This window comes from Aethalodelphis obliquidens, unplaced genomic scaffold (assembly GCF_003676395.1).
Source record: "Aethalodelphis obliquidens isolate GAN/ISIS:26980383/991018 unplaced genomic scaffold, ASM367639v1 scaffold77, whole genome shotgun sequence".
Classification (NCBI taxonomy): Eukaryota; Metazoa; Chordata; class Mammalia; order Artiodactyla; family Delphinidae; genus Aethalodelphis; species Aethalodelphis obliquidens.
Genome location: NW_020838021.1, coordinates 1621483 through 1693571, shown reverse-complemented (window position 1 = coordinate 1693571; position 72089 = coordinate 1621483). Strand labels below are relative to the sequence as shown.

At 38.6% G+C, this 72089-nt stretch overlaps 2 long non-coding RNA genes across 2 annotated transcripts in view; both read right to left on the bottom strand.

Annotated features, from left to right (window-relative positions):
- LOC113612455 (uncharacterized) overlaps positions 1 to 295 on the bottom strand; it is a 23545-nt gene extending 23250 nt beyond the window's left edge. The window contains exon 1 of the long non-coding RNA XR_003429856.1: positions 1 to 295. This exon is cut by the window's left edge and continues 17 nt beyond it. This is a non-coding gene — a long non-coding RNA (uncharacterized LOC113612455).
- A 17335-nt stretch (positions 296 to 17630) lies between these two features.
- On the bottom strand, positions 17631 to 37449 carry LOC113612415 (uncharacterized). The gene is made up of 3 exons (XR_003429850.1): positions 37348 to 37449; positions 37131 to 37134; positions 17631 to 17657 (listed from the first exon to the last, which is right to left on the bottom strand). It is a non-coding gene; the product is annotated as an uncharacterized LOC113612415 (long non-coding RNA).
- Between the last annotated feature and the right edge of the window lie 34640 nt (positions 37450 to 72089).

Here is a 72089-nt window from a genome sequence, read left to right as displayed (position 1 = left end):
CCCAAATCTATGGGATTCAACAAAGCTGGTACTAAAAAGGAAGTTTATAGCAATACAGGCCTATCTCAAGAAGCAAGAAAAGTCTCAAATAACAATGTAATCTTACACCTGAAGGGATAAGAAGAACAAACAAATCCCAATATCAGTAGAAGAAAAAGAATAATAAAAATCTGAGAGAAATAAGTAAAACAGACACCTAAAAGGCAATAGAATAGATCAATGAAACTGAAAGCTCATTCTTTCAAAAGATAAACAAAAATGCCAAATCATTAGCTAGACTCACTAAGAAAAAAAAAAGAGAGAAAGCTCAAATAAAATCAGAAACAAAATACAATAAGTTACAGCAAATACCACAGAAATATAAACGATTATGACACTACTATGAACAGCTATATTCAAACAAATTGGACAACCTAGAAAAAATAAATTCTTAGAATCATACAAACTTTCAAGATTGAATCATGAAGAAATAAAAAATTGGAATAGAATGATCACTAATAAGGAGACTGAAATAGTAATCAAAAACCTCCCAAAAAATAAAAGTCTGGAACCATATGGCATAACTGGTGAATGCTATCAAACATTCAAAGACTATTTAATGCATACTCTTTTCAAAAAAAAGTCAAGAAAAAGGAATGCCTCCAAGTTAATTTACAAGGCTAATATTACTGTGATAGCAAAAAAGGACAGAATCAAGACAAAAAAGAAAATTATAGGCCAATATCTATGGTGAATATAGATGGAAACATCCTCAAAAAGGTATTAGCAAAAAAAATACAACAATACATTAAAATGGCCATACACCATAACCAAAAGGGATTTACTCTAGGGATGGCAAGGATGGTTCAACATCTGCACATCAATCAACATAACACACCACATTAGGAAAACAAAGGATAAAAATCATATGATCACCTCAACAGATGTGGAAAAAGCATTTGACAAGATTCAAAACCCATTATGATAAAAAACTCTACATAAAATGAGCACAGGGCTTCCCTGGTGGTGCAGTGGTTGAGAGTCCGCCTGCCGATGCAGGGGACGTGGGTTCGTGCACCGGTCCGGGAAGATCCCGCATGCCGCGGAGCAGCTGGGCACGTGAGCCATGGCCGCTGAGCCTGCACGTCTGGGGTTGGTGCTCCACAACGGGAGAGGCTACAACAGCGAGAGGCCTGCGTGCCACAAAAAAAAAAAGAAAAAAGAAAAAAGAGCATAGAAGGAACGTACCTCAACTTAATAAAGGCCATAAATGACAAAACCACATCAAAAATCACAGTGAACAGTGAACAACTGAAAGCTATCCTTCTAAGATAAGAAACAAAACAAGGATGCACATTCTCGCCACTCTTATTCAACACAGTATTGGAAGTCCTACCAAGGAAAAGAAATAAAAGGTATCCAAACTGGAAACGAAAAAGTAAAACTATCACTATTTGAAGATGATATGATTTTATATGTAGAACACCCTAAAGACTCCACCAAAAAACTACTGGAAATAAAAAATGAATAGAGTAAAGTTTCAAGGTACAAAATCAATATACAAAATCTGTTGTATTTCATACATTAAAAACAAACTAGCAAGAGGGCAGACAGCAGAAGCAAGAAGAACTACAATCTTGCAGCCTGTAAAACAAAAACCATATTCAAAGAAAGATAGACAAGATGAAAAGGCAGAGGGCTATGCACCAGATGAAGAAACAAGATAAAAACCCAAAAAAGCAACTAAATGAAGTGAAGATAGGCAACCTTCCAGAAAAAGAATTCAGAATAATGATAGTGAAGATGATCCAGGCCCTCGGAAAAAGAATAGAGGCAAAGATCGAGAAGATGCAAGAAATGTTTAACAAACACCTAGAAGAATTAAAGAACAAACAAACAGAGATGAACAATACAATAATTGAAATGAAAACTACACTAGAAGGAATCAATAGCAGAATAACTGAGGCAGAAGAACGGATAAGTGACCGGGAAGACAGAATGGTGGAATTCACTGCTGTGGAACAGAATAAAGAAAAATGAATGAAAAGAAATGAAGACAGCCTAAGAGACCTCTGGGACAACATTAAAATCAACAACATTCGCATTATACGGGTACCAGAAGGAGAAGAGAGAGAAAAAGGACCAGAGAAAATATTTGAAGAGATTATAGTCGAAAATTTCCCTAACATGGGAAAGGAAATACCCACCCAAGTCCAGGAAGCACAGCGAGTCCCATACAGGATAAACCCAAGGAGAAACACGCTGAGACACATAGTAATCAAATTGGCAAAACGTAAAGACAAAGAAAAATTATTGAAAGCAGCAAGGGAAAAACGACAAATAACATACAACGGAACTCCCATGAGGTTAACAGCTGATTTCTCAGCAGAAACTCTACAAGCCAGAAGGGAGTGGCATGATATATGTAAGTGACGAAAGGGAAGAACTTACAAACAAGATTACTCTACCTGGCAAGCATCTCATTCATACTCAATGGAGAAATCAAAAGCTTTACAGACAAGCAAAAGCTAAGAGAATACAGCACCACCAAACCAGCTCTACAAGAAATGCTAAAGGAACTTCTGTAAGTGGAAAACACAAGAGAAGAAAAGGATCTACAAAAACAAACCCAAAACAATTAAGAAAATGGTCAGAGGAACATACATATCGTTAATTACCTTAAACGTGAATGGATTAAATGCTCCAACCAAAAGACACAGGCTTGCTGAAGGGATACAAAAACAAGACCCCTATATATGCTGTCTACAAGAGACCCACTTCAGACCTAGGGACACATACAGACTGAAAGTGAGGGGATGGAAAAAGATATTCCATGCAAATGGATATCAGAAACCTGGAGTATCTATACACATTATCAGATAAAACACTTTAAAATAAAGAATGTTACAAGAGACAAGGAAGGACACTACATAATGATCAAGGAATCAATCCAAGAAGAAGATATAACAATTATAAATATATATGCACCCAACACAGGAGCACCTCAATATATAAGGCAACTGCTAAGAGCTATAAAAGAGGAAATCGACAGTAACATAATAATAATGGGGGACTTGAACACCTCACGTACACCAATGGACAGACCATCCAAAATGAAAATAAATAAGGAAACAGAAGCTTTAAATGACACAAAAGACCAGACAGATTTAATTGATATTTATAGGATATTCCATCCAAAAACAGCAGATTACACTTTCTTCTCAAGTGCATATGGAACATTCTAGAGGATAGATCACATCTTGGGTAACAAATCATGCCTCAGTAAATTTAAGAAAACTGAAATCATATCAAGCATCTTTTCTGACCACAAAGCTATGTGATTAGAAATGAATTACAGGGAAAAAAACGTAAAAAACACAAACACATGGAGGCTAAACAATGCGTTACTAAACAACCAAGAGATCATTGAAGAAATCAAAGAGGAAACCAAAAAATATCTAGAGACAAATGACAATGAAAACACGACGATCCAAAACCTATCTGATGCAGCAAAAGCAGTTCTAAGACGGAAGTTTATAGTTATAGAAGCCTACCTCAAGAAATAAGAAAAATCTCAAGTAAACAAGCTAACCTTACACTTAAAGGAACTAGAGAAAGAAAAACAAACAAAACCCAAAGTTAGCAGAAGGAAAGAAATCATAAAGATCAGAGCAAAAATAAATGAAATAGAAACAAAGAAAACAATAGCAAAGATCAATAAAACTAAAAGCTGGTTCTTTGAGAAGATAAACAAAATTGACAAACCATTAGCCAGACTCATCAAGAAAAAGTGGGAGAGGACTCAAATCAATAAAATTAGAAATGAAAAAGGAGAAGTTACAACAGACACCGCAGAAATACAAAGCATCCTAAGAGACTACTACAAGCAACTCTATACCAATAAAATGGACACCTGGAAGAAATGGACAAATTCTTAGAAAGGTATAACCTTCCAAGACTGAACCAGGAAGAAACAGAAAATATGAACAGACCAATCACAAGTAATGAAATTGAAACTGTGATTAAAAATCTTCCAACAGGGCTTCGTGGTGGCTCAGTGGTTGAGAGTCCGCCTGATGATGCAGGGGACATGGGTTCGTGCCCCGATCCAGGAAGATGCCACATGCCGTGGAGCGGCTAGGCCTGTGAGCCATGGCTGCTGAGCCTGCGCGTCCAGAGCCTGTGCTCCGCAACGGAAGAAGCCACAACAGTTAGAGGCCCACGTAACGCAGAAAAAGAAAAATCTTCCAACAAACAAAAGTCCAGGACCATATGGCTTCACAGGTGAATTCTATCAAACATTTAGAGAAGAGCTAACACCCACCCTTCTCAAACTCTTCCAAAAAACTGCAGAGGAAGGAACACTCCCAAATTCATTCTATGAGGCCACCATCACCCTGATACCAAAACGAGACAAAGATACTACAATAAAAGAAAATTACAGACCAACATCACTGATGAATACAGATGCAAAAATTCTCAACAAAACACTAGCAAACAGAATCCAACAACACATTAAAAGGATCATACACCATGATCAAGTGGGATTTCTCCCAGGGATCCAAGTTTCCTTCAGTACACGCAAATCAAACAATGTGATACACCATATTAACAAATTGAAGAAGAAAAACCATATGATCATCTCAATAGATGCAGAAAAAGCTTTTGACAAAATTCAACACCAATTTATGATAAAAACTCTCCAGAAAGTGGGCATAGAGGGCACTACCTCAACATAATAAAGGCCACATACGACAAACCCACAGCAAACATCATTCTCAATGGTGAAAAACTGAAAGCATTTCCTCTAAGATCAGGAACGAGACAAGGATGTCCACTCTCATCACTATTATTCCACATAGTTTTGGAAGTCCTAGCCACGGCAATCAGAGAAGAAAAAAAAATAAAAGGAATACAAGTTGGAAAAGAAGAAGTAAAACTGTCACTGCTTGCAGATGACATGATGCTATACATAGAGAATCCTAAAAATGCCACCAGAAAACGACTGGAGCTAATCAATGAATTTGGTAAAGTTGCAGGATACAAAATTAATGCACAGAAATCTCTTGCATTCCTATACACTAATGATGAAAAATCTGAAAGAGAAATTATGGAAACACTCTCATTTGCCATTGCAACAAAAAGAATAAAATACCTAGGAATAAACCTACCTAGGAAGACAAAAGACCTGTATGCAGAAAACTGTACGACACTGAGGAAAGAAATTAAAGATGATACCAACAGATGGAGAGATATACCATGTTCTTGGATTAGAAGAATCAATATTGTGAAAATGACTCTACTACCCAAAACAATCTACAGATTTAATGCAATCCCTACCAAATTACCAATGGCATTTTTTACAGAACTAGAACAAATCATCTTAGAATTTGTATGGAGATGCAAAAGACCCCGAATACCCAAAGCAGTATTGAGGGAAAAAAACGGAGCTGGAGGAATCAGACTCCCTGACTTCAGGCTATACTACAAAGCTACAGTAATCAAGACAATATGTTACTGGCACAAAACCAGAAACATAGATCAATGGCACAAGACAGAAAGCTCAGAGATAAACCCATGCACCTATGGTCAACTAATCTATGACAAAGGAGGCAGAGATATACAATACAGAAAAGACAGTCTCTTCAATAAGTGATGCTAGGAAAACTGGACAGCTACATGTAAAAGAAAGAAGTTAGAACACTTCCTAACACCATACACAAAAATAAACTCAAAATGGATTTGAGACCTACATGTAAGCCCAGACACTATAAAACTCTTAAAGGAAAACATAGGAAGAACACTCTTTGACAAAAATCACAGCAAGATCTTTTTTGATCCACCTCCTAGAGTAATGGAAATAAAAACAAAAATAAACAAATGGGACCTAACGAAACTTCAAAGCTTTTGCACAGCAAAGGAAACCATAAACAAGACGAAAAGACAACCCTCAGAATGGGAGAAAATATTTGCGGACGAACCAACGGACAAAGGATTAATCTCCAAAGTATATAAACAGCTCATGCAATTCAATATTAAAGAAACAAACAACCCAATCCAAAAATGGGCAGAAGACCTAAATAGACACATCTCCAAAGAGGACATACAGATGGCCAAGAAGCACATGAAAAGCTGCTCAACATCACTAATTATTAGAGAAATGCAAATCAAAACTACAATGAGGTATCACCTCACACCAGTTAGAATGGGCATCATCAGAAAATCTACAAACAACAAATGCTGGAGAGGGTGTGGAGAAAAGGGAACCCTCTTGCACTCTCGGTGGGAATGTAAATTGATACCACCACTATGGAGAACAGTAAGGAGGTTCCTTAAAAAGCTAAAAATAGAATTACCATATGATCCAGCAATCCCACTACTGGGCATATACCCAGAGAAAACCATAATTCAAAAAGACACATGCACCCCAGTGTTCATTGCAGCACTATTTACAATAGCCAGGTCTTGGAAGCAACCTAAATGACCATCGACAGACAAATGGATAAAGAAGAGGTGGTACATATATACAATGGAATATTACTCAGCCATAAAAAGGAAAGAAATCGAGTCATTTGTTGAGACGCGGATGGACCTAGAGACTGTCATACAGAGTGACGTAAGTGAGAAAGAGAAAAACAAATATCGTATATTAACACATGTATGTGGAACCTAGAAAAATGATACAGATGAACCGGTTTGCAGGGCAGAAGTTGAGACACAGATGTAGAGAACAAACGTATGGACACCAAGGGGGGAAAACCGTGGTGGGGTGGGGATGGTGGTGTGCTGAATTGGGTAAATCGGATTGACATGTATACACTGATGAGTATAAAATTGATGACTAATAAGAATCTGCAGTAGAAAAAAACAAACAAAAACAACTAATACTAAACTTTCTTTGGGCTATTTGTATGGAAATATGTTTATAAATGTTTCAGACATTACATGAAATTTCTAAAAATCTTATATGTTCTGGTATAATGTTATAAGTCATAATTCTAGTTATTAGTTTAAAATGTATTATCTCAGAAGTAACTAAATTTCCTTGTCAATTGCATTATTATGAACTTTCATCAAATCTTTAACCATGGTCATTTTTAAATGTTTTTTTCATTTAGAGACAGTTCTGGGTGTACTCTGATGCTTTTGCAAAAATGTTCCTATAAAAGGGTTTCATCTTCAAGGAATTCATGGAAAAGACTCTGACAAGTACAGGTTTCTGGTAACTGACTATACTGCCGAACTGAATGAATAAGCATTTTCAGAACTCTAATGGACAACTGATGAATTCATAAAAGTGCTACCAAAGATCAAGATGAAAACAAAATTAATTACATGGGACTGAGTGAAGTGATGAGGATGATTATAATCTTTGTGACTTTGTGTGAATAAAAAAAAAATCCCACAAGGAGTCAGAGGCAAAAAATATAGAAATCAATTTTCACTGCAAAGTAAAGGAGCTGTTACAGTGGAGGATTACTGGACTGAATGTCAATATTATGACATAGTATGAGTGTGTTTCCTGTTTGGTAACTGCAATCATTGTTGCTTTTGTTGTGGTCATCCACTTACAGTGCTTGGTGTCAGTTTATCTTTTGTAAAAATAAAATACAGTGTGTGTGTTTTGTGAAAAAAAAAGTCAGGGGCAGGGAGAAAAACAAACAAACAAAAAAACAAACTAGAAGAAAGAGAAATTAAGAAAACAATCCCATCTACAGTTGCAATGCGAAGAATAAAATGCCTCAGAATAAGGAGTTAAAAGACCTGTACACTAGATGAACCAGTTTGCAGGGCAGAAATTGAGACACGGATGTAGAGAGCAAACCTATGGACACCAAGCGGGGAAAGCCACGGGGGTGTGGGGGTGGTGGTGTGATGAATTGGGCGATTGGGATTGACATGTATACACTGATGTGTATAAAATTGATGACTAATAAGAACCTGCTGTATAAAACAATAAATAAAATAAAATTCAAAAATTAAAGAAAAAAGACCTGTACACTGAAAACTATGACATTGATGAAAGAATTGAAGAAGACACAGGAAATGGAAAGAAATTCCACGCTCATGGACTAGAAGAATTAACATTGTTTAAATGTCTATATTTCCTAAAGCAATCTACAGATTCAATAAAATCTCTATCCAAAATCCCAAAAATATTTTCCACAAAAATAGGACAAAAAATCCTAAAATTTGTATGGAACCACAAAAGACCAGGAACATACAAAGCAATCCTGAGAAAAGGAACAAAGCTGTAGGTATCACATGCCCTGATTTCAAATTATGCTACAAAACTACAGTATTCAAAACAGCGTATTATTTGTAGAAAAACAGAAACACAGATCAACAGAATAGAATTGAGGGTCCAGGCATAAACACATATACATATATATGCATATCTATGTGTGTGTGTGTGTGTGTGTGTGTATAATTTACAACAAAGAGGCCAAGAACATACATTAATAAATGGTGCTGGGAAAACACAACAGCCACATGCAAAATAATGAAACAGGACTACTTTCTTATATCATATATAAAGCGAAATCAAAATTGAATAAAGACTTAAATGTGAGACCTGATACTATAGAAATCCTAGAAGAAAACAGAGACATACACACTTTGATACTGGGCTTAGCAACATCTTTTTGGATATGTCTCCTCAGGCAAAGGAAACAAAAGCAAAAATAAACAAATACGAAGCTATCACAATAGAAAGCTTTTGCACAGCAATGGAAACTACCAACAAAGTGCAAAGACAATGTACTGACAGGGAGGACCTTCAAAATGGGGAAGGAGTAAGATGTGGAGATCAGCTTCCTCCCCACAAATACATCAAAAATACAACTACATATGGAACTCCTACAGAACAGCTACTGAATGCTGGCAGAAGAACTGAGACTTCCCAAAAGGCAAGAAGCAGCCCACATACCTGGGTAGGGCAAAAGAAAAAAAGAAAAGACAGAGATAAACGAATAGGGACGGGACCTGCACCTCTGGGAGGGAGCTGTGAAGGAGAAAAAGTTTCCACACACTAGGAAGCCCCTTCGCAGGCGGAGACTATGGGTGGCAGAGGGGGGAAGCTTCGGAGCCATGGAGGAGAACGCAGCAACAGGGGTGCAGAGGGCAAAGTGGAGAGGTTCCCGCACAGAGGATTGGTGCCGACCAGCACTCACCAGCCCCAGAGGCTTGTCTGCTCACACGCCGGGGCGGGCAGGGCTGGGAGCTGAGGCTCGGGCTTCGGAGGTAGGATCCCAGGGAGAGGACTGGGGTTGGCTGTGTGAAGACAGCCTGAAGGGGGCTAGTGCACCACAGCTACCAGGAGGGAGTCCAGGAAAAAGTCTGGACCTGCCTAAGAGGCAAGACACCATTGTTCCAGGGTGCGCAAGGAGAGGAGATTCAGGGCACCGCCTAAACGAGCTTCAGAGATGGGCACGAGCCGTGGCTATCAGCACAGACACCAGAGACAGGAATGAAACACTAAGGCTGCTGCTGCCGCCACCAAGAAGCCTGTGTGCAAGCTCAGGTCACTATCCACACCTACCCTCCTGGAAGCCTGTGCAGCCCACCACTGCCAGGGTCCCGTGATTCAGGGACAACTTCCCCGGGAGAACACATGGCATGCCTCAGGCTGGTGCAACATCACGCCGGCCTCTGCCGCCACAGGCTCGCCCCAAATTCCATACCCTTCCCTCTCCACAGTCCGAGTGAGCCAGAGCCCCCTAATCAGCTGCTCCTTTAACGCCCTCCTGTCTGGGTGAAGAACAGACGCCACAGGGCAACCTAAATGCAGAGGTGGGGCCAAGACCAAAGCTGAACCCCAGGAGCTGTGTGAACAAATAAGAGAAGGGGAAATCTCTCCCAGCAGCCTCATGAGCAGCAGATTAAATCTCCACATTCAACTTGATGTTCCCTGCACCTGTGGAATACCTGAATAGAAAACGAATCATCCCAAAGTTGAGGCTGTGGACGCTGGGAGCAAATGTAGACCTTGGGTTTGCTGTCTGTGACAGACTAGTTTCTGATTTTTATGTTTACCTTAGTATAGTCTTTAGCACTAGTTATCACTGGTGGGTCTGTTTATTGATTTGGATGCTCTCTCTCTTTTTTTAATACTTTTTTTGTATTTTATTTTAATATTTTTTTTCATTTTAATAACATTTATTTATTTATTTGTTTCCTTTTTTTTCTCCCTTTTCTTCTGAGCCATGTGGCTCACAGGGTCTTGGTGCTCTGGCCAGGTGTCAGGCCTGAGCCTCTGAGATGGCAGAGCCAAACTGAGGACACTGGACCACCAGAGACCTCCTGGCCCCATGTAACATCAATCAGTGAGAGCTGTCCCAGAGATCTCCGCCTCAGTGCCGAGACCCAGCTCCACCCAATGGCCAGCAAGCTCAAGTGTTGGATGTCCCACACCAAACAACTAGGAAGACAGGAACACAACCCACCCATTAGCAGTGAGGCTGCCTAGAATCATACTAAGATCACAGACACCACAAAACACACCACCAGATGCGGCCCTGCCCACCGGAAAGACAAGATCCAGCCTCACCCACTAGAACACAGGCACCAGTCCCCTCCACCAGGAAGCCTACACAACCCACTGAACCAACCTAACCCACTGGGGGCAGACACCACAAACAATGCGAACTATGAACGTCTAGCCTGCAAAAAGGTGAACCCAAACACAGAAAGTTAAGCAAAATGAGAAGACACAGAAACATGCAGCAGATGAAAGAGCAAGGTAAAAACCCACCAGACCAAACAAATGAAGAGGAAATAGGCAGTCTACCAGAAAAAGAAAGAATTCAGAGTAATGACAGTAAAGACAATCCAAAATCTTGGAAACAGAACGGAGAAGGTACAAGAAGCATTTAACAAGGACCTAGAAGAACTAAAGAGAAAACAAACAGTGATGAACGAAACAACAAATGAAATTAAAACTTTTCTAGAAGGAATCAATAGCAGAATAACTGAGGCAGAAGAACGGATAAGTGACCTGGAAGATAAAATAGTGCAAATAACTACTGCAGAGCAAAATAAAGAAAAAACAATGAAAAGAATTCAGGACAATCTCAGAGACCTCTAGGACAATATTAAATGCACCAACATTCGAATTATAGGGATCCCAGAAGAAGAAGAGAAAAAGAAAGGGACTGAGAAAGAATTTGAAGAGATTATAGTCGAAAAGTTCCCTAATATAGGAAAGGAAATAGTTAATCAAGACAAGGAAGCACAGAGAGTCCCATACAGGATAAATCCAAGGAGAAACACCCCAAGACACATACTAATCAAACTATCAAAAATTAAATGCAAACAAAAGATAGTAAAAGCAGCAAGGGAAAAGAAACAAATAACATATAAGGGAATCCCCATAAGGTCAACGGCTGATCTTTCTGGCTGATCTCTGCAAGCCAGAAGGGAGGGGCAGGACATATTTAAAGTGATGAAAGGGAAAAACCCACAATCAAGATTACTCTATGAAGCAATGATCTCATTTAGATTTGACGGAGAAATTAAAACGTTTACAGACAAGCAAAAGCAAGAGAATTCAGCAACACCAAATCAGCTTTACAACAAATGCTAAAGGAACTTCTCTGGGCAGGAAACACAAGAGAAGGAAAAGACCTACAATAACAAGCCCAAAACAATTAAGAAAATGGGAATAGGAACAGACATATCGATAATTACCTTAAATGTATTAAATGCTCCAACCGGAAGGCATAGACTGGTTGAATGGACACAAAAACAGGACCATATATATGCTGTCTACAAGAGACGCACTTCAGACCTAGGGACACATACAGACTGAAAGTGAGGGGATGGAAAAAGATATTCCAGGCAAATGAAAATCAAAAGAAAGCTGGAGTAGCAATTCTCATGTCAGACAAAATGGACTTTAAAGACTAACACAAGAGACAAAAAAAGACACTACATAATGATCAAGGGATCAATCCAAGAAGAAGATACAACAATTGTAAATATTTATGCACCCAACATAGGAGCACCTCAATACATTAAGGCAAACGCTAACAGCAATAAAAGGGGAAATTGACAGTAACAATCATCGTAGGGGACTTTAACCCTAATTTCACCAATGGACAGATCATCCAAATTGAAAATAAATAAGGAAACAGAAGATTTAAATGACACCTTAGGCAAGTTGGACTTAACTGATATAGGACATTCCATCAAAAAAAAAAAAGGATACACTTTCTTCTCAAGTGCTCATGGAACATTCTCCAGAATAGATCATATCTTGGGTCACGAATCATGCCTTGGTTAATTTAAGAAATTGAAATCATATCAAGTATCTTTTCCAACCACAATGCTATGAAACTAGATATCAATTACAGGAAAAAAAACTGTAAAAACTACAAACACACAGAGGCTAAACAATACACTACTAAATAATCAAGAGATCCCTGAAGAGATCAAAGAGGAAATCAAAAAATACCTAGAAACAAATGACAAGGAAAACACAACGACCAAAAACCTATGGGATGCAGAAAAGCAGTTCTAAGAGGGAAGTTTATAGCAATACAATCCTACCTTAAGAAACAGAAACACCTCAAATAAACAACCTAACTTTACACCTAAAGCAATTAGAGAAAGAAGAAAAAAAACCCAAAGTTAGCACACGGAAAAGAAAATCATAAAAATCAGATCAGAAATAAATGAAAAAGAAATGAAGGGCACAATAACAAAGATCAATAAAACTAAAAGCTGGTTCTTTGAGAAGATAAACAAAATTGAAAAACCATTAGTCAGACTCATCAAGAAAATAAGTGGAAAGACTCAAATTAACAGAAGTAGAAATGAAAAAGGAGAAGTAACAACTGACACTGCAGAAATACAAAGGATCATGAGAGATTACTACAAGCAACTATATGCCAATACAGTGGACAACCTGGAAGAAATGGACAAATTCTTAGAAAAGCACAACCTTCCAAGACTGAACCCGGAAGAAATAGAAAATATAAACAGACCAATCACAAGCACTGAAATTGAGACTCTGATTAAAAATCTTCCAACAAACAAAAGCCCAGGACCACATGGCTTCACAGGCAAAATCTATCAAACATTTAGAGAAGAGCGAACATCCTTCGCAAACTCTTCCAAAATACAGCAGAGGGAGGAACACTCCCAAACTCATTCTGCGAGGCCACCATCACCCTGATACCAAAACCAGACAAAGATGTCATAAAAAAAGAAAACGGCAGGCCAATATCACTTATGAACGTAGATGCAAAAATCCTCAACAAAATCCTAGCAAACAGAATCCAGAAGCACGTTAAAAGGATCATACACCATGATCAAGTGGGGTTTACCCCAGGAATGCAAAGATTCTTCAATATATGCAAATCAATCAATGTGATAAACCATATTAACAAACTGAAGAATAAAAACCATATGATCATCTCAATAGATGCAGAAAAAGTTTTTGACAAAATTCAACAGCCATTTATGATAAAAACTCTCTAGAAAGTAGGCATAGCGGGAACTTATCTCAACATAATAAAGGCCATATATGACAAGCCAACATCGTTGTCAATGGTGAAACACTGAAACCATTTCCACTAAGATCAGGAACAAGACAAGGTTGCCCACTCTCACTATTATTATTCAACACAGTTTTCAACACAGAGAAGAAAAAGAAGTAAAAGGAATCCAAATTGGAAAAGAAGAGGTTAAACTGTCACTGTTTGCAGATCACATGATACTATACATAGAGAATCCTAAAAATGCCACCAGAAAACTACTAGAGCTAATCAATGAATTTGGTAAAGTAGCAGAATACGAAATTAAAGCACAGAAATCTCTTGCATTCCTATACACTTATGACGAAAAATCTGAAAGTGAAATCAAGGAAACACTCCCATTTACCACTGCAACAAAAAGAATAAAATACCTAGGAATAAGCCTACCTAAGGAGACAAAAGACATGTATGCAGAAAATGATAAGACACTGATGAAAGAAATTAAAGATGGTACAAACAGATGGAGAAATATACCATGTTTCTGGATTGGAAAAATCAACATTGTGAAAATGACTATACTACCCAGAGCAATCTTCAGATTCAATGCCATCCCTATCAAACTGCCAATGGCATTTTCCACAAAACTAAATTTCACAATTTGTGTGGAAACACAAAAGTCCCCGAATAGCCAAAGCAATCTTGAGAAGGAAAAATGGAGCTGGAGGCAACAGGCTCCCAGATGTCAGACTATACTAGCAAGCTACAGTAATCAAGACAGTATGGTACTGGCACAAAAACGGAAATATCGATCAATGGAACAGGATAGAAAGCCCAGAGATAAACCCACGGACATATGGTCACCTTATCTTTGATAAAGGAGGCAAGAATATACAACGGAGAATAGACAGCCTTTTCAGTAAATGGTGCTGGGAAAACTGGACAGCTACATGTAAAAGAATGAAATTAGAACACTCCCTAACACCATACACAAAAATAAAATCAAAATGGATTAAAGACCTAAATGTAAGGCCGGACACTATAAAACTCTCAGAGGAAAACATAGGCAGAACAGTCTATGACATAAATCACAGCAAGATCCTTTTTGACCCACCTCCTAGAGAAAGGGCAATATAAAGAAGAATAAACAAATGGGACCAAATGAAATTTCAAAGTTTTTGTACATCAAAGGAAACCATAAACAAGATGAAAAGACAAGACTCAGAATGGGAGAAAATATTTGCAAACGAGTCAACGGACAAAGGAGTAATCTCCAAAATACAGAAGCAGCTCATGCAGCTCAATATCAAAAAAACAAACAACCTAATCCAAAAATGGGCAGGAGACCTAAACAGACATTTCTCCAAAGAAGATACACAGATGGCCAAGAGGCACATGAAAAGCTGCTCAACATCACTAATCATTAGAGAAATGCAAATCAAACCTTCAGTGAGGTATCACGTCACACCAGTCAGAATGGCCATCATCAAAAAATCTACAAACAATAAATGCTGGAGAGGGTGTGGAGAAAAGGGAACCCTCTTGCACTGTTGGTGGGAATGTAAATTGATACAGCCACTATGGAGAACGGTATGGAGGTTCCTTAAAAAATGAAAACTAGAACTAACATACGCCCAGAAATCCCACTACTGGGCCTATACCCTGAGAAAACCATAATTCAAAAAGAGTCATGTACCAAAATGTTCATTGCAGCTCTATTTACAATAGCCAGGATATGGAAGCAACCTAAGTGTCCATCGACAGATGAATGGATAAAGAAGATGTGGAATGCTACTCAGCCATAAAAAGAAACAAAATTGGGTTATTTGTGGTGAGGTGGGTGGACCTAGAGTCTGTCATACGGAGTGAGGCTAAGTCAGGAAGAGAAGAACAAATACCGTATGCTAACACACATATATAGAATCTAAAAAAAAAAAAAAAGGTTCTGAGGAACCTAGGGGCAGGACAAGGAAAAAGACACAGACCTACTAGATAATGGACTTGAGGATATGGGGAGGGGGAAGGGTAAGCTGGGACGAAGTGAGAGAGTGGCATGGACATATATACACTACTAAATGTAAAATAGATAGCTAGCGGGAAGCAGCTGCATAGCACAGGGAGATCAGCTCGGTGGTTTGTGACCACCTAGAGGTATGGGATAGGGAGGGTGGGTGGGAGATGCAAGAGGGAGGGCATATGGGGCTATATGTATACATATAGCTGGTTCACTTTGTTATACAGCAGAAACTAACACAACATTGTAAAGCAATTATATTCCAATAAAGATGATAAAAATATATATATATAAAATTAAAATATATTAAAAAAGAAACACCAGTACAATCACTGAGTTCTGAGTAGAACAGGAAGTGAAATTCCTGTGGGTGTGAGGGCCCAGGAATCAGACTTGCCTGGGTGTAAATCTTGTTCACTCTCTCATTCACTCTGTGATCCTGAGGCAGGAGATAGATGGACCTGAAACTGAGCAGCTGGAGCTTGTCCCCTCTGGACAGATACTCCAAGATGAAGACAATAGCTGGAGGGAGGAGAAGCTGAGCCCTGCCCAGATAAAAGATAAAGAGACCACATATGCCTTATTCTCAAGGTCAAGGAGACCTTTCCAAGTACATATGTGCAGAAAGACTCCTTGGAGCTCAAAAGGGAAGGGGCGTCACCCCACAGTAGGTGATGTCAACCTACCCATAGGCCTCTTTGATAGAATCTATCTTGGCTAAGAGATGTGCACACACACAGGAGGACCCTGAGGTAAACCAAATATGGACTCAGAGCCAGACACAGCAATATGAGTGGCCAGAGGAAACTTGGAAGAAATGCCCCATATAAGTGATTCAAACTAGCATGAGGGCGAGACTCTTTCTCTGAGCCCGCCTGTGCGGGTCTATTCGCACGTACCGTTTTTCCTCCTAATAAACATTTTACTTGTTTCACTAAAAAAAAAAAAAAGAAAAACTAAAGACAATGTAGTGAGTGGGAAAACATATTTGCAAATCATATATTCAATAAGGGGTTAATATACAAAATGTATAAAGAACTCATGCAAGTCAACAACAACAAAAACTCAATCAGATTATAAAAAGGGCAGAGGACCCAAACAGGCATTTTTGCAAAGAAGACAGACAGATGGCCAGTAGGCACATGAAAAATTCTCAATATCACTAATTATTAGGGAAATGTAAATTAAAACCACAATGAGATATCACCAACCCCCTTAAAAATGGCTATTGTCAAAAAGACAAGAAATAACAAGTGGTGGTGAGAATGTGGAGAAAAATGAACCCTTATACACTGTTGATGGGAATGTAAATTGGTGCAGTCACTATGCAAAACAGTATGGAGATTCCTCAAAAAATTCAGAATAGAACTACCATATTATCCAGTTATATAACTTCTGGGTAATTATCCAAAGAATATGAAAATGCTAATTTCAAAAAGATATATGTACCCCTATGCTCTTCACAGCATTATTTACAATACCCAAGATATGGAAACAACTTAAGTGCCTGTTGATAGATGAATGGATAAATAAAATGTGGTGTGTGTATAAATATATATACATATATACACACACGTGTGTGTATATATACATATGTATGTATATATATACACACACATACACGTACACAATGGACTACTACTCAGCCACAAAAAAGATGAATCTCGCCACTTGCAAGAACATTGACGGAACTTGAGGATATTATGCTAAGTGAAATAAGTCAGGGAAAAACAAATACTGTATGATTTCATTCATGCGGAATATTTTTTAAAAACCCAAAACAATCAAAGAAATAAAACAACAACACATAGATACAGAGAACAGATTTGTGGTACCAGAAGGGCAGGGTGTAGGGGAGTGTAAAATAGGTAAAATGGGTCAATTTAAGGGTGGTGGATGGAAAGTATACTTTTGGTGGTGTAGTGTATACAGAATTCAAATTGTAATGCTGTACACGTGAAACGTACATAAACTTATAAACCAATGTTACCTCAATTAAAAAAACAGCTTCTTTAAAATGTAAAAAGTCATGTTAATTTTCTTTTTTTTAATATTTATTTATTCATTTAGTTGCGGCATGTGAACTCTTAGTTGTGGCATGTAGGATCTAGTTCCCTGATCAGGGATCGAACCCGGGCCCCCTGCATTGGGAGCACAGAGTCTTAGCCACTGGACCACCAGGGAAGTCCCTCATGCTAGTTTTCAAACTTGAAACTTCTCTGTGAACCATAGTAGGATAACTTAAGAAATATTAACTGTGAGAAAAACTTGTTCCATTTGTAATAGTGATACAAGTAACTTGTATTTAATTTTACACATACAGACGTTCACACATACTTAATGTTACATTGTAGGAAATTTGCGTATTTTATTACCTCTATTTGGAAACGTGCATTATAAACACCCTTTATGGTTAGACTATTTCTTTGAATTTAACTAAATAAAAAAGACATAGTTACTGGCATATTCAGGTAGTAACATTTAATTTTTCTTAACAGGACAAGGCAAGATTTTAAGGTTCAGGAATATAAAAACATTTTCCATGTGTAACTTGTTTGATTTTTGTGACTAATAAACTTCAAAATTTATATTGTTATTATTGTTTTTCTTGTTTTTGATCTTTTTCATGAAAGACTGTGTGTATATATCAATACCAAAATGTCACGACTAATAGTCCCACTTATTCTTCCACTATTACAACTAAAGTACATTTCATTAATCTCACAAGACTGACTGACATGTACACCTGGCACTTTATTTCGGTAACCACATAACATTTTAAAATATTTGAAGTTTGCATTTATAAGCCAAGGTGGATATGAATAACAAAGCTGCCAACTTGAAGGGGATTGTAAAAAATGTAACACTTAGCTCAGCCTAAGATGCATCTTGAAATATTTGTTATCACGTTAAGAAGCATGAGATAAGTGACAACTCTCCAAGAGATGATAATTCTTCTATTATTGCTAAAAAAAAACCGTGTCAGATCTTCTACTCAAACTCTGTTTTTTCCAAGAGGACAGTTATTTTTACAAACCCCAGTTTGTTCTAGATTGACTTCTGGAAGTTCACTTACCAATTATCACTGACTGTGCCTCAATAAGTTAGCTATTAAGAAGCAGTTGGAGTGGTTAAATTCAAAGCATTAAGTCCAAGTCAAAATGTGTATCTAATATTGTGATTAATAATTCAATAAAATATAAACATAACAAAAGAAAATAGTAATCACTATTCATCATTAATGTATTTCTATTTCTAATAGCTAACATTTTGCGTGTTTACTAGGTGCCAGGTTCCATGCACACTGCATGTGCAATCTCATGTTAAAATCATAATAATACCATTTTACAGATCAGGAGATTGTCTGACATTGCAGCATTCCAGTTGATATACAAAGAAATTGTGAAGAAGCATACAGTTGAAGTAGTAACTAAACTTATTTTAAAAGAGGCATTTTTCTTTGGTGGGACAAAATTATAAAGCCTTCATTATAGTAATAGGTTGCTAATAGATTATGCTTAAATATTCTTTAACTAATGGGTTAAAAAGATCAGCACAAACTATTTGTTTAAAGAGCATTTTAATTGGCAATATTTTATAATTATGAGCTATTAGATCATGTTAAATGTACCAGTTATCAGCTATTACTAGATTCAATGGAGATGCGAATCCATATTTATGGAGTGATGACCCAGAAAGGGAATGACTGAGAATTAGAGACTAGGAAATTAGAAGGTAATGTGGAACAACAGATTAAGGAAGTCTAGACAAATAGGAACATAGGAAATTTATATCTGAAAGGTCCAAGGGAGTCTAGAAACAAACACAACAAATTAGGGCATTTTTCCAAGGAGTTAAATGTTAAACATTTTTCAGGTATGTAGGTTCTTGTCCTAGAACTCTGACAATAGGTAGTGGCTCCACAAATATTAAGACCACGGTACAGAGTAAAAATTTGCAGAAAATTGGAAGGACCAAGAAGCAAGATAGAACCCAAGTTGCTGGAGAACATGGATATCAAGGCCAGAATTCAGGCATGAGGAACAAAACAGATGTACAATTAAGGGAACTAAAGAAGAAGGTGGTTGTTTGATCACAAGAAAGAATACAAGAGCCAAATTTGGGGAACAGAGCATCAGTTCAAAATTGGACAAGCAGGAAGTTGGCTTGGTGGTAAGTAAGCGGATGATCTAGGAATCACTGGTCTTTTTATTTCTCCTACCCTAGGGTCAGATTGTTTCAGAACCCGTGAAGGTTAGAGTTTGGATATAATGGAAACCAGTCGTGACGTCTGGAGATTCCAGGAACGAGAATCAAACTCAACACTATAGCATGAACTATTGGAAACATAAAAATCAGGAAATGTTTGTTTGTTTGTTTGTTTACAATCACTTTTTCTCCTAAAAAATAAACATGAGTTTTCTGTGGTATAAGTTTATCTACACATTTTTTAAATGTGACTAAGAAGGCAGTACATTAATGCTATTTTTCTGAGCATTTTCCAATTGATGAAAGTGATACCAGATTTTTTTGAAACTCTATAATAATTTTTAGTCAGAGACTATATCTACAGGATAGCTCTAAAATGGTTTAAAATAAAAAGTTAATAATTTATGCTTTAAAAAATATAAAAGTTTAGGGCTTCCCTGGTGGCGCAGTGGTTGAGAGTCCGCCTGCCGATGCAGGGGACACGGGTTCGTGCCCCAGTCCGGGAAGATCCCACATGCCGCGGAGCAGCTGGGCGGGTGAGCCATGGTCGCTGAGCCTGCGCGTCCGGAGCCTGTGCTCCACAACGGGAGAGGCCCCAACAGTGAGAGGCCCGCGTACAGCAAAAAAACAAAACAAAACAAAACAAAACAAAACAAAACAAAACAAAACAAAATATATATATATATAAGTTTAAAACAAGATGATTTCACTAACCAACTTTTAAAAATAAACCTGAACTGAGCAAATCTAGACCTTTCAATCATGTTAATATGGGCAAACAAACTTTCTTTTACTCTTTTTAGTTTAGGCTCCCACACTAGGCACGGGATTATAAAGAGACTAGAACTGATGGGCAAGAGTGACAATTCCAATGTTAAACTAACCTGGCCAAGTCATTACAAAGAAAATTGATTTGTAAATATATTCTACCTACAAGAGATGCTGGACTGTAGCAAATATATTGCTACTATGGCACTGTAACCTCAATGTTTATGTCTATTTTGACTTCTACATTAATTTGTTTTGGGGGTGAATTTTGCATACTTTAGGAATATGGTTTATTTTAGAATATGGTTTATTGCATAATATAGTTCCTGGATATAATAATTTCTGTCCCGGAAATTTCAACCTGAATTAAACATATACATATATACAATAACTGAAATTATCTATCTCCAGACTATACAACATATTCGGAATCCAGGAAGGGATCATTAAACAAGATATGCTCAGAGTATAACAAGATCTACCCCTGCAAATGTTTACCCCGGAAATATTTTGTTTTTATTATCACCATGTAAATTTAAAAAATAATTTTGTGCCAAAATATTTGCTTCTGTGGCTCAAGAACTCACAGAGGGCCAACATTGATTGAGCACTGATTCATCATTAGGAACTTCTAAGATTCAGAGAAATATAATATTTAAAGTTGGAGGACTCCCCTGTGACATTGAGGTTGGGATGCTATTTCTATCAGATCAAGGATACACTATACATGTGCATAATGGTAGCTACACACGGTAGCAATTCCATTTTTTTTTAAATCTATAAATGGGATCACCTTTACTACTCTTTTGACTTGAAGTGAACGTGAAGTAGACTTGACATTTATATCTATTCAGGTCAGACAGACTTAACTCTACATGGTGCAATTCCAAGAGTCCCTCAGGAAAGACTGCTCAGTCTTAATGAATGCATAGGCTTGCTTTATGTTTTCCCAAAGCCAAGCAAGGCTCAGTTTGAGCTTGGCTAATATCCAGGTTCGGAGAGCAGAGAAACATGAGATGACTGTGAATATATTAATAAAAAATGCAGAGCACTGGTAGTTTTAAGAAAAGAAGAAAAGAGATAGTAGGTTGCCACTTCAAAAAGTGTCATGGGCATCGAATATGTAGCATATAGACCTAGCTAATGCTTAGGTCCTGATAGTTCGTAAGGACCCATAAATGAAGGCTCAAATGTGAGAAAACTTCTGGGAATACAATTTACCCAGGGATCAGGAATATAAATGTACCTCACTTACATCCTACTTTATTAAGTCAAGACCTGGATTTTGAGTAATTTGAGAAATCAAATTTGAAGAAGGCACAGTAGACTCAGTTAAGTAGCAATGACAAAATTTACAAAATACAGTGATTTGCTATTATTTAGATCAAGCCTTTTATTCTAATCCTGTGAAGCTTAACTGACATGTAGAAGTTTAGGCAAGGCACAGTAGGCAAAACTGCTAGAGATGCCATATAGCTTGAGAGGAACTGGCATAGTGACAACTAATGAGGATTTTTTAGTCTGGAAAACTTCCTTCAAATTGTATCAGATCACCAGCAGTGGTTTGGTAACAATGTGAGATCATATTGAGTTTGTTATTAAGATAGCAGTAGTTAAATTAATCAATTTTAATTAAAAAAATCTTTAACCCAATATTTAATCTCTCACAAAAGCAAGGAGCATGTATTATAGAATTAAATAAAATGTACTACATATACAGGGTGCTGTAGGAAATACAAAATAAATAAAGCATAATATTTTATCTCAAGAAGTTTAAAGTTATTAAAGAAGGTAAACATGTTCACCAGTGCACTACTAACTAATGAAGAAAAGAGTTAGTGCTAAGTCGAAATATATGCTATGATAAAACAGCCTACTATCCAATTTGTTGATTATTTATAAAGAAAACCTTCCTTAAAGGAAGTTCAGAGGTTTTGGTTCTTGTAGGGTTTTCTTCTTCATTTCCCATAATAGTTTTTCCAAACATTGAGGAAAAAAAGTTTATTTTATAGTCAGAGAAATATTGCTATTTTTTTGGCTTCACAGTGGGGAATCTCGCTACAATCCTAAAAGAGAAACAGAAGATATCAAAAAGAGAGAAGCACACAGCATCCCTAGCATTTCTGCAGTTAGACTTGTTACTTATGTAGTGTATTGGCTGAGGCTTTTTTGTTTGTTTTTTGTTTTCTAATTCAGTTATTAAATGCTTACATAGTTCTTACTCTGTTTCAGGCACTACTGCTATAGCACTGATCTCTTTCTTTGCCTTTCAAATGAACAGTGCTTTCAAGTTGCTTACCTGCTTACTGGTATATTACTTTGTCCCACCCTTCCCTGTTCAACCACTCTAAGAACTCTAGGCCTTTTCTCTGCTTCCCTTAATAAAATACATCTATTTAAAGGATTTGCCAGGTGATGGTATGCAAATACGTGATAACCTAATGATGAGGGAGCAAATGTGTTTAATGGTGTATTTACTAACTCTGATCTATTGGCTGCCCTTCTTAGAGGCACTAGGTTAGAGTTCAGGCATTTTGTTAGTTACTCTCTCTCTCTGTTATCCCATTTAATACCCACTACAACACTCAGAGAGACATTGTATTCTCATTTTACATATGTGGAAACTGAGACTCAAAGGTTCGGATAACATGACTAAGGATTGGTATTTGAACCAAGGCATCTCGGACTCCAAAGCCTGTGCTTTTTCCACTCTTGAAGACATTCTGTCCTAATCCTGAGATGGAGAATACCTGGTATGTATGCTTTCACTCTTCTGTTCCACGTTCTTAGTGGTCAATGGTGAATAGTCACAATCCATTTCAGCCCAGTACTCTAGCCGCCACTACAAAGCTGACTGAAACTGACATGAGAAATGAGATAGTTTCATCACCCTGGCCATAATCCAAATGTGAAACTTTTCTCATTTTGTATGTTTAATGCCTTTAAATACTTATTTTAAACGATATGAAATCTATCCACAGTTGTCTGCAGGTAACACTCGACTCAGACTGACGAAAGACAAAAAGAAGCCAGAAAAGGGATCAAAGTTCAGTTTTAGCACCATGGCAGTTTTCCAAAAAAGGAAATTTATAGGGTTAAAAATAAGCTAAAACAAGTGTTTTTCCTACATCTAGATCAGCAATATTCTTTGCTGAACCAAGTTGAAAGACAATTTTAATCTTAGGGTGATGACGCATAATTAAACACATAAATGTCAAATTCAGAAACAACCTTGAATTCAACCATGAAATGTATATTTTATTTATTTATTTTTTTGTGGTACAAGGGCCTCTCACCGTTGTGGCCTCTCCCATTGCGGAGCACAGGCTCCGGACGCGCAGGCTCAGCGGCCATGGCTCAGGGGCCCAGCCGCTCCGCGGCACGTGGGATCTTCCCGGACCGGGGCACGAACCCGCGTCCCCCGCATTGGCAGGCGGACTCTCAACCACTGCGCCACCAGGGAAGCCCATGTATGTTTTAGAATAATTATCTCAGTGCTAAGACATATAAGGATATAAGGAAGATGTGAGAGCTACCTGTTCATTTCTTTCCCAAGCTAAACAGCAAATGCCTTTCAGTCAAATCCATGTATTCATTTAAATGAACCCAGAAGCTCTTGTGCACTATGGGTAGCTGGCTTGCTGCTTTTTTGCATTAAATGCATTTCTAGGACTCTATTTCATAAAACAGGCATATATGTGGAATTATTTTTTATTATTTATTTATATTATATTTTTACTAGTTAAGTTTTAATTTGTAACAATTAAATCAGTGGGGAATATAGCAGTTTAAGGTTATTGGGGATTAGTATATATTATACTGAAAAATATACATATTTTTTCCATTGTAAGATGTAGCAATAGGGTGACAGCATATGCATTTTTTCTTTGCCGTATCCTTGCTAAAACTGCCACAAGAATATTCCAGTAATTTAATTTAGAACATTTTATTGCAGACGTGTATTAGTAAAAACAGCCTTCTCAACCAACATTTATGTTGGAGTGGTATAGAAACCAAACTGACATCACTGACAAGCAATAAAAATGGTAACAATTACAAAAATAACAGTGACTTCTAATACCTATATACTACTTTTTTGTTTATAAAGCACTCCACATACACTTTGCTCATTTAATCTTCATAATAACCACTAGATTGCTTATAGTGTAGGTCAGTGGTTTTTCACTTCCAGAAATATGATTCAGCAGATCTGGGTGGACCTGAATCTTACGTATTCATCTGCAGGTAATTCTAAAGGAATATTGGTACCCAGAATTCTGATTCACTCAGACCAGCAAAGTAAGCAGCACCTGGGAGCTTGTAAGAAATGCAGAAACTTAGGCCCCACTCCAGACCTACTGAATAGGAATTTGCCTCTTGTCAAGATTCCCCAGGTGATTCATATGTCCGTTAAAGTTTGAGAAGCAGTGCTCTAACCACACTTTGTAGGCAGCTATGGTTATCCTCACTTTGAAGCTTAGTGACCTCATCTGCAGATGAGCAAGCTTTCAGTCAAAGGTCTCTGCTAGCACTGTCATTCATTTATAGGATGGTGAATAAGACATATACAGTTCCTGCCTTTATGGAGTTCATAGTCTACTGCAGGGTTTACAGTCATCATCATCATCATCATGGTCATCATCATTGTTATTGGTAGTCTTATTAAAGCCAGATACTACAAGGATAATAGAAGTAGACTGAGAAGAGGAGGATCGAATGCTTTTAATCGGCAGTGTAGTACAAGAAAAGGCAAGGAAAAGTTAGCATATTAGTTGGGCTTCATAGAGAGAGCAGTCATGGCAAAAGGTACCTATGGCTGAAGAAGGGTATAGGAGGGAAATAGGAGAAGGACGAGAAAACAATACTTGTCCCGAAGTGTATAAGTCATTTTCACAAAGTCATAGTGAGTTCATTTTGATAGGTAAAACATTTTGTGTTAGATATAATAGACAATAGGGAAAATAACACATGTGAATGCTCTCTAGCTCCTGCCTCAACATTTTCGTAGTTCTGGCCTCCCTGGGGTTGTGTGCCCAGGGCTTACTCACCTCTTCTGAAGGTTTTAGAAACAAGCTCTATCCTGCTGTTGTTATAAGAGGACTGATTCCACATGAATCACCCATCACTTCTCAGGACCTAAGTCTCTCTCACGTGAATGTACGAATGGCAGACACACGCAGACACACACACACACACACACAACTGCTTGACCTAATGCTTCAGGGGTGAAAAGTAAGGCATTCTTAGATTGAATTTCTGCTTGTCCCAGAGTACACACCAGGAACCCATTGCTTGTATTGATAAATCTCTTAATTAGATGATGGGATTCACTCTCAATTAGAGAGACAGACTGAGGTGTTTCCTTTAAAGATAAAGCTATTGCAAAGTGTGTGGAGCAGTTTGGTAGTGAAAAGGGCAACTAGGCACGTCACCTGGAGCCTCCTTGCATTTGCAGGTGTGAATACACAAACAAAACAATTACTCCAGTCAAGAGGTACTTCACCAAAGCTCAGAGAGAGAAGGGGAAGAATCAGTGCTGATGAGTATTTAACAAATGTCCTCTGAAATTAATTCCCACCAAAAAAGATAATCACCCCCAGCTACACTACTTTAGTATACTTTTCCTGAAACCCCACTGAATTTCTGGAAAAGAAGATGAAGATCATACTTAGAATGCAAGCAGAAACAAGCACTTTTCTATGAATTTACTGCATCTAAAAGTATCTACTGTTTTACTCAGGTAGTCAGCTGTATTTTGTGCCATTTCTTTCATCCATCCATCCATCCATCCATTCATTCAATGAGTAGCACCTATATTGTACCCAACTCTATACTAACCACGTAATCACATTCAAATGTGTGAAAGAATAAGTCACTGTCCTCCAGAAGTTCATTAGAAAGACATTTGGCAAGACATTCCATCAGATAGTTAGAGAAAAAATTAAGTCCATGTGTTAGAAAATGTGTAATGGAGAGCTGTGTGTGTGTGTGTGTGTGTGTGTGTGTGTGCACGCGCACACATGTGAGCATATGCAGGAAGAAGTCTAAGAAAAATTAGAACATGCAGGATGCTTACTAGTATGTTGGAGATGAATCATAATTTAGGTCTTGAAAAGAGTGCAGACTTCGCATTAGGCTGCTTTTAAAAGATAACAAAAGAACCTGTTAAAAAGCTGAGAATCCAATTACTAATTAGACCTTTTTTGGCTATAGGATGTCAATTGTACAGCTTGATATTTTCATTAAATTTGATTGGTTATCCTAGTGTATAGACCATCCCACTTTTTTTTTTTACTTCATCCAATAGGTTACTAATACATATTTTCATCCATAAGTTACTCATTATATAGGAAATACTTGTATGTAGGCAAAATATGCCCTCAAGAGCTCTACAAAGATCTGCTGTGCAGAATAAATAATTCTTCAACTGTTTTTTTGCTGATATTACAAGAGAAAAAGATCTTTTACTGCAAAGGAAGAAATAAGGCTTAAAATTGAAATCCAAAAGGAAAGAGAATGCAGAAATTTAAATACATTTTTATGTGCAAATGAAGCCAACCCTAGAACCAGGAGATTTACCAATGACCCATCTCAATGGTGATGATTTCCACAGTGAGTGGCCTGGGGCTTCTTTTGACTTAGTAAACCTAAGGAAAGTGGTACAAATTCCAGGGGCCAGCAACAAACCACAAGATTTTCCTCTGTTCATCAGGCATAACTAAAATATTTTCAAGGGAGTTTCAATTAAACAATAGGTCAAATATATGTTTGAATTTAAATGTTTATTGTTTAGGCATTATATTGATAGATAGGCACCTATGAGAGAATGAATCAATGTCCTAGATATTTAAGCATATTGCAGACATGAAGAGAGAGTCAACTCATTTGACAGTTTGTTGACTTTTTGGGATACATACTAGAATTTTAAAATAAAATATAAATGTCAGAGAAGTTTCTGCACATATTTTACTATGATCAACAAACAGCTGTCAGAAAGTACCAGACAACCAAGAAAGTTTACTTTTACTTTGCACTTCCTTTTAATGTAGGCAACACAACTAATACTTTTGTGTTGAAAATATACCCTGTTGATACTTACAAGATGCCTTGCTATTAAAAAATCAGTTCTCCCTATTTCATGATTGCAATCTCAGAACTCAAGAGATTCCCTCGGTAGATACTTATTAACATCAGATTTACAACTTACTCTCCAATCAAAAGAAAAAGTTCAACATTTTTTCCTCCCAGGGAAACCACTAACTAACAGTTTTGTGAACTCATGCCATCAATATGTATTCCTTCTTTTGCAACTTTGATTCAGCTGAAGATGTATAAGACATCAATTTCAATAGCACAGAAACAATATTTACACTGCTTTAGGCTTTATTTTCCTCAGATGATTTGAGCTGTTATAGTCTGAACTCTAAGCATAGCAATCTGACTCTGAGGCTCTAGATTTTGCACAATGTGCTCACCCCAGAGGTACTGTTGTCACAAAACATGTTGGTAATAAATTATGGGGAGTTCAACGCAAGCCCATCCTCATTATAGGAAGACCAATACAAAGAGTTTCTTTCTGATAATGTGTCCAGGACAAAATCTTGGGCCCAAGCAAGAGAAAATAATTGTCTACTTTTTCAGTCTCATTTTTTATTCTTTATACTTTCTGCTCCAACACTACCAATTCCCCTGTGTCTCCTCTGTTTGGTAGTTATTCCTTTTTTAAATTTATTGAGGTATAGTTGATTTGCAATGTTGTGTTGGTTTCTGGTGTACAGCAAAGTGACTCAGCTATTTCCCTGTGTCTCCTTGTACACACCACAATGATGCTTGAGTTGAACTCTGCTTAGCACTGTCCTCTCTGAAAATTCGTTCTTCAAACTCTCCACCCACTCAGCCATTAACACACAACTCTTACCTTAGCTCTTTCAGAAAAGCCTTTTTTTCCGCCTTCAATCACTTCCTCACCTCCACCCAGGCTGATTTAATTCTCATCCCTCTGGTTCTCTTAGCTCTAGCTATGCATATATCATTTTTATAGTGTTTCACCTTAGGTATATAAGGCTAAAATAATGGAGAGTCAAGAAGAACATTTGAAAAACACCCTCCTTAGAAGGATGTTCCATTGAAAACAGACATACAACATCCCAGAGGCCACCCACAAACTACCAGATTTTTCTTTGTTCATCAAGCATGACTAAAATATTTCTCAAGGGCTATTTCAGTAATACAACTTGCCAAATGCATGATTTGCTTGAATTGAAATTTTCATTCTATTGTTTAGTAATAGAGACAGGCATTTAGAAACCAAGGTGTACTTAACTCTCTGAGATTACTCATCGCTAAGGTTGAGTGAAGAGAAGAAAGGGCTGATGCTTACAATGGCTTCCATAAGTAGATCTGGGGGGAAAGGAGGGGTGAGTGATATCAGACAGCAAAACAACTGTGTTGTTGTCTTCTGGGAGCCTAACAAACCACACTGGTAGTTGGGAGAAGGGTGATAGTGACAGTAAATGGCATAGAAATCTCTGGAAAGGAGACAGTTCTCACTGATATCCCAACCCAAAGCCCCCCTCACATAGCCAAGCCAGTGTTCTTATCTCCAGGTACCTAGAGGTCTAGGTGGTATTCATACATAAGTTCCTGTGTCTCAACCCCTCTGGAGATCCTGAAGTCCTCATGGTCTCAGTCTTCTGCCTTTGCTACTAGTGATGACATTTATGAAGCGACTAGGATGGAGAATGCGGTAAAGAAATATTTGCTTTTTCATCCTCTTCTCCCTCTCAATGTATTTTAGGGTATACTTTGTCTTCAAGGACCAATCACACTTCGGCGTGGCTTGCCCCATACGGTAGAGGATAATAATTCACAACAGAGTGAAACCACAGATTTCTGAAGGATGTTTCCCTCTCCTCCCCTCACCTCTCTTTTCCTCCTGTGGTCTTTTGGAGACCTGAACTTTTCTACTGCATTGACTTTATAGAAAAACAAAGTATTTCATGGGTGCTCCAAATCTAAAACCTCTCATTTTATTCCATATAGCCATAAGACAGTAAGGATGTTGGTGTGGAACTCCATTTAATCATTTTTACTTCAAAGTAGATTTTAAATGTAAACAGTATTTTATATGACTCACAAGAAGAAGATGGAATTTTTTAAAGTGCATCTCAGTATATTATACATAGTTGTCATTCCTTTTTTGTTTTGTTTTGTAACAGTTTCAATGAAAAAGTACAAAATAAAGGCCCATTTTCTTGGGTAAATAATGCTGTTTTGAGACCTCTTTAAGTACTGGCAAAAAGTAATGCTACTTTATATTAACCTTTTTTTTTTTTTTTTTTTGTGGTACCCGGGCCCCTCACTGTTGCGGCCCCTCCCGTTGCGGAGCACAGGCTCCGGACGCGCAGGCCCAGCGGCCATGGCCCACGGGCCCAGCCACTCCGCGGCATGCGGGATCCTCCCGGACCGGAGAACGAACCCGCGTCCCCTGCATCGGCAGGCGGACTCCCAACAACTGCGCCACCAGGGAAGCCCTATATGAACCTTTGACAATGTTTTGACTCACTCTAACTGATATATACGAATTTAACACTTGATGTTAATTGTTAATTGTCAATACTAAATGACAACCCCCACCCCCCAATTCCCAGCATATACCTTCTATCCTTATTAACACCATAGAAAATGTATTTATTGAAAGTTCACTGACTGGTAGCCTTGCCTTTGTGCAAGGTGGTAAATTTAGGATATCATTATGCATATTCAGATGAGGCAAATGAAGCACAGAATGTTTAAAAATCTCGGAGGAAAGAACAAAACTAACTGGCATTTCAACCCCTGCAGAAGGCCTGATATCAGTTGGGAAATAGTACCAGAGCTACCCAAGAAGCAAAGTCATCTAAACCTGATGATGTATTGTTTCTGCTTTTCCAGGACTGAATTAGCAGCTTCCATTGGGATCTTTAAATCACTATCCCTTAAAATTAGATAATAAGGGTTTAGGGTGCAAGCTGGCACCTGGCATTTGTATCCATACTATGCAAAAGTCGGCATTCAAAAAATACACTAAAAATGTGAGATATTTGCACACTTGTTATCCAGCAAGCAATATCACAGAACTCTATTCATGTAGAGCATCACTGTTAAGGCAGCACTGAAATTCTGCCAAAGAACATGGCATGCTCTTCCTTGTATAAGTTGCATGTCTGATATCAGCCAAAACCTACTAGGCAAATCAGTCATATGGCCCACCTGTATTCATCACCCATCTTGGAAAGGCACTGGAAACCTTAAGATAAGATTTGACATTGTAAAAAAAAATTAACAAACAGAAGCCTTAATTAAATAAAGTTGGGAGACCAGAAGGAGGAGCTCTCGTGCCCTGTGATGATAGCAGAGCCCAACAAGAAGAGGAAAGACTCTTCTTTTTAACTGGCAAGGACTCAGTCAGTGAAAAGCCATGGACTCTTGGTTTACTCTAGCCCTCCCAACTTCCCTTTCCTCTCTGTAAAAGAGTCCTTCTCTTGCCATTTAGGGAACTTGCACGTGGTTCGCCATGGTTTTAGACTCCAAATTGCAATTCTCTGCTGATCTCAAATAAACCCATCTTTGCTGGAGAAATAGCTGGCAGTCTGTTTGTTTCAGGTCAACATTTTAGTGGCCTATAGATTTGGTGGCCAGAGAAGATTCCTGATGGCTCCAGGGCTGGCGAGCAAACACATGCAGTACCCACGGTGGAGCCCACTGCTACTCATTGCTTTTCATTCCAACCCTGGAGTTTGAAAGCACGTCTTTCTCCTGGATTCAAGCTCACACACTCTTTGTGTTTGATGCTCTCCAGGCTTACTGAGTATCTATTTAAAGGTTTTGCCTTTCTGGTTAAGGCCTTATTCTGTATGCAAGTACTTGTTTGGCACTCCGGCCTGACTCTGAGAAGCTGAAGCTATTTCACTGAAGCTGGCTAGTCTTCAACCTATTCCCTTTGGAACAGAGGCTGCTTCTCCTGGAGCTGGCTAGCCTTCAGCCCATTCCTGTGGGAACAGTGATTATTTCTCTGAAATGGTGCCGGGTTTTTCAGTCTTTGGCCTATTTCTTTGGAAAGGCTATCTTCTGGAGATTGGCTGTAAAAAAAAAAGCCTGCAGCCTGGCTCCTCCAGGACAGAGCTGTCTCCTTAAGACTGGCTGGGATTGGCTTGCGAAATGTTTGAACTGAGCCGTTTGTGCTGTACGCTGTTTGAAAACTGTTCTTTAGAGGAAAAACCTCTAGGAAATGGAATCCCAGTTATCTAAGTGTTTTAAGTGTGCCCCCCCCGCCACCAGGGACTACAGCCAATTTTATGTTTAAAAACTGTGGTCTTTCCCATATGCATTTCTAACGAAAAGGATTGACCTGACCCAAGGCAATTTAGAAATATCAATGGCCATTATGGGGAACTTCTGAAATCCCCAAACTTAATTTCCTTAAAACCAAATTAGATTACAATAGCTCAAAAGACTTCCAGAACTGAGTGGTATGCCCTATTTTGATTGGCATGTTGAGAGTTCCCAATGTTATCAGGAGTCTAAAATTGCCTCTCTGCAAAATAAGATGTTAAGATTAACTGCAGCAAACCAACAAGTAAAGAAAGACAAAGTGGCTCCTCCTCCGGCGCCATCTTGTCTCTCCTCCTGCACCATCTTCTTCCTTCCCTTCTGTGCTGCTTATGCCCTCGATTCCTCCATACTGATTCTCCCGCCAACCTTCTCCCTTTCTCTGAAACTCTTCCCACTGCTATTTCCTCTGAACTGGTTAGAACACATCACTTTAAAGACGAAGCCTTCTGAGGATCCAAAGGCTAAACCCTTAATTTCTTATACTCCCTGGAATAAAGCTGAACTGTGAGCCTGAGTCAAAGATTTTCCCAAAGTAACCAAAGGTCCTCACAGACTCGCTGAAGAATTTTATACTGTCATCCAAACTTATCAACCTTGTTTCTCTGACTTACATCAGCTAGTTCATATGCTTATCTGTAAAGGCCAGGCCTGGCATTGGATGAAAACCACTAATTGGGAAAATCCTGACTCTCAGATTACAACTCAGATTACAACTGGGAGTCCAGCTCACCGATTTATTATGATTAGGTTCCAGCCATCACTAGGTGACTTCATCAAGCAACTCCTAGAGCTTTTCCAAAGGCTGTTGATTAGAACAAAATTCAGCCTTGCACACAAAAATCTGAAGAACTGGTTCATGAATATTATAATCCACTTCAGATTGTTTTTATAGAAAATTCTGGTCTTCCTTCAGGTGTCGATTCTACCCAGGTACGTTTTAACTCCACATTTATTAATGGGCTGTACTGGGACCTTTCCCTTCTAGTAAAAAGGACCAGGGAGTAATAGGAAACTATGTCCACTCCAGATTTACTTACTCTGGCAAACTTGTTCTCTTGTCCTCTAGATGACTCATTCACAAGGAGGACCGCAAAAATTCTTCAACTCCAGCAAAGGAAGGCTCCTAAGCGATAGCAAAATCCTCCTAGTTTCTGCTATTATTGCAAAAAGCCAAGCCATTGGAAAAGAGATTGTTACAAATTTAAGCATCTTATGTGCCTTCAGCCTTCTACCCAGCCTTTACAATGTCCTCCCAATTCTCAATGGCAGGGCTCTTCCTAACAATCCTCCCTCTTAATCAGCTTGGAGAAACATTTCTCCAAACTGGAGATGAATCTCTCCAGTCCTAACTGACACCAGGTAGGCTGAGACTTCTTAGAGAAGTATCATGCCAGAATTTCTTTCTCTAAAAAGGGAAGAAATAATTCTAAAATATGATAGTAGTCATCAAAGTAACCAACCAGGTGAATTAAATGACGCTTTGACAACTTTATTTGTTCCACCTCTGCTGGTACCAGAGCAGATTCTGGAAACATCAATCATTTGTCCAAATTGAATCAGCTACCACTTTCCTTATGGGCAAAATCTCCAACTGATGTTGGCAAAAGTCACAGCACACCTCCCATCAGGATTCAAGTAGACACATAAAAACCTCTTCCCAGAATTAATCAATACCTTATAAGTAAAGAAGCCCTTCAAGTCATAAAGCCCACAATAGAAGATTACAGGCTCAGGGTCTCATTATCCCTTGGGCTAGCCCCTGTAACTCTCCCATCTTACTGGTGAGAAAACCTAAGGGCTGAGGATGGAGGTTTACCTAGGATCTCCAAGCAAATAAACAACGTTGCTATCCCTCAACACTCTGTTGTTTTTAACCCTCATACGTTAAGAACATCCATTCCCACCAGAAATAAATTCTTTACTGCAATTGATTCATCTAGCACATTCTTTGGTATTCCAGTTGATGAAGCTAGCCAGTGTCTTTTGCCTTTACTTGGGAAGAAAAACAATTCACCTGGACATTGATGCCTCAGCGTTATACTGAGAGTTCTTATTTCTTGCAAATCCTGAAGGCTGATCTGGATGACATAAAGTTCCCTAGAGGTTCTACTTTGTTGCAATATGTAGATGATTTGCTTCTTTGCTCTCCTCAAGCCTCTTCACAGGAATACAGTATCCATTTGTTAAAGCTTTTAGCCTTAAAGGGACATAAGGACACAAAAGAAAAATTGCAGTTTGCCCAAGTCTAGGCTCGATATTTTGGGCATGTGATATCACAACAAGGGATACACCTAAATCCAGGTAGACTTCATTGTGTTCTAAATTTCCCAAAATCTAAAACTAAGCACGAGCTGTGAGGTTTTCTCAGCCCAACTGGTTATCGCCAAAATTGGATTCCAAATTTCTCTCTTACAGCCAAACCGCTATATGTTCTACTCAACAATAATAACCCCAACTCCTTACAGGAAGAATCAGAAAACAAAGCCTCTAAGGCTTTAGAGGAGAGTTGGATGAAGCCACCTGCCTTTGGGTGGTTATTATTATCAGATCTCCCTTTTCTTTTCTGCATACGAAAAGCAAGGGAATGCCGTTGCATTATTCAAGCAAAATCAACAGAGACCACCATCTATCCATGATGTGTTATAGCTAGCAACTGGACCCTGTGGCATGGGGATACCACACTTGTCTTACAGCCACTACAGCCACTGCTTTTTTGATGAAGGCCACCAATAACTCATTGTAGGATCCCCTCTAACCATTTTTTGTACCCAGTGCAGTAGAAGTTCTCCTGAATCCTCATCACACTGGACATTTCTCAGCCTCACCTCCTATGAAGTTCTTCTGTTACCTACATCTCACCTAACTCTTTTACATTGTAATAACCTTAACCTGGCTAATCTCCACTCCGTCAACAATGAAGTCCCTCACAATGGCTTAACACTGAAGGATCACCTCCTGATTCCTCATAACAATCTATAGGAAATTTCACTGGGTAATGCTGACTTCTCATTGTTCACAATGATTCTTATTTAAAAGGTGACAATGGCAAATATTGTGCTGAATACACTATTACAACTCCTTTTGATGTTATTGAGGCAGCATCTTTATGTATGGCTACTTCAGTCCAACTGGTTGAATGATACACCTTTACATGGGGATGCATTTTAGCCAAGGACAAAACTATCAATACTTAGACTGATAGTAGATATGCTTTGGGAGTAGCTCATGATTTTGGAATGTTGTGGAAGCAATGTAGCCTCCTTGCTTCTGATGGAAATAAAATTTTAAATGGCCTCTATGTTCAGGAATTATTTAATGCAATATATTTATCTGCCACTTTAGCTATTATTAACATTCTGGTGCATTCTCAACTTGACTCTCTGGAAGCTAAAGGAAATCACCTTGCTGATATTTCTGCAAGGAATGCTGCCCTTAAAGCAACCAACAGCAGCCAAGCCTGTGTCATGGTCCAAAGGGATATTTTCCTAAATGATAATTCAGAAAAACTGGCTACAGAGGCCCAACAATTGGCCTCAGAAAAGGAAAAACAAGGTTAGAAATTCAACAATTGCTGGTTTTATTTAAAAAGGGAAGCTCTATTTTGGACCAAATAAGAACCCAGTCCTACCGGAGACTCTAAAAGTCCCACACTTCACCACTGTACATACATTAAACCATTGATCTACTGACAAAAACAATAGCCTTCATGAATCAATATTGGTGGGGAAAGATTAACAAGGCCACAAAAAGTGCCTGCCTCACTAGTCCCACTTGTCCAAAGTACAACCCAGGGAAGCCTGTTTGTATTGCTCCCAGACATTTTTAAACTACCTAATGGACCATTCAAGGTCTGGCAAATGGATTTCATATAACTTTCTCCATTTCATAGATATAAATATGTTTTAGTCATAGTCTGTATGTTTTCACACTGGACTGAAGCCTTCCCTTACAGACAGGCTACTGCCTCCTCTGTGGCTAAAGTCCTTTTGAAAATGATTATCCCTACCTGGGGAACTTCTCTCAAACTTCATAGTGATCAAGGAAGCCATTTACCTGGCCAGGCGCTTCGACAAATCTGTGCTGTTTGGCCAGTTTTACAACACTTTCACTGCACTCACCACCCTCAATCCTCTGGTTTAGTCAAACACACTAACAGCATTATTAAGACTCAATTGGCAAAATCTGTAAAGCCTCTCCAAATACCTTAGCCACAGGTATTGCCACGATCCTTCTAAACCTCACATCCACCCCTTTCGGAATTCATAAACTCTCACCCTTTGAGATAGTCACAGGATGCCAAACGCACTAGGCTACTGCTTCTTTTGACCCACAACTGATAAAAGGAGAGATACTCCAATATTACAAAGGCCTAATTCTTTTCACTAAAAATAACCATAATTTGGTAGAGCAATCTTTTTCACAGTGTGCCCTTGGGAGATAAACACCTTAAACATCACACCTTGCGACCTGGAAATTTCATCTATTGGAAAAAAAATCCTCCAGAAGGACTCTATTCAACCTCACTGGAAAGGCCCCTATCAAGTACTGCTAACCAACCCTTGTGACACCAAACTCCAAGGAATAGAATCTTGGATACACATGATACACCTAAAGAAAGTGCAGAAAACTGAATGGACCTGCACATCATCTGGCGACCTGAAAGTAAAGGTTTTCCAGTACTAAAGCAGATGACATCTGATGAGATAGCTTTCCCAAGATATCTGGACCAGGCCTGTTGGAAGTTTGTCACCAAACCTTTGATGATGACATACACTTCAGATGATCTCCAATGTCTATGATTTTACTAACATATGAACTTTAGATAAAAAGTACCTGAGGGTTCTCCCTCCTATTCCTCCTTGTTTCATAGGTTTCCAATCTGTGCACTTTCCCTCTTACACGAGACACTACATCCAGGAAAGGTCCTTCCAGACATTGAAGAAAAAAATGCCTCTGAAACTAGAAAACCTGACTCTTGATCAGCAATGCTTTCAGAGGAAGATCTTGATCAAAAGGCAGAAATGTAAAAAAATTAATAAACAGAAACCCCAATTAAACAGAATGGGGAGACCAGAAGGGGGAACTCTCATATTCTGCAACAATACTGGTGCCCACAAGAAGAAGAAAGACTCCTCTTCTTTCTTGTCAAGGACTCAGCCAATGAAAAGCCATGGACTCTCTGTTTACTATAGCCTTCCCAACTTCCTTTTTACCTCTATAAAAGTGTTCTTCACCTGCCTTGCAGGGACTTGCACAAGGCTCGCCATGGTTGCAGACCCTGAATTGCAATTTTCCACTGATCCCAAACAAACCCATCTTGGCTGGAGAAATATCTGGCAGTCTATTTTTTTCTGGTCAACAACATAAATGTCACTACTTCTCCAGGGACGTTGGCAGATGATTTATGTACAGATGTCTCACAGTATCCGCAAGGGACTGGTTGCAGGACGCCCCACAGATAGCAAAACCTGTGGAGGCTCAAGTCCGTTATATAAAATGGTGTAGTATTTGCATATAACCTATGCACACCCTCCGGAATACTTTAAATCATCTCTAGATAACTTATAATACCTCATACGATGTAAATGCTATGTAAATAGTTGTACATACAATGTAAATGCTGTATAAATAGTTGCCAGCATTTGGAAATTTGAGTTTTGCTTTTGGGAACTTCCTGAATTAATTTTTTAATAGTTTCAAGCTGCAGATGGTTGAATCTGCAGATGTTGAACCCGTGGAAACAGAGGACTGATTGTACTGACTCTGACAGTGACAGAGACTAAGTGCTTGCCAAATCAAAAGAGACTCCTTCCCTGACATCTTTACCAGTTTACTCCATACTACTAAAATTTCAGAAATATCATAGAAATTTCAACCTATTTTTTACGAGTCCAATTAGGAGTTTTGTGAATAAACACTGACAAAAGATGCTACCAGTAGGCTACTCCCAAAGAATAAGAGAATTAAAAGGGATATACACTATACCTCTCCAACAATTGGCTAAAAATTAAATAATTCAGGTAGGAAATTCGATGATTTACAGATAAGTAACTTGACTAATTATTTTTACACTTCCAAGTCAGCAAAATTTTATTTAGCCAAAGCCAATAACCTGTGGCCATGCAAGTGGCAAGAACTGGGATGAAAGATAAGAAGGAAGCATAATATGTCACCCTTGATCTAGAAGAGTTTCTAATCTCATTTGGGAGATAACACTGAGACATATGAAAAAATTAGAAAACAAAAGAAGATAGTATGGACGCAAGTGCCAGATTGAGTGGTACAAGTAATTGACTATTTGACACTACCAGGCCCCATAAAATCATTTACCTATAGTTGCTCTTTAAATTGTCCAAGCCAAAGATTTCTCCTTAAATAATCTAACTAGATCTTTATTGGTTTCTCATATCGAATAAAGATGCTAAATTAACACTGTCCCCCAAATCATACTTGGAATAACTCATCAAAAGACACTTTAAAACAATCAAACCAAAATTATACCAAGGAAGGAATTTGTATTACATATAAGACAATGTCAGATACATTAATGGAGAGTAGGCAGTGGCATAATCTAGTTACACCCAAGTCTCCAGATGTCTATCACCACGTCAACAAAGCCTGCTTCCTATTTTCTTTGCCACTCAGAAAACATTTCTAAATCTTAACCATAAATAACTCTACTAGTTTGGTGTGATCAGTAATTGACACCTTTCTTTCCCCACTAATGAGGTGGAAACCAACTGAGGCCTAAACAAGGAGTAAGGCAGCTTTAGAACTAAATGTCAGCATTATTACTGATGGAGCTATTGAAGCACTTGCATTAGGTGTGTGTCAAAGGTGGAATTCCTAATGCTGAACCCCAGTAACAGGCGCTGTGTGGTAAAACGCTAGCCTCTCCCTGCAGGGAAATAGCTAGGCCTTGAAAGACTTAAGGCACAAAGTAGCTGAGTAAAATGAATGTTCTCTGCAGAGAGACTGAGATTAAAGAGAAAGGGAGAGAGTGCTGAGTTCTGCATGCCCAGTTCTCTCTCTTGAGTCTACCAATTGGATAATTAAGTCTTCTTCCTCTGAGAGAGGGATTCAATAAGGGAAAGCACAGAGAAGCCTAACTGATGTTCCTATACAGAGACATTCAGGACAAAAGAGATGTTTTAGATGTTTCCTGCTCTTCTGCACCCCTCGTAACATATACTTTCAAGCACACCTTATTCCATGAAAAGGTGATATTGATACAATATATAGGCAGTATGAGTAGTGCTAAAGAACTCAGGCTCTGGAATGAGACACAGGAAGATACGAGTTCCAGCTCTATGACTTACTAGCTGTATGACATGAGGCAAGTTAATCTTAGAGTTTCCATTTCCCCATCTGTAAATAAGAGTACAATCATAATACCTAATCTATAGAGTTATTTTGTGAGGATTATATTAGTTAATCCATGTAACGTGCCTAGTAGACAGACATGTGATGAAATACTCAGCGATTTTAGCTTCAAAGACTAAAATGATTTTAGTTTACAAATGAGTCTGTGTAGTAGGATTAGAAGGATGCTTGAAAGCTTCACCTGTCTAAGTAATCTGTCCCGATATTCTTCCATATTTCCCTAAAATTATTACTATAAAAAAGTAACTTTTTGTTACTAAATTTAGGTTGTGGGTCTCCAGGAGAGAGATCATTTTCAAATGATTAACGCTTCAGAAAGATAACCCAGAAGTACATGGCATCACACGATCACAGTAGTTTGGTTTCATTGATTAGTTTGCTAGTAGAGAGTAGGGTTCTAATAGGGTAGGGCATGAATACATCAGATTTTTACAACAAAGAGGCTTAGGAAAGTTTGGATGGCAAGCTTGGTTGTAAATAGTCTAAGAGCAGGGATCAGGCAGATGTAAAATACACAATTTTACTTTTTTCATCATTATGTCTTGGGCAATTCTAAAATACATGAGAGACACATTTGTATCTAATACAACTGGTTCTCCGTGGAGTACTATAATTTGGGAAGGTAATGGTATCTGTGCCACTAGAAGTATTTCTTAACAACCTATTGGAGGCCAGGCACTAACTATGCCTTCAGATACAATTTACCATGGTTTTCTTACATTATCTTGTATATGACTACCAAATTCTCAAAAATTTATAAAATCCCTTTCCTGTAACATAACTGCACTCAGCTAACTGTGATTCTAAACACATTTACCTGACTTCCACTGATACTCTTCCACTTGGCTTAGCTGTTTAGGAACAGACTGAGTTTGATTATATAGAAGTAAAAAAAAGAGCTCACGTAAAAGACAAGCGAATTCATCCTAGAAGTTTCCTATTCCCTAATGTACATTCTTTTCTTATTTAATTACTAGCTCCTGGCTGTTCACTTTTTCATCTAGTTTCCATTAGCTCCAACTTGTCCAAATAGCTCGTAGAAAAGAAATGCACTGTTATTGTTAAATACAGATTTGAGAAAGCACATATTTAATAGTCATTTTTAATTATAGTTTCTTCAATTTACTAGCCAATCCATTTTGTTTCTGATCTCTCTGTGATATAATCATAAAGGCTTCCCATTATCTGTGCCCCTTTATAATCTCTGACTGCTTTTGTGGGCATGAATTCATTTCACTTTCCTGCTGCCTTTATCTCTTTCCTAAAATTCTTGACTGATGCAACAGACTTTTATTTTATTCCATTTTCCTTTTCTCCTCCTGCTTCCAGAACAGATTTTTCTTTACCTAGAGATCTTTGAACAGTCCTTTGGGAGGCTGCACTGAATTCGTCTTGCTCTTTACGATTCCTCCAAAAAAGAAAAATACAATCTGTTGTGCTTTAATTATAATTTCCCTTAGGATATGCTATTCTTCCATAGTCAGGAAGTTTAACACTTCTTCCTAGCAAACCATATTCACTAGATTGCTTAGTTCCTCCAAATCTTAAAGCATGTTGTAGTCTGAAATTCCATTTCTAACCCAATTTAAGTGGTCCTGGTCACTGGTTTCCTGCCAACTGAGTTTCCCCCATTTCCAATCGATTTCCCAGGTTAAAATTGGTTTTCTTCACAGCCAAGAATTGACTAAGATCCATTAGGTTGGGTGCATTTGTTACTCATATATCTAGATATATTCTGCTTCTTCAAATTCAAATGACTTGGATGGAAGTAAGTCTATATTAGTAAAGTCTGGATAAAAGAACAGCTTAAACACAGTGGTTTCACTTTAACTTATGTTAAAGGGAACACATCTGTAAAATAATTCTTAAGAAATTTACTAAAGATATTTTGTCAAACAAAAGCCATTTGAACTGCTTTAAAGGAATAAAGAATGATAAACACTTTTTATGTTAAATAAACAAAAATAAATAATTCAAAAGTGCTAAAAATTTATATTTTCTTAAGGCAGATAGATGTTATCTCTCCAAAATATATAGCATGTATTTTATATAATACTCAATACACATATATTTGATATATAGATATAGATATACACACATACACATAAGACCTTTAAACCTTAAAACCCTGGTTGAATTTTAAAATTCCTATTTATTCTTCAGGTCTCAGAAAAAAAATTACCTCTTTTATTTCAACCTCACTATGCAAGCAGTTAGTCGTTCTCTCCTCTGCGTTCCCTTGGCACTAATAAATACCTGTGAAATAGCACTTATATTATAGTGGAATTATTTAGTCACAGTTGGCTGTAATCTCCTTAAGGGCAAAGAAGAGATCACATACATTTCTGTGACCATTACATCTCTAGCGTCTGGCAATAGTAACTGACATTTAGTAGATGTTTAGTATGAATCAAAACAAAATCTCCACATTCATTGCTTGAATTATAAGTGTAAATTGGTAACGTCAGAAAGGAATAAGTAACTTTAGATGTCCAAAAAGAGCAAAACCACAGCAGCTATCCCAGACAAAGTACTTGATCCAACACAGGCTGTCTATTGTTGTGGGAAACGACGAAAAGTAGATTTGAGCACTTTCATTGTCCTTGCCATGACTCTCATGATGCATCTTTATGAACCTATCAACTTAAAGTTTGGGGTCAATACAGTATAACAGATGAAAAGGAAGACATTGCAGGAGAAACTGTAAGGTTTTGTGGAAAACACTTGCCCAGGTTTCCTCATATCATAGGTATTTTCTATCCTATATCCTAGTATTTGGAGACTGTTAATGGCACAGGCGCAGATACTTCCTAGACTGATCTTATGAACAACAGACTGAGTCTCTGGGTTACGCATTTCCTTCAGTAAGGCAGGAACAAAGAAACGGTTTCACAGAAACTTAGGTAAAATCTCTCATCGCGACCCCCGATCTGGGTTTTTAGTTAAACATAGGCTGAATATGAGCCAGGAACTTAATGAAGCTTCAGAAAATTAGGTTGTTTCAATAAACTTAAAGCATTCTATCTAAGGAGGTCTAATTCCCACATGTAACTGGTAATCAGGCTAGACTGACACAGTATTAGAAAATCACTGACACACTAAAGTATAATCAAAGGAGGACATCCAGGATGTTGAGGGCTCTGGGCAAAAAAATGTCAAATGAAGAACATTTGAGAAAAGCCATGACAGGAAAAGACAAAAAGTGGAAGTGGGGTTTATGTTACCTGTTTAACTATAAAATCTTATAGGCAACCAAGTGGAAGAAAGATTTAAATTTCCATTGATACTCGAAGAGCAAACAGGAACAATGACTCAAATCATAACAAGCAACTTTTTGAGTGCCTACTATGTGCCAGGCACATCACATATATCATCTCATTTAACACTCATAGCAAATCTATGAGTTATGTACTGAGATTATCCCCATTTTCTTTATATATATAAAAAATATGTTTTAATTAATTAATTAATTTTTGGCTGCTTTGGGTCTGCGCTGTTGCACGCAGGCTTTCTCTAGTTGCAGTGAGCGGGGGCTACTCTTTGTTGCAGTGTGGGGGCTTCTCATTGCGGTGGCTTCTCTTGTTGCAGAGCATGGGCTCTAGGTGCGCGGGCTTCAGTAGTTGCAGCATGTGGGCTCAGCAGTTGTGGCTCACAGGCCCTAGAGCACAGGCTCAGTAGTTGTGGCGCACAGGCCCAGTTACCCTGCCGCATGTGGGATCTCCCCAGACCAGGGCTCGAACCTGTGTCCCCTGCACTGGCAGGTGGATTCCCAACCACTGCACCACCAGGGAAGCCCCTATCCCCATTTTCAACACGAGTAAATGAAGAATCAGAAAAGTTAAGTCATCTGCCTGCAGGCATACATCTAAGAGGTAATAGAGATAGGATTCTAGATATGTCAGAGTCAAGGACACCTTCTCCTCCTATTACATCCTGTTTTCTCTTGGATCAATGGTACTTAGAACTGTATGATAACTTTTTAAAGTAATGAACTCACCGCTGCTGAACGTGTTAAGGTCAAATGTCTGTAGCTGACATAGATACTCTAGAAGGGGCTCTTGGAATGGATGGGGGTTATATTGGGGTAAAGCATTTAAATGTATGCTCTGGAAAACCATAAGAATTCTATGAATCCTCATGGAGGCTGCCATGCTCTAAGCTAAGTGAGAGAAGGACTCTGAAATGTCCATACCCTCCCTTCTCTCAATCAGAGCCATTACACTTTCATCTGAAGCCTAGCATTACTGAGTAATGACTATACACTAGGCACTGTTTTTAAAACTTTACATGTATTAATCCCTTTAATATTTACAACTACACTTTAAGATAGGTACCATTATTTTCCCCATTTTACAGCTGGTAAAAAAAAAAAACCCATAAAAACAAACAAACCAAAAACTGAAGTCATGGAGAAGTGAAGGTACTTAACAAGTTGAGTATGTGGTAGAGCTAGGATTTGAGCCCAGGCTGTCTGGTATGAGAGTCTTCACTCCTTACAAAATATGCCAATCAGTCTCCCAATTTCATTATAAATATTACATTTCCTTGAAAGAACTTAATGAACAAAAAGTGATATAAATTAAAAATCTGTTGAAAATTACTATAATTACATCCTCTGGAGTTTTCCTTAGAATTTTAAAAGTCTGTGATTTCAAATTTCATTGGTTCAATAACACTCCTCTAGGATGGGCTAGGAACACCCTACGACTTTTTGTACCCAGCTAAGACCTTGGCCACAATCTTTGACTGCAGACTTGAATGGTGCCCTTGGCTTTGCTAAGCCATGACTTTCTGGGTTTGACCCTGGTTGTACCTGCACACTTGCAAGTTACCACAGCCTGACTTGGTCTCCTGGTTCCAGAATTTACTCCCTGGCAGGTGTCTTCTTTACCTAAGTTCTGAGCCATTTGAGGAAAGAAGGCCAACCACTGAAAACCAAAGACATCTTTGTAACTAAAAAGTTTAAGTGGGAAGATATAACTTCGGGTGAAAGCCAAAATGAGCTTGAAAAATCTTTCCCCTGCTCCAGTCTAAAACTTGTAACAATCTACTTGAGGGGACATTTGAGTTTATTATATACATAATTGTATGTATAGGTTGCCGCCTCCTACTGGTCTTGGAGAAGAACACATCTCCCACCCTCAAAATTTTGTGATGTTCATCAGCTCATTATTCTGTTGCAAAGTGGAATATAACATAAAAAAAAAAGGACCGGGCTTCCCTGGTGGCGCAGTGGTTGAGAGTCCGCCTGCCGATGCAGGGGACGCGGGTTCGTGCCCCGGTCCGGGAAGATCCCACATGCCGCTGAGCCTGCACGTCCGGATCCTGTGCTCCACAACGGGAGAGGCCACAACAGTGAGAGGCCCGCATACCGCAAAAAAAAAAAAAAAAAAAAGGACAAACAGGTTTTTTACAGCATACTGTGGCACCTTCAGTGCCTCAGTTTTGCTAGAACATGAATTACCCAACCTCGGGAGTCCACTGAAGCAACAAAGCACCTAAAATTGTATTTCCTCGCTCAGAGAGCCATGTAAGTGACTGACATAAAAAAAAAAAGCAAGAGTAAGTAAAATTTGATTAGCATTGCTTCTTCTTTCCAGAGGCTATAGAGATTTGGGGAAATGCAGGTAACTAAGTGTGCCTAATACTTAAATTATTAACTGTATTCTCAAAGCTGATGTTTCAATTTACACTAAGCGTCACCAGTTAGACTCATTTGTTTGTACCTGCAGATTTATGAAAAGGTATGCATCTTAAGGACAGAGAATATGCCATGTCTTTCAAACTTGAGATACTAGGACAACTTCTAGTCACACATAAGTAGTAAGATCTTAAAAAGAATGAACAAAAAACATTGCTAACAGTGGTAGCATTTGTTATAATGTTCCAACCAATGAACTACTCAGTGACAGACTAGTCATTTCCTCTCAACCATATTGAAACAAACAATAATTTATTTCTAACTGGTTAAGTTCAGTCTTGCAGTCATATCCTCTATGTCCTCCCTTCAAATGTTGAACTTATCACTGGTATTACTATGCATACTGTAATTTAACCTCCTGCAATTTTACACTTATAAAATAAAACAAGAAGATCCAGGAAAGAAAAACACAGACTTGCCAGTTTAAACAAGCAGCCAAATGAAAGACATGTAACTCTGGGGAGCATAGGATAATTACTGCCTAAGATCAGAGATTCTTGATAAATTGACTTTTTGAATGTGCAGCAGCATAAACTGAATGAACATTGCCTTGAAAATTGAAGACTAAAATTGGACTAAAAGTTTTTCCTAGGAGCTTACACCCAGAGAAGATGCAATCATCAAGAAGTAGTAAATAGCTGTCTCTCATACTTTCAGGGACTTCAATAACTTTCCTCCAATAGCTGCAATACCATCAGGGGTATCTTTACTCGTGAATGCAAAGTTTGTTTAAACAGAATATAAAATCATCATTAAAAAGGAAACGAAAATGTTGAAACTATACAGTAAACTGAAGAGACAAATTATTATGTAACAATTGAGAAATTATTATTTGTACTTGACTAAATAGTGTATGGGGGTATACAATTTATCCCAGTAAATTTAGATTTTTCAAGAAACACAGTATAATATTCAGAAAAAAGTTTACTTACGTTAATGCAAGAAAGATTATTTTTTTAATTTATTTATTTTTGGCTGTCTTGGGTCTTCGTTGCTGCGTGCGGGCTTTCTCTAGTTGCGGCGAGCGGGGGCTACTCTTTGCGGTGGCTTCTCTTGTTGCAGAGCATGGGCTCTAGGCACACGGGCTTCAGTAGTTGTGGCACACGGGCTCAGCTGCTGTGGCTCGTGGGCTCTAGAGTGCAGTCTCAGTAGTTGTGGCGCATGGGCTTAGTTGCTCTGTGGAATGTGGGATCTTCCCAGACCAGGGCTCAAACCCGTGTCCCCTGCATTGGCAGGAGGATTCTTAACTGCTGCACCACCAGGGAAGCCCGAGAAAGATTTTAAACACATGGAAGAGTTTCTTCTATCAGATTTTAGAAAATCTCAAGGCAAAAATAGCTTTTAAAAATCAAGTCCAAGGGGCAATTAGACAAGATAGATCAAGAGCATCAAATGTATTCATACTCTTAACCAAGTTGTACAGAAAACCCTTCCTATGAATTAATTCTAATCATATAAATTTGTAAACAATGGTTTATGTAAAATACTGTTCAAAGACATGGAGTACACAATTTCTAGAGGAGTAGGAAAGATTTTGTGTATATTTGAAGTTTTACATTAAGTTTGTAAGGAAGCGACTTCCCTGGTGGCCCAGTGGTTAAGAATCCGCCTTCAATGCAGGGGATGTGGGTTCGATCTCTGGTCAGGGAACTAAGATCCCACATGCCGCAGGGCAACTAAGCCCACACGCCTCAACTACTGAGTTTGCGCACTCTACAGCCCACGTGCCACAACTACAGAGCCCATGCGCCGCAACTACTGAGCCCATGTGCCACAACTAGAGAGAAGCCTGTGTGCCACAACTAGAGAAGCCCGCGCACTGCAATGAAGAGCCCACCCACTGCAACGAAAGATCCCGCATGCTGCAATTAAGATCCTGCGTGCCATAACTAAGACCCGATGCAGACAAATAAATAAATAAATAAATAGTTTTTAAAAGTTTATAAGGAAAATAACCAGTGAAATCTGAGTCACAGTGGTTTAGGTGAACCCATTAGTACCCATGGGCTATTGAGGCCTAGGAAACCTTGGAACTGGAAAGAGAATACTGTGAAAACTTAAATTCCCATATTTTAGAAGGATATTTAAGGATATGGGAAAGTTTTCATAATATATTTTTACGCAACAAGGTAAGTATCAACATGTTAATAATGATCACCTCTGAATAGTAAGTATCTGTGTGTGTGTGTGTGTGTGTGTGTGTGTGTGTATATATATATATATACACATATATATATATCTATATATATCTCCAGCATTTCAGTACTCAAAATTAACCGAAGGCTTGCAGGAATCTGGGGAGTTTTTAATCAAGAAAAATGACTGAATAGAAGCTAGAACAGCAAGATTTGTAGTGTTTTAAATTGCCTTATTCCTATAACCCCCTCCCAATCTCATGGTAGCATTGAAAGCAGGCACAATCATGGTGAAAAGCAACAGTCTGGTAACAACCAGAGGAACTAGAAAGGCTAGATTCTCCTTCAAAGATAAATTCTGCTGATTCACTTTGTTATAAAGCAGAAACTAACACACCATTGTAAAGCAATTATACTCCAATAAAGATGTTTAAAAAAAGGGAGGTAGAAAAAAAAGATAAATTCCCAGATAATTGTCATTATTTGATTTGGAGGGTGGTTCCCTAGAAGACACCACTCACAAGTCAGCCTTTATTTGACCAGATTTGGAGCTTGCCCAGTGTGAACAGCCTTTTTCCTGGGGGAGTTTAATAGAGTAAATCGTCAGAGGCAATTCTTGAATATCTCAGCTGTCTGAGGTAGTAAATAAGAGATGGAGCAAACACGAGGCTAATCCAAAACTTAAAAGGAATGAGATGTGCATAGGGGTTTTTTAAAGCTCATACATATTCCTGGGCACCTAGAAAGCTGCACACATGCCTAGGGCTGTGCATATGTGTAAGGCTGTGTACATTTCCAAGAAAGACTTAAGAAGGTTGTAAGCTTTCACTTCTGACCTTGAGACTCTCCGCGATCAGGAAGTGAAGGCTAAGGCAGAGTTATAAACTGCCTGGCTAACAGTTAAGAGTATGTTCCAACATACACAGAGATGCTTGGCAAAGACTGGGAGCCTTCCTGGTTCGGGGCTTTTAGGGAAATCTCAGTCCAGTTATCAGCTGACCACTAAGCAAACTGTGTAGAGACTTCAGTGGCCACAGACAACAAACAATAAATACTTTACAGCGTTAGTTTAGAAAAGACTCTAAATGAAAATATTCCTCAAAGTAATATGAGGATCAATTCAGGTTTCCCTCTTCACAATATATCTTTCTTGAATCATGAAAAAAATCAGTTTAACTTCTTGATGTCTATATGAAGTAGGGGTGCTAGGGTTGAAAGAAGAATGTATAATTTCTTCCCCCAAGCACTGATCCCAGTGGCTAAATTGTGCATGAATAGAAATGATAGCTAATTCTCCCAGCAACACACACCCAGAACAATTTGCACTCGATATATCATCCTGTACACATTTGCATAAATCATCTTTATTCACAGCATAACAATTATAAGCACACATAGTTTATAATGAAAAAAACATGCATATAGTATTACTATAAATTTATCTGTGATATGGAATTTCATTTGAGATATCTAAAATAAAATATTGGCAGATGCCATTCACTCTTTTTATTTTTATTTTTTGGCTGCGTTGGGTCTTTGTTGCTGTGCATGGGCTTTCTCTAGTTGCAGCACGTGGGCTTCTCATTGCGGTGGCTTCTCTTGCTGGAGAGCATGGGCTCTAGGCATGCGGGCTTCACTATTTGCAGCATGTGGGCTCAGTAGTTGCGGCACGCGGGCTCAGTAGTTGTGGCTTGTGGGCTCTAGAGCGCAGGCTCAGTAGTTGTGGTGCATGGGCTTAGTTGCTCTGTGGCATGTGGATCTTCCTGGACCAGGGATCGAACCCGTTTCTGCTGCATTGGCAGGCAGATCCTTAACCACTGTGCCACCAGGGAAGTCCCACTGCTTTTTAAGTGTTAGTTTTTCCACCCATTTCTAAGATTCTATTTAAAAGGACCACGGCTTGAACTTCATTTTTAATTTTGCTTCTCCCATAGCACTTAGTACTTTACTAATGTATAACATTAAATAAAAATTAGTTGGTAATTAATTATATAATCTTACTCAAAGATCAGAATTACAATCACAGTAGAATAAGTCAAGACAGGTTTATTTTATGGATATAACAGATAATCTTATAGATATCCAAGGACTGAACCCAAGATACTATTGGGCCAGGTGGGACAGAACCTAGAAAGTCAGAAGCTGAAACTACTTTTCCTATCTCTCGTGGGTCATAAGTTCTCCAGTCTCTATCTGTGTATATACTTAATTCTCCTATTCTTCTTTGCAGGTTTACTTTTTCTCTGTATTCATGGATCTTTGATCCTCTATACTTCCAGTCTCAACTTGGCTTAGACTTGTTCTGGAGTTAACTCTGGCCAAAATTTCACATGGTCATTTCCTTCAAGAACCCTTTGCTTAACTGTCCTATTCTCTCAGTGCCTTAACTCCAATGCCAAGGGAAAGTACTCATTATCTGATAGGTCCACTTTGGGCCAGGTGTCTATCTCTAATCCAACCAGCTAATGGTCATTTAAAGGTAGATCAAGTACTTGCAGAAAGGTTTTGTTTAATATATTAATAGATTTGTTATATCTAAAATATTATATACACACAAATCCTGGCGAAGTCAGGTAAGTGTCACAGAATCATTGCATTTTAGCATCAAAAGATATCTTCCTAATTTTTTAAATTAGAAAAACAAGGACTAGTGATGTTATATGACTTGCTGAAGTTCATGTAATTGTCAATGGGCAAAGCTATGACTAGAACCCAGGTTACCTGACTCTTGATCAAGTATATTTTTTAATGTAGCTCACTGTAGCAAAATAAACTTGAATGGCTGTCTGAATTAATAAAATATTTTGAGAGAAAGGCAGCACCATTATTTCAAATAAACACAATAATATTAATAAGCCTATATGAGTACCATATAGCCAGTTCCTAGGGAACCCACTTCAATGTACAGATAAAAATTTTATCATGAAAAGTACACCAAATTTTGATTGCAAGTAAGTACTTCAAATTTTTTTTAGAGAAACATTTTAGTAAGCAGTACAAGTAGTTCCTTTCTAATCTTTTTTACTATATTCATTTGCCTAGAAAACACTTTTATTTCCCCAATTACGAAGAGAAGGTAACACAATCTCTGCACAATCTCTGTATAAAGGGTTGCAAATGCTAGAATCCAAGTTAATGAATTTTAACTGTTTATCTGATAAGATATTGTGGCACAATGCAGTTCTAAAAATGTGAAAAGCAAACGGATTGATATGCTGCAAACACAGGCTGTTAGCTGCGTAGAAGCAATAAAATAATAATGTACCAGGGAGCAACATGCAGTTAAAGTAAGCATAAAACAGATGTGCAGTAAGTACGTATCAATGGCATTAAGACTATAATATTGATATATTTACATTTCCAATAAATTATGCCCACAAATACCCAGTTGTTTTGCATGTGACCAGCATGCTTTGCAAATAGAAAATAGGACTTTCTTTTGTTTTGGTACCTTCTTTCCTTCTGCAGCGATCATGCTAATAGTGTCAGGAATCTTCCTAATAACATAGCTTGACTGTAAAGTTTATTTCCAGACAATTGACTATTTTATTCATACCAAGATTCTGACCTGTGACCTAACAATATAACCACAATGAAATGACAAGGAATTTCTCATAAAGCCTATTGCCGTTTCCCTTGCTTCATCATTGGAAGCAATGTTTGAGGAACAGAACTCAAAGTCAGCTTAATGAGGAGCCTATAGGAGTCTTTTTCTTCTATAATCAATCATCTCACACCACAGTAGGTCAAGTAGCTCTTTTGTCATCAAGAATAAAATGACAGAAAACAAGATGCTCCCCCATCCACCACCCCATGGCACCATAAGATGACCCCATCTTGAATTTATTAACATTATGAAAATACTGTTTATGAATGAGGATTATTGTGTATGAAAATTATAAAATGGGATATTCTTGAAGTAAGGACATAGGCATTTGTTAACAACTAACATGAGAAGAAAGGACATTAGATTTATCAATGTTATGAAGCTGAAACATAAGTTGGAGGGTGGTTGGAGATAGTACCCAGACGAAAGTTATTTGAACTGTAAAATAGAGCTAGCATCTATAAAGGCTGGAGACCCAGACATCACAGGACGTGGATAGGGAATATAGGATCCTCCTTTATATTACAGATTCCCAACTGAGAGAAAGAGTGGAAGTGTCAATAACCTATTTCATTGCTTTATACATAATAATGCCTTTGAACAAGCTATTCCAAAATGAGAGAGTTCCATGGACTACCATTCTACAAGAATTATACCTAGTTTTTACTTTTCTGCCAATAGTGCCAAGAGTTGTCCAGAAATGTTCTGCACAGGATACCACCAGTGCCAAGCAAGCCAGCAACAATAATTAATTTATCTCTCTCTGGACCTCCCCATCTCTGTTTTTACTCTCCTTCATGGTTCTTTTGTTTTATTTTGTTTTGTTTTGTTTTGTTTTTGACATGGACCTAGGGCAGGGGAACAAAAAAGCCACTTGGAGATTAGAGAAATTCAACTCAAAGTCCGTGACTACTCTTTAATCTTGGTTTTGTTCCTTACTACTCTCAGAGTAAAATAATCTATCCCAGGCTACTTAAGAAATCTTAATATTCTGATATTCTACTCCAAAGCAATAAATTTAGAGACTGTTACAGATTCTTTGATAGTAGAATAGAAACAACATAGTACTTAGAGCTGACAGTTCACAGTCTAATATGGGGATAAAAATTGAACAATATTTGAAAAGCCTAAGGAATACTAACAAATGCAAACAAATACAGCTGAAAGGAAATACAAATAGAAGGGCTTGAGTGTCCAGAATACAAAGAATGGAAGCTGGTGGCAGTGGGGAATAAAGAGTAGAGCAGCAAGAGTTCAGTGTTGATCAGGTGATATTCAGAGAGGAGTTGAGTCCAGATCTGGACTTGCAAGGGAGAGTTTGTCATTATTCAGAGACAGAGATGAGCAAACCTGGAGGATTTTATTTGTTTTACTTTTGATTGAATTAACCAGGTTATTCAGGATATATAAGCTTTTTGCTAAAATTCTCTGGCCACCTGCCTCTCTCCAGTTTTTCTCTGAAGCTTTGGTCTGGGTATATTACAATTAACTGAGTCTAACAGTCCCTGTGTCCCTTTCTTACTGATGAGAGCTGTTTTTCAATCTGACCCCTAAAGAATTCCAGAAGGATGGAGTCAAATGAGAATGCCATCTTCTTCTTGATGCCATTTTCCTGTACTTTACTTACAGTAATGGCCCTGCAGTAGGTCAATGAACAGTACAATTCTCACTCCTTGGGCTTTTCTTTGTTTAGCCTTCCCTCCAATCCTCACCCACCCCCTTCCTTGACATACACACTTTTCTCCTAGAAACCAAGGCAGATCACTGATTTCTAACTCTTTAAAATAAATATTCTCTTCCTGTTTTAAATCAGAGAGAGAGAGAGAGAGAGAGAAAGAGAAAGAGAGAGAGAACAAAGCACTAAAAGATCTGTGATATTTAGCACATTCTTGGACAAAGAAAAAAACAAAAAACCCTCTATCTAATCCTTACGTTCAGCTTTCTCAAAGGCTTTAATTAAGGATACGAAAGGCAAAGCAGAATTTTTTTTCTTACTTCCTGTAAGAACCTGAGCTTTGATCTTCCTCTGACAGGCCAGCCCTGAAGGCATTAACTCGACAAATGTCAGAAAAGAGACTAGGGTCAGAAATAAAACACCTACTGGGACTCATCTCTCCTTTCTGTGTAAGCTTTTTGCTTCACAGAGTTATTACTCAGCTCAGCTACAGAGAAAGTTTTTGTTGCAAACTGACCTAAGCCAATTTGATCATGCACAGCTCTTAGGTTCTTTTTTGTAGATAAGGGCTGTCACTACAGAAGTTTGAGATGAGTGAGGTTTAGCTACTTTTCCCAAGCCTCACTTCCAAGTTATAATGAAAGCAAATATAAGACCAAATTCTGCCACACATACATTAATCAAAAGCTCCTTAGCAAGCAGGCAGAAACTGTTTATAAATCTGTTCTGTAAGCTCTATAAAGACTTAGCTCTCTGTCATTTTAGGTGTTCCTACCACTACGTTGCATGAAAGAGAACTCAAGGCAGGTACAACACTATTCTAGAGGCATAATTTTTTGTCTATAGTTGATATCAGGCAGCTAAAAATCCTCTAGAACCTAGACAGTGGCTGCTCAAACTGTTTCAGACCAACTTTACACTAATGCCTCACTGGATTCTAAAACGCTTTCATCGAATATAGAGAGAAACTCTAAAATACTTAAGCCAATACTCATAAGCGTATCTTGAATAACTTTCATTTCTCCAGCAAGAGCCCATTTCTAACAATCCATCATATTAATTAACAAGTAATGAATTTCACCAACAAAAGCCTACTTCGGACTTTCTGGATGATAATTAGCAAAAGCCTCAGGTGTTGACAGAGTAGAATAACAGAAGCACGTGGAAAAATCTGGCTCTGGAGTCTAGACTTTCTGAGAGAAGCTAGTTGACAACCTATGGAATGTGGATTAGCCCTGTCCTAATCTGATCATTGTGGAGTTTTAATTTGAACAACCAGCTGCCCCCCCAAATTGACGTTTAAGCTGAGTAATATATACGTAACATCTATCTATGTTGAGGTATTTTAATACATACTATCTACGTTGAGGTATTTTAATATGAGTTATAAAAATCATGGCATTTAGCTGTCACAGGAATAGCAGACTAGGTTAAAAAGCGGCATGTTACCCCTTTGATAAAGGAAAAGAAATTCCTGATTGCTTAGAGGATGATCTGAGGATTCAACATGAGTGGGGTTTGGGCTAGTGAACCTTGGAATCCGTTCAACCCTACAATTCAAGCGTAAAATCACTGCCCTGTAACTGCATTTAGAATTATGTTGTCAGAAAACTTTCAGTGTCTCTGAAGGGAAATGCTCACAAATATTTTCTCAGAGATAGCCCTCCAGCTCCACTTTCAGTAGGGTGAGTTTGAGTTTTCATTCTAGTGGCAGGCACAGGTATGCATTCATTGTGCAAAAGATTTTAGGTTCTGGCTGTTGTTGCTGTTTTGTCATCTTCGGCATTTGAGAGGTCTGCATGTTATCAGTGAGTTTAGAACTACAAATTCAGCCACAATTTGTTTTACTAACAATGCCCAGGATTTCGCTGGTGGCGCAGTGGTTAAGAATCCGCCTGCCAACGCAGGGGACAAGGGTTTGATCCCTGGTCAGGGAACTAAGATCCTACATGCCACAGAGTAACTAAGCCCGTGTGCCACAACTACTGAGCCTGTGCTCTAGAGCCCGCAAGCCACAACGACTGAGCCTACGCGCTGCAACTACTGAACGCACGCGCCACAACCACTAAAGCCCATGCACCTAGAGCCTGTGCTCCACGACAAGAGAAGCCACCGCAATGAGAAGCCCATGCACCGCAACGAAGAGTAGCCCCTGCTCACTGCAATTAGAGAAAGCCCGCACGCAGCAACAAAGACCCAATGCAGCCAAAAAAAAAAAAAAAAAAAATTAAAACAAACAAACAAAAAACAATGCCCAAAAGCCATTGGAGACACCATATGCCTCTTCCTCATTCACCCTGCAGGTCAGTGGTAAGTGTAGTCCTTATTGTGTTCATAGAACATTACTTAGTGTTTCTTTCAGGGTCTAGTACATACATTATAGTGACAGCACAACTCCTTACCAGGTTCCTCCCTTTGTTGTCCCTTTCCCCCCGACCACTACCACCATCACCAACAGAACACACTTATGCAATTTGATTTGGTACCGCACTGCAGTTAAGGCTCAAAAACCTAATCAAGGTTTCTTAGCTGAAGTTTATGGCAGACAACTTCACCTTTAAGCTAGTAATAGTAATACGCCACAAAAGTGGAAGTGTGTGACTCGACTAGACAAGTGCTTTATTGTCGTCCCTCCCTCTTTTCCATCTATCTAAGCCAGAGAATCACAGACAGATAGAAAGAGAGACCCCTATGATTATTTGATCCACTCTCTACTGGCTCACTTAATGTGGGTGATAAAAGGTGTCATCTACAGAGAGCAGATGTCCAAGCAGCTCTCGAGATATGGAGGCAAGTAGAACACCACAGCAAAAGCCGTCCTTGAAGCTATTCCACCTAAGTGGTTTCCTGGAAATTTGCATCTACTCAATTAGTTACACACATAGGCAGGATCTGGACTATTTCCCAACTGTCACACTCTCTGTCCAGGGAAAGGCCCTTACTTAGGATAGGCAGGATCTGGACTATTTCCCAACTGTCACACTCTCTGTCCAGGGAAAGGCCCTTACTTCCCTATTTGACCCTGGAGATAACCTACCCAGCTTCTCGATATTCTGAGTCCCTGCCTTGGCATATGTTTCTTAGTATCTCTGATAAGTTCCCTTAGGAACTGTCTCAGTCCTTAATACAAATGTAGCATTTTTTTGCTAACATCTTTGATTAGCAAATTAGTTATCTATATACGATTTTATATATATATTTATATATATACATATATATATTACATATATATAATAGAAATAACTTTCTAATTTGTAGTCCTTTCATACAGCAATACACACCTAATAAGAGTATTTTTACATCATTCTTAAATGAAGGTGGAGTCTTTTTTTTTTTTTTTTTTTTTGCGGTACGCGGGCCTCTCACTGTCGTGGCCTCTCCCGTTGCGGAGTACAGTCTCCGGACGCGCAGGCTCAGCGGCCATGGCTCACGGGCCTAGCCGCTCCGTGGCATGTGGGATCTTCCAGGCCCGGGGCACGTACCCGTGTCCCTGGCATCGGCAGGCAGACTCTCAACCACTGCGCCACCAGGGAAGCCCAAGGTAGAGTCTTTTTAATGTTAAACATGATAAAGAATGACGTCTTCAATGAATAAGGTTGTCCCTCAAATCTCTTTCTAATTAATAAAGTATGTCCCAGAGTCAGTAATTATTTTAAAAGTCTTTAAAATAATTACTGACTCTGGGACATACTTTATTCTTAGGGAAGAAAATAAAATTTAAGATACTTTCGCTTGCCCTACTGTTAGGGCAAGTTAACACTCACTGTTCTATTCACCTCAGGTATTTTTCACTTATTTCTTTCCCTATCATTCCTTTCCTCCTATCTTCCCCTGGAATGAGAGTGTCAGACCACCAGTTCTTCATCGTAATTATGATCTTATGAGAGAAATGGTAGCAGAAAACTGGGGCTACAGTAATTCCTCGGAAAATTCCCCAAAATTCAGGACTTGTTTTGCTTTTGAGGCATATTTTGAAAGGAATGAAAATTCTAAATCAGTAACTCCTTTTATAATCACTTGTAACCCTCATTTAAAAAAAAACTGTCATGTAGGATTTATTATCTCCATTATATACATGGGTAGACTAAGGACTCAAAGAGGTTATATAATATAGGTCTGTCTCATTTCAAAACCAGTTGTGTTCTTTCTGCTATACTGCTTCTAACCCCCTTTCATAGCACTCCGTGTTTCCCTTTTTTCGTAAGACAAGCTGCCAGAAGCTCAGCCTGCTGCCTCTGAGCTCCCATAGCAATGCCTTACGCACCTTCTACAAGAGAAGTCACCACTCTCTATTTCATTGTTTTTCTTACCTCACAATGTCCGCAATTATACTGTGAACTCCTCAAGACCAGCACCCATGAGTCATCTCTTTGTATCTAGATTTCACGTAGTTGCCAGCACATACCATGAGGTACTTAATAAATGCTTTTTCGAATTAATGAATAAGTACTGGGGAAATTCAAGAGAAAGAAATTCTTAGAGAACTAGAAATCAATTTACTTAGCCATTAATGGCTGCATAACTCAACAATTTTTATTTAAATAAATGAGGACTTCCAAATATAGTTGGCCAAAGGTAATGTCCAACAGAAAAATAAATCATCTTGTCAATGTCTATTTTGTGGGTAAAAAGAGAAAATCATGAAAATAACCACAGTAATCAGTACTATTTAACAGTGTTATGGAAGGAAAGCTCCTTTTCCTTTTTTTGAATTTTATTTTATTTTTTTATACAGCAGGTTATTATTAATTATCTATTTTATACATATTAGTGTATACATGTCAATCCCAATCTCCCAATTCATCCCACCACCACCACCACTACTCCTCCTTTCTCCCCTTGCTGTCCATACGTGTGTCCTCTACATCTGTGTCTCTATTTCTGCCTTGCAAACTGGTTCATCTATAACATTTTTCTAGATTCCACATGTATGCGTTATTATACGATATTTGTTTTTCTCTTTCTGACTGACTTCACTCTGTATGACAGACTCTAAGTCATTTGTAGAGATACGGAAGGAAAGCTCTTAAGAAGACTTTCTCCTGAACTTCTCAGCTTCTTGACTGCTTCATGGAATTGCGCCGAGCTAAGTCAGTCTTATATGTAGGTAAATTAGGCAATGTCTAGATGGCGTGATCTGAAGAATGCCAGTAAAGACATCCCTGATTAAAAACCTCTCACCATCTCACTTCTCCTAGTACTTGAAATCTGAAATGTTCACAGTAATCATTACCTTGAGTTAAGACTCTGAAAGCCCCAGCTCAAATGCACACGTGCTATGTAGGAAAGTAAACACACAAAGCCTGGTCAGGCATTGACATTTGGACCACCTTTAGTTTCTCAGGAAGCTATCACTCAGTAAATCAGAGGCAAGACCCAGGTGAACGGGGCTCTGATGAATATAGTGGAGTTGGACTGAGGATAAGTGAAGGGAAAGGCAGATTCTACAGTGGTGACATCAGTGTGAACTCTGAGTATCATTAGAGGGGGGTGCGTCAAAGGAGAGAAAGGGAAACAAAAAGAAGAAATAGGGGTTCATCTAACTTGGCAACTTGAACATTTTACCAAGAAGCAGTCTTGTGGCTAAGAACACAATATGTGTTACCCACTGGAGGATAATTAAGTCTGTATAATGCATGAGGCTTGGTCCTTTTTAACATTTGCAATAAAAGCTTCCTGATGGTTAAGATAGTAGAGAGTATGCAGAAAGCCTGGAAAAAACTGGAACTGCTGTTCTCTTTCTTTTTCAATGTGAACAGACTACTAATTAAGGTGTCCATGCTAATTACAGACTCAATTCTCTGTGAATGTTATTTCTTTAGAGTGACCATAAGATGTGAAATAAGCTTTGGTATAGAATTTATGTTTAAAATCTCCATGCATCTTCCTAATGTGTCAGCTGACATTTGTTATTACTTGTCTGTTAGACTGGCTTTGAATATCTTATGAAATATTTATGACAGCAAGGGATGTGGGAATCATATGAACAAAGCATACACAAGCAACTAAAGATTAGTGATAATAACTGACAGGGCAAAATCAGTAATCAGCCTTCATTTTCCATTTGTTCATTTTTAAGTGTGCTTGATTCATGTCTTTCACTCCCCAGTTACACTCTGTTTAATGACATTTGCTTACTATTCATGGAATGGCAAGTTCAAATAAACTCTGGAGTTCATTAGAAATTTTGTAAATTAACTATCTGGAACCAGAGAAGCCTATGCAATTTGGTCCCAAGAAATAATTTGGTGTTTCCCCTTTGTGATTGACAGCAGATGTCAAAATGTGGGAGAAATGAATCTCAGGCTGGAAACTGGCACACAGGCCTGACGAGAGGTAAAATGCAATATGGAATATAACTAAGACTCCAGAATCAGGATATGGGCATTCTGCCTTGAAAACACTAAATGTAGTGTGCACCCCAAGGCACCAGCAGGGCTAAGCACTATTTCAAACCTCCAAAATCACCTTGACGGTGATGTAAGATTACATGCCAGCATGTGGCAAAACTGGGAGTTAACCCTAGTTCCTCAGATGCTAGGATCTGTGCATCTGGGCTTTTTTTAAAAAAATTATTAGGCTATGGCTGTTAGGTCATATGATGACTACTTTCACCAAGGTGATGATAGAAGATCCTAGGTCAAAATGGTAAAGCCTTCCTTTGTGCCCCTTTTTCATGCCTTAAAGCCTTCTACGATAGCACCTACAATACTTTCTTGGTCTGCTGGCTCTAAGTTTGTGTCATCTGTAAGTAAAAGAAACTGAACTCATTGCTTAAAAAAAGGGGGCTTTTTTTTTTTCATAAAACAAAAGGTCTGGGGGTATGCTGTTACAAGTACAAGTGACTGACACTAGTTCAATAGTTCGGTGATGTCAAGGACACTGTTCCTGAAATTTTATTGGTGTTTCTCTCAGGACCACAGGATGGTTGCTTTATTGATAAAGGTTCTCTAGAGGCAAACCCACTTCCCGGTTCACCAGACAATCCAGAGTCATAATAAGGGCATGGGGAACTAAAAGCAGTTGGAGAAAACTGTTATACAGGGCAACTCAAGGGTCCTGGAGCCAAACCTCATCTTTCTGCAATTTTACAAAGATTCAGGTTTGCTACTAAAGTACTGATGGAATTAGAAATCTAAAGCTAGTGTAAGTACCTTGATTTGCCTTTCAGGGGTACATTAAAAAGTAGAGTCTAGAAAAGATTTCATGTTGCCCTGGAGAGGCACTAGAAAGGTGTAAGAAGCAGGGCTATTTACTTGCTGAATTTGAGTGATAAAAATCACATACTTTTTAAAAAAAATTTTTATGATAAGAACACTTAACAGAAGATCTACCCTCTTAGCAAATTGTTTACATACAGTATTATTACCTGTAGGCTCTCTGCTGTACAGGAGAGCTCTAGGACATATTCACCTTGTACAACTGAAACTCTGTGCCCTTTCACTAATACCTCCTCGTTTTCCCTTCCCCCAACCCCTCCCATGCTACTCATGCTTCCATGAGTTTGACTATTTTTTTTAACATCTTTATTGGAGTATAATTGCTGTACAATGGTGTGTTAGTTTCTGCTGTATAAGAAAGTGAATCAGCCATACGTGCACATATATCCCCATATCTCCTCCCTCTTGCGTCTCCCTCCCACCCTCCCTATACCACCCCCCCATACCACCCCTTTAGGTAGACACAAAGCACCCAGCTGATCTCCCTCTGCTATGCGGCTGCTTCCACTAGCTATCTATTTTACATTTGGTAGTGTATGTATGTCCATGCCACTCTCTCACTTCGTCCCAGCTTACCCTCCCCCCTCCCCGTGTCCTGAAGTCCATGCTCTACGTCTGCGTCTTTATTCCTGTCCTGCCCCTAGGTTCTTCAGAACCATTTTTTTTTTTAGATTCCATATATATGTGTTAGCATACGGTATTTGTTTCACTCTTTCTGACTTACTTCACCCTGCATGACAGACTGTAGGTCCATCCACCTCACTACAAATAACTCAATTTCGTTTCTTTTTATGGCTCAGTAATATTCCATTGATATATGTGCCACATCTTCTATATCCATTCATCTGTCAATGGACACTTAGGTTGCTTCCATAAATCACATACTTTTGACAGACAAATGGCCAAAAGCTTCTCTCAAATCTCAACAGCAACTCTCATCGATTCTGAGAAAGTGTACTTTCTGCCTTTAAATACACAGGTAAGGCAAGAAAGCTGAATTTCACAAATTTCCACTAGGCTCGTTTAGAAATAAGGACTTGTCAAATGTACTTTACCACATCGGGTGTGGTATTAACTAAAAAACAGTTAAACAGAGCAGAGAGCAGCAGGTGAATGTAGGAATGGGATCTTAAAAATTAACATCCACATCCACACACACAAACACACACACACACAATCATATTCAGGAGATGCCTTGTCACCAGTGGATTATAGAGTCATACAGTGCAAGTATACACAGGATGATTTCTAGATTTAATAATTAAGATCTGGCAAAACAGGGAACTTCATTAATCAGAACTGTCTTTATGTTGAGGAAAACAAATAAGATAGAATGATTGGAATCAAACCAATCATTGCCACCTTCTATATGTTTTTGTATATTAACAGGATATACTGAGTATGCTGCTAGGTGCTGAGGATTCAGACATGAAAGACAGGGTCTGCCTTCAGGCAGCTCACAGCCTAGTGGACTGGGGATCTCCCTCTTTTCATTTCCTTCATCAACTCTGACAAATGTGTCTGTAGCCCCTAGATGCTTCTTGTCATTGAAATAGGTTTGAAAGTATAGGACACAGTCTGATATTCGTGTCATTAGTTTTTACAAGGCACTTATTGTCCCCAGAGTTGTCAGCTAGCTCAAACTTCTACACCTGAGTATAACTTTTATTGTTTAAAACAATAGAGCTCTTGATTGAAGAAAGCCATAGCTTTGGTTATTTTTATCTATGACAGAGCAAGTTATCCCCTAGTTAAAAAATTTTTAAATTCTGTAATGGCCTATATGGGAAAAGAATCTAAAAAGAGTGGATATATGTATATGTATAACTGATTCACTTTGGTGTATACCTGAAACGAACAGAACATTGAAAATCAACTATACTGCAATAAAAATGTTTTAAAAATTTTAGAGACCTTATCTAATTGTCCCCCATTATTTACAAAATAAAGTCCAATCTCCTTAGTATGTCATTAAACACCTTCCACAGTGCTTTTTTGCGGTACGAGGGCCTCTCACTGTTGTGGCCTCTCCCGTTGTGGAGACGCGCAGGCTCAGCGGCCATGGCTCACGGGCCCAGCCGCTCCGCGGCATGTGGGATCTTCCCGGACCGGGGCACGAACCCGTGTCCCCTGCATCGGCAGGCGGACTCTCAACCACTGAGCCACCAGGGAAGCCCTCCACAATGTATTTTCACTCTTACTTTACTAATTATTCTCTCAAGGACCTTATGCTCCAACCAAACTGAATAAATGCAAAACCCTGTGATAATATGCCCTGTAATAAAGCAAGCGTGGGTCTAACTTGACCGACCACTGGTTCCCATCTTCTGTGAAAGCCCAGTTGCAAATGCAGTGAGGTTAAAGTTTTTACCTTGGGCCAGGGAGCTAAGTGGCAAGATGTGAAAGAGACCAGGAGCCTCGTTGGAGAATAAGTAATCAATCCAATTTGGGGAAGCAGAGAGACTCAGGTCATTTTCCACGTCACTAGCTTTATCCAATCTCCCTGGATCTGTCCAGTGAAACGTGTGCCAAGTATTGGGATATTCTTATCATGACTACTCCTGTCCTAGAAGAACTCTGACAGTCACCAGTCAGGTGTTGCCAAACTGTAGCCAGGACCTAGACAGATCTGAATAGTTCAACCGGGTCCCTGGCAGGTTAGCTGAATAGGCCAGTCCTGGTCCTTCTATTAATCTGTCAAAAATGTAACCCCAGAATTTATAAAATTAAGGTTTTTTGGGACACCACTCATTGTGCATTACAAATTTTACTGTAATTTCCTTTCCATGAACAAACACACCCAGAGTTTTCTCACATCACTGCCTTTACTCAGACTATCTCCTACTTATAATGCCCTTGTTAGAATTCTTTCAGGCCAGTCTCAAATGTCTTTCTTCTTTTGGAAAAGGCCAGATATTAAATCTCAGGCTTTGTGGGCCATATGGTCTCTGTCATAACTACTCAACTCTGCTGTCATAGCATGAAAGTTACCACAGACAATCCCTAAGTGAATGAGCACGGCTGTGTTCCAATAAAAGCTTATTTACCAAAAGAAAAAAGCACTGGGCCATATTTGGCCCCCAGTACCACAGTTTGTGCACCCTTAGTCTTAGCTGTTTCCTTCCCTAATGCTCTAGCCAGAATTAATATGTCTCCTTTGGAATGCATAGAACTTTACTTAGGCCTTTCTGACAATGTTTATCGCATTCTGCCTTGTAGTTTTGTTTTATTTTGTTTTTTCTGTTTTTCCTCCCCTCTGGATCGAAAATTGCTTTATCCATTTTAGGTGCTAAGTAAGCTATTAGTGAATCCAACAAAGAAATAACGAAGAATACTCTCATTTGTATTTTATAATTTGTAGTAGAAATGAAAAAACTTCTCTCAACCCAGTGTATTAGTGTTAGAGACAGTGGCTACTCCTAGTTTGTTGAGTTTTTGTTTTATTACTGTTATATAACTACTGATTTTTAGCTGGAAATGTGGCTGCCTGGAATGATGACTATAATTTTCAGTTTCCCTCTAAGTTAGATGTGGCTATGTGACCATGTTCCCGCTACAAGGATACAAAAGCAAATGTCATGCGCAACTTCTAAGAAGTGTCCATAAAGGAAGTGGGCTTATCTTTCTTATCCCATTGAGTTAGACAGCCATCTTGGATCAGGTGTTATAAAACTCACATTAAGGACAGCAGAACAAAGGACAGAATGAGCCCGTCTTTCATAAACATGGAGCTGATATACCAACCCTGGACCTTCAGATTTCTCTACAAAGAAAAGAAGTGAATTCTATTTTATTTAAGCCACTTAACATTTGGAATATCCATAGCTAAACCCAGTCCTTACTGGCATGACTAATAGCTCTCTACTCAGTGAAATCAAAGTTATGGCCTGATTTTGAGTCTCTTTCCAGGGTCAGAGGCCTTGCTGGGCTGGTCTCATTGATTGCGCAATTCTTTACAATGACAGGACAGCAAGAACAAGGAACCCTACCACTTTGACATACTTCTTCCTCACTTCAGTTATATCCAGCACTGACATTGCCCTGCTGATGAAAGGCCATGCTGTGCTTTCCTCTCTAGCTTTGCACCAGCACAAAGCTTGGTGTCACTCAATGCAGCCTGGCTCCAATTGAGCCATTGTTGACTTGCTATTTCCTGTTCATCTCTCACTAAACAGTTCCACCAGGTAAGTATGAGGCATCTAGCTGCTATTTTTCTATACTCCTATTCTTTGAGCGTTCCTCCCCCAAGTCATAAACTATATATATATATATATATATATATATATATATATGTAATATGGAAAAAGATTAGGCTACCCCTCCACACCTCCCTCTCTTCTTTAACGACCACAGTCCCTGACAGCTACCTTGTTTTCAGAAGGGGTATGGTTACCTGGATGACTAAATTACCAGCTTGGTTAGCTTCTATTCTCCCTCTGCCTTCCCACTCCTCTCAACTCTCTTTCCTCCCTCTTTTCTAATGAATAACTAATTAACTCTGAAAGGATTAAGCTAACTGCATTTCCTAACCGCTTTCCTTCCCAGAATTTTCTAAGCTACTTCTTGCCTGAGATTAGGGGCCTGAACTCTTCTGTTTCTTCAGAACAACACTTAGCACGTTTTCAAACATAAGAAAGCTGAAGGGCTTTAACACGGTGTTTCTTCACAGGACGTGTGAGAAAGTCACTCCCCCTCATGTATTTTTTTTGTATTTTTTTTTCCTTTTCCTTCCCTGAGCACTTAAAACACTTAAAACACATTTGGGAGGTCCCCTAAATAGAGAAACCCAATTTTTAAAAAAATAAACTGAAGCATCTTTTCAGTATTGTGATCAACACAAGTTTCTCCATTTCATCAGCTGGATTTCATCTTATTGGTTCTAAATTTCCACCTACATTGTTCTTGGTTTCTTTTCTTTGTCTCGTTCTTTCCGTGTTTTCAGTTATAGGAAGCAAAATATGCAGCTTCAGAGTTCCATGTTTCAAAATTCCTCTCCATCGATCTGAGTTTTTTGTAGGAAATCCAGAAAAGATTAGCAACCCAAGAAATAAACAAGGATTTTATGTGGCTAATGATACCAAGTAGACAAAGGGCTCATGAATTCAAAGGGTATGCACATGTGCACATAAAATCTAATCAAACTTTAACTATCTGGAGGTGATTAATTATATATGTATTATAGCTGAAATCATCCAAAAACAGAAAACTATCTACCTGCTTTGGATTCTAACTGAATATTCAATACTGTTTACTGGAAGGGAAAGATAATCATTAACAGACTGATGTGTCTTCAACAGGTAAATGGCCACTTAAAGAAGCCAGTTTCCTTACCGGATAAGGACAATGTTTTAGAAAGTTGAAGGTTTCATTTTCAACAGTGTCTAAAAACAACAATCACTGCTTCCTACAGTATGCCCATACTAATTTGGATAAAACCAGAGAATCTAATAATCCCTAGAGTGTCAGGAAATTTTATAGTCCTATAGTATAACATGTTCAATAATGGTTATTTGGTACTATTATTATCATTAGCATTACGATTATTATTTATGGTCGTAATAGTATTTTTCTAGCTTCTGGATGAAATTGAGAACATGAATATATTTGGAAAATAAACAACAATTTGCAAAGGCCTTTCACAATCACTGCCTCATACAAAAATCCTACAACCTAACTCAGGCAAATACCTTCACCCACTTTGAGTCTTACGTCTACTTTCTGCTTCCTGGTTGACCAGTGACTCCAGATAGGACATTTCACCCATAATTCTACCATCAGTTTATGTGATAATCTTGGCCCAGACACAGATCTTTTTAAAAATCTCCTCAGGTGATTTTAATGTGCAGCCTGTATTGAAAATCACTAAATCCATGTCAATTTGTTGATGATTATGCAACTCAAATAACAATTGAGTACCAACACGTGCTTTTGGAAAAATGCTTCCCTCACATCCTCCAATGCATAAGAATCACCTAGAGAGCTTGTCAAAAGACAGTTTCTTAGACTCCATTTTCAGTGATTCTAACTTAGTGAGTCAGAGTGAAGTCCCTGAAGCTGCATTTCTAACAAGCTCATAGATGATATCAAAGAACCACACTTAGAGAACCACGGATTTGTACCAAAGGGCTGAGCCTTGTGGTATGAGATTTTAGATTTTCTATCTAGTCAACAGTGGATATTTGGTAGAGAGGGTTAAATTAGAACCTACAGAGGTCTCTTAATTAATTCTATGACAGGAAATATGTGTTCTGCATTTTCATCTAGATTAGGTTTAGCTGCCTCTACAGAAAACCTGAAACAACAGTAATTTAAATATACAAGGGTTAATTCTTTCACATAAAAAAGCCCAACAGGCAGTCTAAAGCTAGTGTGGCGGTGGTACCATGAGGCCATCAATGACCTAGGATCCTTGTATATTTCTGCTTCACCAATCTTCATGCATTATCTCTGAATCCACTTTATGTTCTAATATGGCTGTTGGAGGTCCAGACGTTACATCCGCATTCAAAGGGGTAGGAAGTATTTTTTAAATCAAGGGGAGCAGTACTTTACCTACCTATTTGACCCTTGTTTCAGGAGCCGTCCCAGAAATTTCCCCCAATAAATTGTATGTCCATATCACTTTTCCAAACTTTATCACATGGCTATGTCAATCCACAAAAATGTCTGAATAGATCAAGCTATTGCATTAAACAGATGCAAAAGGAAGGACTCAAACATCAATAGAAGTGTACGCTCACCACCTAACTGTCTAAGGCAGAGGTTGCTGATTTGTGGGCACCTCTCTTCCACATGGGAATTCTAGAATCCAGGCTCCTTCCATCTTGTAGCACGGTCATTCCCTAAAGCCTCATTGCTAATCTTGCATCTGGCATGTGGAAAGGGATAAAGAATGTGGATGGAGATATCATTTGATTAAAAGCCTTGACCCAGGGCTTCCCTGGTGGCACAGTGGAGAATCTGCCTGCCAATGCAGGGGACACGGGTTCAAGCCCTGGTCTGGGAAGATCCCACATGCCGCGGAGCAACTAGGTCCATGAGCCACAACTACTGAGCCTGCGCGTCTGGAGCCTGTGCTCCGCAACAAGAGAGGCCGCGATTATGAGAGGCCCGTGCACCGCGATGAAGAGTGGCTCCCGCTTGCCGCAACTAGAGAAAGCCCTCGCACAGAAACGAAGACCCAGCACAGCCAAAAATAAATTAATTAATAAAAAAAAAACCCGTCAATGTTTTAAAAAAACAAAACAAAAACCTTGACCCAGAACTGGCAGGCATTCTCTACTCACACTCCCTCGGCTATCACTCAGTCAACATGATCAAAGCTAGTAACACGGGAAGCTGGAACATTAGTCCAGCTGTGTGTCTAGGAACAGAAGGAAGTAGATTTTTGATGAACCATCTTTTACACACTAGGAATTATAATCTTATAGCTGAATATATGATCACACCTAATAATTTAAGAGTTTTATTGGTAAAGAAGATGGGAAGAATGGATATAGGCTAGGTCTCTACCATCTTACCTTATATATGGTTTTTATTTCCAGAATATAGACTTGCTAGTTCATCTTAAAATTGTAAGAAAAGATGTGAACCAGAAGTGCGATGACCCAGATTCTCATCTAGAGTATTTTAGTATTGAAGTGTGTGATCAGGAAAACATCACTTAAACATTGTACTTTCCTTATCTGTAAACTAGGAGTAGCTGCCTCTACTTGACCTATATCTGAGAAGTGTTGTGGTAATCCAATGAGAATATGGATGTCAAAATGTCTAAAAAGACAAAGCGAGCATATGACTACCAGAAAATATGTTTTCCTTTTTAGACTCTTTAATATAAAGTGGAACATATCTCAGAGTCTGTAAGTCAAGATAGAATTCAGGGAAGGAGAATAAAAAACTATGAAAACTGACCCAAGCTTCAAGCCAGAAAAAAAGCCAACAAGGTAGCTTGTCATTGGAGAGCTGTGACTTAGAATAAAAGAACCAATCTGCCTCTTAATTTCACGACAACATATTGGTTTCTGACAGTCATGGTTGTCTTTGTAGCATAAAATGGATGGCCATGAACACCGGTAAAAGATGGCAAAATGCAGAGTGGCAACTAACGTGACAAGACAAAATTACCCCAAAAGGCTAAAATGCCTTAGCCTCAGGCCACAGTTGAAAGGGCATAGACATTATATTTGGGCAAGGTAAGCAAGAGAACCAGTGTTCATCGCCCCCTGCAAAGTGCAATTACACTTTTGGAGCGACAAGGAGTTGTGTTTCTTGGCCTGATAAGGAGTCAGTATCCTAGGGAGAGCAATTTACGCCTCTTTGGGGGAAGGTAAGAGGCAGTATCTTTACTAGAGTGAAATAAATGACAGGGAGAGGAGGGAAAGAAATGAGGTTGCCTAACTTGAAAAGTCAACCCATTCCTCTCAGAGTAAATTACTTACAGAGTTTTGATGGTGTCCACTGCCCAGAGTGCCAGCTGTATATTGAGGAGATAGATGGAGAAGTATTTGGCATAAGGAGAATTAGCTAAGGGAGCTGTGGAAAGGGTCATATTGAGCTTCCATCCCTTGGTCCACCAGGCTCACCACCCACCTCCCCAAACCCAAGATCCAGCTCTATGCAAAGGACAGTTTATCTTCTTGGTCTCTGCAGGCAAAATATATCTTCTCAGGAACAGAGAAAAGATTCTCTTATACAAGACCTATGTTTTATGCTTCTTTTCCATACCCACTCCCAAGTGCAGAGAATTCTACCTCAGTGATATGTAAAAGACAGGTATTTACTGAATGCCTTTTTATTTAACTCTGAAATGCACCAGGCTCTTCTAGGGATCAAAGGCCTCATTACAATCATGCTCTAATCCATGACTTCCCCAAAACTAGTAGTCTGATGGGCACCTGGCTGTGCAGACTCCTGTGACCACCATGAGATCTACTAAACAAGAATTGGAGGGTGGGGAAAGGACTTGATTTCTATATTTTCTGTCCCTTTGGTAATCCTGATGTATCCTAAAGTTCATAAGACAGTGGTTGTTAATCTGGGGTGCAGAGAAGAACCATCTGAAGAGCTTTAAATTTTTTTAATAAAAATATTCTTGCCATAGTCATTCTTATTCAGCAGGTCTCAGATAAAATTTGGTGATCGTAACATCTCCTGAAGTAATTCTGTTACCCATCCCTGGTTAAGGAAAGTTGCTCTAGAGAACACTTACTGGCCCTTGAAACAGAAACTTATTCTCAACACCCCTGTGGTCGTTCTCCCGCTGCATTCTCTACTTCCTTCAGATAGAATCCAAAATCTTCCCTTCATAATTTTATCACTAACCAGCCTCCACAAGGCCTCAGGTTCCCCAGGCATCATCCCTACATCCGCAACCCCCGGGGGAAAAAAATCAGGCTCACTGATGCATGATTTGATGATCTACATTGTTTAAAATTTACAACTGTTTTGGTCATCCCACAAGGAGGTGGGAGGAGGGGGTTTGCTTCGGGCTCCTTGTAATATATTTGTTGATCAAACAACAGCCCAGGCATATTCACTCTGACAGTTTGTTTGAAGTTTATGCATCTCCTGATGCAAATATGTAATTTGTGCCACAGGTGATGGGAACTGCAGCCTTCCAAAGAGGGGGGACAAGATCCCCAAGATTCTTGTAATGATGGCTCAGGAGAGTATATTGACAACATAAGTGTTAGCACAATTATGTACAGTCTCCATCTGCTTCCTAGCCTGATGTGTTTAGGTATGCTATTTATATAACAAGTGCATCTGTATTCACATACTTGGGGAGGCTGTTACAGAAGTGGACGTTCTATCAGGTCTCTTTAACTGGGAGCACAGCAAGTTTGGCCTTTATTAGATAGTAGAGCACTGTACTCAAAGCTCTGTTTTCCTGTTAATGTTTCTAAGGCTGGTCACGGGTGACACAAGGACGCAAAAGTTCATAATGTGCCATCAGCATAGAATTTCTACTTTTCTCCCCCACTCCACTCCACTGAAATTGGTCATGTGGACACAAACTAGATAGTTAATAATAGAAGGCACTGAGCACTTACCACATACCATGCATTTTGAGGTGTTTTATGTACACTTTCATTTTCACTTCATACTCACAATGTTATAAAATAGTTATAATATTACCATTATCTTCACCATTCACATTTTACAGGTGAGGAAACTGAAGCACAGAGTTTCATTTTCTCACACTCAGCCAATCAATGACACACTAGATTTCAACCCAGGCAGTCTAGATTCAGAGCCAGAGCTCTTGAAACCTGTTATAGTGGAAATAGAATGTGCTCTGGAATCAGGCTGGAACCAACTCTCATCACTTCAAAGTTGGGTGATCTTGGGCAAGTTTACCTAACCTCTTGGAGTCTCAATTTTCTCATCTATAAAATAAGGATAATAAGATTATAGTAGAGTTACATTATATCTGTGCATTTAACTTAGAAGCTAACTTTAATAACTTAACATCTCAATCACCCCGAGGTACAATTATACTATCTTGTGTAATCCTCATACCAAACAAATTTGATAATACATATTAAAGTTGTGGAGACCTAATATTAAACTAGTGTAAAATAAAATATGCATACAATCAGCCACACTCGAGAATTCTCTACTCATCTTCCATCCTTTTCTAGGGATTTGGTAGCTATTTCAAAGGCAGTATGGCTTGAATATTTTTGGTACCAGCATGTAATGTTTCCTTTTGTTTTTGTTTCCTTCCCTGAGTTTAGCTCAGGGACTCTCAAATTAGCTTGCATAAGAATTATCGTACAGTGGTACACACACAAAACCATGAATACTTTTCTTTATGAGCAATTTAAGGGGTTTTGATAATTTTAACTCTGTACAATCTTCATATATTTGTGCAACGTATAAATACCCAAGTACCCGATTCCTCTGTCCCTATTTCAGAGATGTTTTGGAGACTAACTGATTAAAAACATCAACGGGTAAATAACATAGTGCCTGGAATATAGCAGACTTTAAAAATATCTAAAATGTATGTGAGTATGAGTAGAGCACAGAATAAATTCATCATAGATAGCATCAATGGTATACTGGTTAAAGACAAGAGGTTTTTGGACAAACTCCCTGGGTTTACTTAGTCTCCCAGTGACTAGTTACCTTCTGCATAAAAACTAAGAATAACAACAGTCATAAGATTATTGAAGGATTAAGTGAGCTAATATATGGAAATATTTAGAATAGGACTTAGCACAGAGTTAATGCTAATTACTATCACTATTTATACAAGAAGGTAACTTCTACACTAGCTACTGAAGGAAGTTATGGCAAGAGATTGTTGGAAGAAAAGAGGAAGAGGCCATTTTCGTGTCATGGTAGGCACAGAGGCCAGAGGAATTAAGGTGGGGATAACCTGAATGGCTAGAGTCAGGGACACCTTTCAGTGTAAGGATGGGAAGTCATTCACTGCATTTTCAGGTTGTTTAGAGACAAATCCCTTTGGATGTGTCAGAATTGCTTGTAGCTCAGAGCAGACCCATTTGTAGCAGCTTGCTAGGTACCCAAGATTTCCGGTTTCAATTAGCTTAGTGATATTGCATCCTGCAGTCAATAGCCCTAATAGCACCTGTTTTCTTTCTAACTAGGATATAAAAATAATCATTTTCTATCTTGCATGTTTATTGGAACCTCTCTGGTGTGCGACACATAACTGTCATAAAGCCTCTGAGATTGAAGATTGCCTTCCTTTTTCTTATGCACCCTTAAATGGGGAAAAAAAACAGATGTTCCAAGTTTAGCTTTAGATATAATATGCAATATAGCTATATAATAGTCTGAATTTAAATATATTTACAGGAGCTATTTTTGTTGCTTGAATAATCTTTGTTAAGTTCAAAATATGAAGTACTAACACTAAACACTGTTAGTGTTCTAGGTATCTCCTTTCTGAAGCCCATTTTAAGCACTAAAAACTCAGGGTCGTTTCTATGATGACAAAAGGAGCAAAACACAATGTCTTCACATTTTGCCATGGAAAAGGAACATCAGACCATATACAAATTAAGAGGAAAACAGGTGCTATTAGAGTCACTGACTGCAAGATGCAATATCACTAAGCTATTTGGGTCCAGAGTGTCAACTGCATGGCCAGCTTTTACATCAAAAGTATAAATTATCTGACAGCTCCACCATCTAGGAGTTCACTGTCTGCTTGATGAGATATCACATTTATGCGCTAAAATCACAATGTGGGATAGTATATATTCAAGTACCAGGTGGTGTAGTAGGGATGCAGCAGTGCTACGGAAATTCAGAGAAGTGAAAGATCGTTTAGAGTTGGGATAGTTAAGGAAAGTCCCATGGCACAGGGTACTGAAGGGTTAGTATTTTGTGTGATAATTTATTAATTTTATAGTTTAATGAGCAAATCTCTTAGTGCATTTTCTCACCACTGAATAAAGAAAAGAGTTTTAGAGAGCTAGGGTCTCTTTAATTCCAGAGGAGGACTAAATGAGATTTTATATTTTAGGGCAAGTGAGAAATTGACTTCCTGAAGATAAACTTGTTTGGGTGAGGA